At 36.5% G+C, this 57,281-nt stretch overlaps 1 protein-coding gene across 3 annotated transcripts; it reads left to right on the top strand.

The window, feature by feature from the left end:
• The first annotated feature begins 31,949 nt into the window (after window positions 1-31,949).
• LOC131800382 (homeobox protein 5-like) lies at window positions 31,950-56,515 on the top strand. 3 transcript variants are annotated; one of them, XM_059118598.1, is made up of 9 exons: window positions 31,950-32,318; window positions 46,768-46,923; window positions 49,245-49,803; window positions 49,876-49,989; window positions 50,103-50,321; window positions 50,392-50,661; window positions 50,719-51,869; window positions 55,635-55,842; window positions 55,917-56,514. In XM_059118598.1, the coding sequence occupies exons 1-9, from the start codon at window positions 32,238-32,240 to the stop codon at window positions 55,964-55,966; spliced, it is 2,808 nt and encodes a 935-aa protein (XP_058974581.1). In that variant the 5' UTR covers window positions 31,950-32,237; the 3' UTR covers window positions 55,967-56,514. The 3 variants fall into 3 exon arrangements, with proteins under 3 accessions (XP_058974581.1, XP_058974580.1, XP_058974582.1); XM_059118597.1 differs by having other exon boundaries at window positions 49,245-49,989; window positions 55,917-56,515; XM_059118599.1 differs by having other exon boundaries at window positions 31,950-32,923; window positions 49,245-49,989; window positions 55,917-56,515.
• The last annotated feature ends 766 nt before the right edge of the window (window positions 56,516-57,281 follow it).

Here is a 57,281-nt window from a genome sequence, read left to right as displayed (position 1 = left end):
CCACAATTTTTAAAAATATATTTTTTATACCCTCCACCTTGGATAGTGGGTATATTAACTTTGTCATTACGTTTGTAACATCCTTAAATATTCGTCGTAGACCCCATAATCACAATTCACAATCAGCATAAAATTCTAAGTCGATTTAACGATATCCGTCTGTCTGTCCGTCTGTTTGTCCGTCTGTCTGTTGAAATCACGATACAGCCCACATTATTTGACGTAGAGCGCCAAAATTTAGCAGAGCAATTTGTATTGTGTCTAGGATGGTTGGTATTGAAAATGAGATAAATCGGTCCACGTTTTGGTATAGCCCCCATATAACGGTACCTCCCGATATTCGGTATTTTGGTGATTTATGGCACATTTTTTCACGGATTTGTCTGAAAATTGGTATTTATAGGTCATAACGGGTCCCTGTACGTGTGGCAAAACATTGCATGTATGGGTCCACGTTTTGGTATAGCCCCCATATAACGGTATCTCCCGATATTCGGTATTTTGATAATTTTTGCCACATATTTTCGCGGATTGGTCTAAAAATTGGTATTTGTAGGTCATAATCGGTTCTAGCTCCGTTGGCGAAATATTGCATGTGTAGGTCCACGATTTGGTATAGCCCCCATATAACGATACCTCACAATATTCGGCATTTTAATGGTTGTTGTCACATTTCTTCTAATGTTTCCTTTACCCTAAGGTGGAGGGTATTAAAAGTTTGGCCCGCCGAACTTAATGTTTTTTACTTGTTTTTATTTTGATTAGAACGGATTGATATTCTAAGTTAACATTATTATTTCATTATTTAACCTTTACCTAACGAGGTGGTGGTGAATTTTATCCTCTCTTCACATTCTATCGAAATTTTTATCAGCCTTGCTCCGAATAACTGCGTCCATTAAAAACATATTCTCTAATTTTGAAAATTTTTTTTCGAGGAATAAAATTAATTATTTTTTGTCGTTTTATTTTTATACCCTCCAACATATTATATTAATTTTGTCATTTCATTTGTAACTCCTCGAAATATTTATAATAGACCCTACAAAGTATATATATTCTGGATCAGCGTAAAATTTTAAGACGATCTAGCGATGTCCGTCTGTCTGTCTCTCTCGCTCTGTTGTAATCACGCTATCTTTCGAACAAATTGAGATAGAAGGCTAAAAATTTGCATACATGCATACTTTACCAGTAGGCAGGTTAAGTTCGTAAATGGGGCCTGTCGGTCCACGTTTTCGTATAGCCCCCATATTCATTATTTTGATGATTTCATTATTTACCGGAATTATTTCCAATTTCCTATTGGAAAAAAATTTCGTATGCAGATCCACGTCTTCATATAGCCCCCCTATGACGGTACCTCCCAATACTCGGTATTTTTATGATTTGTTCGACATTATTCACCGGAATTGTAATAAATTTCGTATTTTCGTAAAGGGTACTACAGCTTATGACAAAAAAATTCGTATGTAGGTTCACGTTTTCGTATATCCCCCATATAACGATACCTCTCGATATTCGGTATTTTCATGATTTTAGCGACATTAGTACCCGGAATTATTTCAAATTTCGTATTTGAAGTTCGTAATGGGCACTACAGCCTATCACAACAAATTTCGTAAGCAGGTCCACGTCTTCGTATAGTCCCCATATAAAAGTTTTTATTTAAGTGGTAGTTTTCGGATTTTTATACCCTCCACCAAAAAAGTATGGAGGGTATATTAAGTTCGTCATTCCGTTTGTAACTCATCGAAATAATCATTTTAGACCCAACAAAGTATATATATTCTTGATCAGCGTAAAATTCTAAGACGATTTAGCCCTGTCCGTCCGTCTGTCCGTCTGTTGTAATCACGCTACAGTCTAAACGAATTAAGATAGGAAGGTTAAATTTTGCACAGATCTCTCTTTTGTCTGCAGGCAGGTCAAGTTCGAAGATGGGCTATATCGGTCCACGATATCATATTGCCCCCATATAACGGTACCCCCGATATTCGGTATTTTGATTATGTTTGCCACATTTTTCAATGGAATTGTCTGAAAATCCACACAAGTAGTTCCTTGTGGGTACTTTATACCTCGGCAGAGAATTATCTATATAGGTCCACAATATCGTATAGCCCCCATATAACGGTACCCCCACGGTATTCGGTATTTTGATGATTTTACCCACATTTTTTCAATGGAATTGTCTGAAATTCCACAAAAGGAGTCCCTAGTGTGCATTTTACCCCCTCAAAAGGAATTGTCTATATAGGTCCACGATATCGTATATCCCTCATATAACTGTACCCCCCGATATTCGATATTTTTATGATTTTAGCCACATTTTTTCAACGGAATTGTCTTAAAATCCACACAAGTAGTTCCTTGTGTGTGCTTTACCTCCTGAGAGAGAATTATCTATATAGGTCCACGATATCGTATAGCCCCCATATAACGGTACCCCCGATATTTGGTATTTTGATGATTTTAACCACATTTTTCAATGGAATTGTCTGAAATTCCACAAAAGGAGTTCCTTTGGGGCTTTTCGCCCCTCAAAAAGAATTGTCTATATAGGTCCACGATATCGTATATCCCCCATATAACTGTACCCCGATATTCGGTATTTTGATGATGTTAGCCACACTTTTCAATGGAATTGTCTTAAAATCCACACAAGTAGTTCCTTGTGAGTACTTCACCCCCTGAGAGAGAATTGTCTATACAGGTCCACGATATCGTATGTCTCCCATATAACGGTACCCCCCGATATTCGGTATTTTGATGATTTTATCCACATTTTTCAACGGAATTGTCTGAAAATCCACACAAGGATTCCTTGTGGGTACTTTATACCTCGGCAGAGAATTATCTATATATGTCCACAATATCGTATAGCCCCCATATAACGGTACCCTCGATATTCGGTGTTTTGATGTTTTTAGCCATATTTTTCAACGGAATGGTCACAAGGGGTTCTTTGTACACAAGGGGTTCTTTGTGAGCACTTTACCCCCCGACAGAGAATTCTCTATATAGGTTAACGATAACGTATAGCTCCCATATAACGGTACCCCGCGATATTCGGTATTTTGATGATGTGAGCCACATTTTCCAATCGTATTGAGTGAAAATCCACACACAGAGTTCTTTGTGAACACTTTACCCCTGAAACGGAATTGTCTATATAGGTACACAATATCGTATATCCCCCATATAACGGTACTCCCCAATATTCGGTATTTTAATGACATTAGCCACTTTTTCCAATGGAATTATCTGAAAATCCACACAAAGAGTTCCTTTTAAGTACTTTACACCCAGACATAGATTTGTCTTTATAGGTCCACAATATCGTATATCCCCCCATATATCGGCACCTTCCTATATTTGATATTTTAAAGATTTTAAAAGAATTTTTAATGGATTTTATTTTTTTTTTTGAAAAATTTCTAATTCGTTCCAAATGGTGGAGGGTATTCAAAGTTCGGCCCGGCCGAACTTACTGCTTTTTTACTTGTTTTCTTTTTTAATTTTGTTGTCAATTCATATTTGTTGGAAATAAAATTGACACTACTATTACTTTTAACAAAACGACCGCCTCCATGGTTATCGATATCAATAAATGAGTAAAGTGTTTAACTGACTGACTTCATTATTCGTCAACGCACAGACGAAATGGCTAAACATACATTCTTAAAATTTTGGGAGAGGTTCACTCACGGTCAGATAAGGCTATGTTTCGAAAATTCGTATTAGATCGGGGCGAAAATTACCACAAGCTACTAAATATAATACATTTTGTATTTAATAAACCAGTAAATTTGGAATGAGGCTCACTGATAGAGTGTATGATGGATGTACCAAAGGATTTTTGGAAATTTGGAATGGGAATCAAGATTGAGGAGTAGAGTCGACGTAAAGAGGTAGTTGTGGAGGTGTGTGCTCATGAGTACGAAAAGTACTAAACGCTACCAAATTTGGTACAATTTGAATTTCAAGGAACGGATGGAGCTAGAATCCTGCTATGTAGTTCTGTCGACGGCTTAGATACGCTCAGTCGTGCCCAGGGTCGACATAAGGACCCACTAAACCTTACGGAATAAAACAATTTATTTATTTTTCCTCTTGGGTCCAAAAATGAGTGTTTATATAAGTATAAGTAAATGCTACTTCAAATTTAATGCGACGGGTTGATAGATCGGCGGATGTTTGCGATAATACAGGTGTTGGTTGCTAATGGCAGCAGTCCATAATAACGAGGTGTGTTGAGGATCGATGGTCGGAACGACGATAATGATGTGATTCGGAAATTCGGTTGATGATCAAGAAACGGATGATACGAGGACATTCAGGAATACGGATGATGATAGGAAACGACGATGCAATGATGTTTGGGAATTCGGTTGATGATCGGGAACTACAAATCGTGGTTATTAGTACTATTTTTGCGGGATACGATTACAAACTACTTCGTAATTGTACGAACAGGGAATGAAAGCCCCTGTGGGGTACAGTAAGCCGATGTCTCGGTGGGGAACGGAAACATCCGTGGGGTACAGGAAAACCGACGTCTCAGAGTGGGACGGAAAGCCTAAGAATCCGTGTAGTACTGGAAACCGAAAACACTGAGTGGGACGAAAAGTCGAAGTCCCCATGGGGTACAAGAATCCAAAGTGTCTATATCGAACGGAAACTCCGCCTCTGTTTGTATCTTGTGTTGAGAGATCTGATGGTGGATTTGCCTTTACGTACTTTTTTTGTTCGAAAAGTACAAAATGGTACTATTTTCCGATCATTGTTTTAGATTTGGATGGAGAGATGAGGATTATTTTGGATTTGCGTAAGGTGAAGGAATATAGCTTAAATTCTGAAATTAGATATTGAGGTCACTTTTGATTTCAGAAAAAGGAAAAACTTGAATAATATATATGTATTACCTTGAAAGTCGAAAAAGTCCGCATTTTGAGTACTAAAAAGGCTTAACACGAAATGGCAATGAAATAAATTAAGTTTTTTATTAACAAAAATTGTGGATATTTTTTATCGTACATATTGAGTGTATAAATATCCTTTCTTCAGAGACTCACAATGAAATTTGATCTAGAATAATTCTTACTTTGACACTTTTTCCAAAAAATTAAATATGAAGGGAGATTTTACCGAATATCGGAAGGTACCGTTATATGGGGGCTAAACGAAGACCTGGACCTGCACAGACAAGTTTCTGTCTTATACTGTAGTATCCATAACGAACATCAAATACCAAATTCGAAACAATTCCGGTGAATAATGTTGCTAAAATCATCAAAATACCGAATATCGGGAGGTACCGTTATATGGGGGCTATATGAAGACAAGAACCTGCCCAGATAATTTTCTGTCATAGGCTGTAGTATCCATTACGAACATCAAATACAAAATTTGAAACAATTCCGGCGTCGATAAATGTCGTTAAAATGATAAAAATACAGAATATCGAGAGGTACCGTTATATGGGGGATATACGAAGGCGTGGACCTGCACAGACAATTTTCTGACTTAGACTGTAGTATTTATTACGAACTTTAAATACCAAATTGGAAACAATTCCAGTGAATAAAGTCGCTTAAATCACCAAAATACCGAGTATCGGGAAGTATCGTTATATGGGGGCTCAACCAAAACGTGGACCTGCATGGCTCATTTTCAATACCAAAAGTCCTACATACATAACATACATATGAGTAAAATTTTATCAATCTACTTCAATTCGTTCGGAAGCTAGAGTAATTTCCACAGACGGACGGACATCGCTAAATCGACATAGAATTTTAAGCCGATCAAGAATATATTTACTTTGTGGGGTCTAAACTGTGTATTTCGAGGTGTTACAAACGAAATGACAAACTTAATATACCCTCCATACTATGGTGGAGGGTATGAAGTAGGTTGATACAATTTTACTCAAATGTGTATTATGTCTGCAGGACTTTTGGTATTAAAAATGGGTCATGTAGGTCCACGTCTTCGTACAGCCCCCATATAACGGTACCCCCCGATATTCGGTATTCTGATGATTTTAGCGACATTATTTACCGGAATTGTTTCAAATTTGGTATTTGAAGTTCGTAATATACACTACAGCTTAAAACAGAAAATGGGCCACGTAGGTCCACTTCTTTGTATAGCCTCCATATAACGGTACCCCCCGATATTCGGTATTCTGATTCGTAATGGATACTACAGTCTATGACAAAAATTGTCTGTGCAGGTCCACGTTTTACAACTCCCTTGGTTCCTCCCTATAGTCGGAATTTTGATGTTTTTAGCTACATTATAAACAGATTTTTTTCAAGTTTTGCATTTGAATATTGTAGTAGCTTGTGACAAAAGTTGCCTATGCAGGTCCACGTCGTAACACTGATCCTAATATACGGCTACATTCGGTATTTTTAAGGTTTTAACAGAATTTTTAACAAATTTTATTTTTTTGAAAATTGCCAAACTTGTACCAAATGGTGGAGAGTATTCAAAGATCGGCCCGGCCGAACTTACAGCTTTTTTACTTGTTTGTTTTGACAATTCCCACCTAAAACGAAATTTTATATTAGTTTCAGGCGTCGACTCGTGAAGAGCCCGAGAAAAAAATTGTCAAAAAATTAGGAAATGGGGAATGCTCACAAAGAACCCCTTGTGTACAAAGAACCCCTTGTGACCATTCCGTTGAAAAATATGGCTAAAAACATCAAAATACCGAATATCGGGGGTACCGTTATATGAGGGCTATACGATATAGGTCCACGACTATATAGATAATTCTCTGCCGAGGTATAAAGTACCCACAACCTTGTGTGTATTTTCAGACAATTCCGATGAAAAATGTGGGTAAAATCATAAAAATACCGTATATCGGGGGGTACCGTCATATGGGGGATATACGATATCGTGGACCTGTATAGACAATTCTCTCTCAGGGGGTGAAGTACTCACAAGCAACTACTTGTGTGGATTTTAAGACAATTCCGATGAAAAAAGTGGCTAAAATCATCAAAATACCGAATATCGGGGGTACCGTTATATGGGGGCTGTACGATATCGTGGACCGATATAGCCCATCATCGAACTTGACCTGCCTGCAGACAAAAGAGAGATCTGTGCAAAATTTTAGCTTTCTATCTTAATTCGTTTAGACTGTAGCGTGATTACAACAGACGGACGGACAGGGCTAAATCGTCTTAGAATTTTACGCTGATCAAGAATATATATACTTTGTTGCGCCTAAAATGATTATTTCGGCAAGTTACAAACGGAATGACGAACTTAATATACCCTCCATACTTTTTTGGTGGAGGGTATAAAAACACAATTATAGGAAAGAATGACAAATAAAAGTTTGGATAATCCAATCCAAAACAAAGTCTTTACCATTTCAGGTCTTTGTATTATAGTCTGTAAGGATTTTATAAATCTATGGACTTAAGAAAAACTAAAAAACGACAACCACTTTTGACAGATCATGATATCGTAATTATGCCTTGTGCACAAACATTCGTGAATTCCGCTTTTGTTTTTAACAGTTTTTATTCAGCAATTTTCCTGAAAAAAAAATTATTCGTGATGGAATTCAAGCGTGATAGTGTGATTTCTTTATATTTGGCAGGAAAACCACAAGTGACTATCGTTAGAGCGTTCCAACATATAAATGTGAATAAATTCTTTGTGTCTTGTACCATCGCTCGTTACCGTGATACTGGAAGCGTAACCCGACGTCAAGGAAGTGGACGGAAGAGAGCGGAAATATCAGCAGAAATGGTGCAAAAAGTAAAGAAGCGACTTGATCGAAACCCCCGAAAAATAGCTCGTGAGCTGAACATATCGCAATATTCTATTCGGCAAATATTTAAAAATAAGCTCGTAGTAAAGCCATTGAAATTTCAAAAAGTGCAAGAACTTACACCGCAACGGAAAGAAAATAGACTCAAAAGAGCTTAAGAGTTGCTTCGCTTGGCTGAAAGTGGTGAACTGCCCGATTTCTCCAATGAGAAAACATTCACTGTCCAGCAGTTTGATCGTGTTTAATTGCCAAAGAAATCAGCTGAAAATGCGCACTTTCGGTTGATCACCAGAACTAAAGCGCCGGCCATAACTGCCGATGGTCGCTCTCCGCTCGTATTAATCGACCATGGCATCAGAATAAATGCCGTATATTATCGCGAAAATATTCTGGAGGCTGTATTAAAGCCTTGGACATGCAAACATTTTGGCCGCAGACCTTGGACATTCCAATAGGACTCAGCACCATCGCACTCAGCACGTGCCACCCAAGAATGGTTACAAAATGAGTTTCCTCGCTTCATTTTCATCGCGCAATGGCCACCAAAATCTCCGGATATCAATATCAACAATAACTTCGAACAAATCTAAACTTATTCTAAAATTTGATGCTATATCTGACATTTTTTGCTTTTATTCGATAAAATTTAAAAAAATATGAAAACTATGGCGTTTGTTTCTTTTGCAATTGTTTTATCTCCTGTAGAGGAGTTGGACTGCAATAAACTCACGGGCAAAAAAAACTTGCAATAATGAAGCACTAAATGAATTAAACATAAAGACTAAAAACTAGAAAATAACAAGTTAAAAAGCAGTAAAAGGCCGGGCCGAACTTTTAATACCCTCCACCATTTGCAACGAATTTGGAAATTTTCAAAAAATAAAATCTTTGAAAAATTCTGTTAAAGTTTTTAAAATACCGAATATAGCCGTTATATTGGGGTCTATACAACGTGGTCATACATAGGCTTTGTTTGTCATTAGCCATTACCATATTCAAAATCGAAACTTGAAATAAACGGTGAATAATGTAGCTAAAATCATCAAAATATCGTATATAAGGAGGTGCCGTTAAATTGGACCTGTGCGAAGACCTGGACCAGCATAGACAATTTTCTGTCACAGGCTGTAGCATCTATTACGAACTTCAAATACCACATCTCAAACAATTTCGGTGGGTACTGTACCTAAAATCGTCAAAATACCGAATAAAGGAAGGTACTGATACATGGGTCCTATACGAAGACCTGGACCCGCACAGACAATTTTCTGTCACAGACTGTAGTTCCCATAACGAACTTCAAATACCAATTTTGAAACAATTCCGGTGAATAATGTCGCTAAATCATCAAAATACCGAATGTAGGGAGGTACCGTTATATGGGGGCTATACGAAGACGTGGACCAGCACAGACCATTTTCTGTCTTAGGGTGTAGTATCCATTTTGAACTTCAAGTACCAAACTTGAAACAATTCCCGTGAATAATGTCGTTAAAATCATCAAAATACCGAATATCGGGAGGTACAGTTATATGGCTATACGAAGACGTGGACCTGCACAGACAATTTTCTGTCTTAGGGTGTAGTATCCATTTTGAACTTCAAATACCAATTTTTAAATTATTTCCGAGAAAAATGTCGCTAAAAGCATCGAAATACCGAATATCGGGAGGTACCGTTATCTGGGGGCTATACGAAGACATGGGTTTGCACAGACAATTTTCTATCACAGGGTGTAGTATCCATTTGGAACTTCAAATGCCAAATTTGAAACAATTCCGGTGAATAATGTCGCTAAATCATTAAAATACCGAATATAGGGAGGTACCGTTATATGGGGGCTATATGAAAACGTGGATCTACATGGCCCATTTACGAACTTAACCTGCCTACTGGCAAAATAAACATGTGTGCAAAACTTTAGCCATCTATCTCAATTCATTCGAAATATAGCGTGATTACAACAGACAGACAGACAGGCGGACATCGCTAAATCGACTTAGAATTTTACGCTGATCAAGAATATATATAATTTGTTGGGTCTGACATGAGTATTTCGAGGAGTTACAAACGGAATGACAAAGTTAATATACCCTCCATAGTATGGTGGAGGGTATAAAAAATAGAAAATAGGTAAAAACTTTTTAAGTTAAACAGTTTTATGTTAAACACTGAAATGAATGTTTAAACTAAAATAAAACCGTCTACAAATTATCGACTTAATGTACGATAGGAGAATCGTTTAATTAGTCGACAGGCAGACGGTGAGGAAATTGCATACTATTTTCTTGCTCATGGAAACCCCAATAGTTATACACTCCATGTAAATAAAAGAGAGTTTATCGTTGGACATTCACACAGCTGGCTGGCGAGGAATCGTTTCACTACTCGTAGTTTGTCTTTAATCGACAAAACATATGATAAAAGTACTACTCGCTCACCACTATGAAACCCTAAAACTCGCTTATAATGAAGCTTGTTTCCAAATTCTAGCCCTATATATCACACGTCCATCACTGTCCTTTGTCGGCCTAATTATAGTGTAACATTACAAAACAAACATTTTAATCAACGATTGCAGACAATTGACGTGTCCCACATTTTTATTTTAGTATTTATTTTATAATTTTTTTGGTTTTTAGTACATTTATCTTAAACATGGCAATGTATGTTCGACATAAAACCGTTTAACTTAAAAAGTTTTTTACCTATTTTTATTTACGAGTATGGTTAGATTTTTCTGACGATTTTAGGTACTGATTACATTCGCGAAGTTGACAACATTTAACATCCACGGAAAAAACCATCAATCTGGCAACTCATAGCTCAACTGACAAAACATTCATAATTTAAAATGTTACCGCTCTTTCGTCTATCGCATTGCATGTCACAGTTCCGATGCATATGTTTTCATTTTGTCACAAAGATTTTCGTGGCCATGGTTTGCTCAACTTTGCTTTGCTGGCTTTCTTTTTCCCTTCAGCATTGTTTTCGTCTATTTGGCCAAATGCAAAATCAAAAGAAAGTCTAAAAACAATTCAAATGCTCGCATAATGCGCGCGCAGCATTTATAATTAAATGATTTTGTGAAAGAGTTTTTCGTGCACACACACACGTGCATGTACCCACACCGAGAAAAACTAGCAGAGAGGCAACAAAAACCTACTCTCAGTGGCGCTCATCAAAAATGTGGCGGTGTCAGACCCTTTCGAATGACAACAAAAGCACACAAGTCCGACCAAACAAAACAACATTACAGACACTCAGACAGTACCGGACCATACGCAAAGGGGGATTTAAGGGGGCTCTTGCAGACTTGCATAGAAAATGGAGAAGGAAAATTGTACAAAATTTCGCCAGAAACGTGCGATGACGACCCAATCAGCAACAATCGGCTGTGCTACCAAAAACAAAGCCTAACGGCCACTGATAACATTACGGTAAGACTACGGCAAAAAGAAAAATGCTGCCAAATATAAAGAGGCTACTAAAAAAGAATAAGGAAAAGATTTAGATGAGAAATCTAGGTTTTAGAATTTTTGGAGGTAATTACTTCAGATGTGTGATAACGGGATACAACTAATTTACACCTTTTGGTATCTCCAAATCAAAACAACAACTGATTCCAATATAAAATTTGTGTCCCTGTAAGTCAATTTTTATAGAAATGATATAATAGCCCACTTCAAACATTGTTTAATTTTTGATAAATTATGAATTTCGTATAATGTAACTTGATCTCCAATTCAGATTTTCAAACATTTCCTCGACGTAACATGTGAAGTGAACTTTTATTCAAGGACTTTCGATATCGAATCGATATTTTCTAAAGAATTCCAGGACAAGAGGTTTATTTTTTAAAACTATATTGAAGGATTTCCTATCCAAGAATCTGGGATCTATTTTAATATTTTTATACCCTCCACCATAGTATGGAGGTTATATTAAGTTCGACATTCCGTTTGTAAAACCTCGAAATACACATTTTAAACCCCACAAAGTATATATATTCTTGATCAGCATAAAATTCTATGGCGATTTAGCGATGTCTGTCCGTCTATTCGTCTGTGGAAATCACTCTAGCTTCCGAACAAACTGAATTATATTGATAAAATTTTACTCAAATGTATGTTATGTCTGCAGGACTTTTGAAAATGGGCAATTTAGGTCCACGTTTCGGTATAGCCCCCATATAACGGAACCTCCCGATATTTGGTATTTTAATGATTTTAGCGACATTTTTCACCGGAATTGTTTCAAATTTGGTATTTGAAGTTCGTAATGGATACTACAGCATACGACAGAAAATTGTTTGTGCGAAATTTTTAGCGAAATTTTCACCGGAATTGTTTCAAATTTGCTATTTGAAGTTCGTAATGGATACTATAGCCTAAGACAGAAAATTTTCTATGCAGGTCCACGTCTTCGTATAGCCCCCTTATAACGGTACCTCCCGATATTCCGTATTTTGATGATTTTAGCGAATTTATTCACCGGATTTGTTTCAAATTTGGTATTTAAAGTTCGTAATGGATAGCACAGCCTAAGCCAAGAAATTGTCTATGCAGGTGAACGTCTTCGTAGAGCCTCCATATAACGGTACCTCCCGATATTCGATGTTTTGATGATTTCAGCGAATTTATTCACCGGAATTGTTTCAAATTTGGTATACATACACGAATAATTTTTCCTTGGGGTTTATAAATTGTCATAGCAAATGCCAAAATGGAAATAACGGCGTTCCGGGTTCTATAAGAGGAAGGGAAAAATAGTTAGTTTTCAGATGGGGTGTGTGTGTAGCAGTAATCGGAGTTTGATATTGCAGTGTACTGTAGAAGAGAGTAGGTGCGATCGTGCTCCGGAAAAATACACATACCTGAAAACACAGCAACGGTATGGTTAAACTGTAGCAATGCTCGGCAATAGCAGAATCTGTTCGTATTTGAACTTATTTTGCTCCCACCTTACAATGAGCAAAGCATGTTCACCCTTATTCGAGCAAAACCGAAAAATAGATTTTTATTCGTTTTATGTTTTCTACTCTCTGGAGTGCTCCAACTTGACTTCGAGCGATTTCCTCTACAGCTGCAGTCGTTACGATAAAATATCCCACTATTTAAATTGTGGTAGGGTTTTGGCCATATTTTTGGATGTTTTAATTGTATTGTGTTAAATTTGGTATTTGGAGGATACCACCTCCATAGACAGAAAATGGTTTATACAGATTCACCTCTTCATATAACAAACATATAACGCTACCTCCCTACATTCGGTATTTTGATGATTTTAATTAAAACCAGTAAGGAAAGTTCTAAAGTCGGGCGGGCCGACTATTTGATACCCTACAGTTCTATGTGTTTTTCGAAAAGCTGAACACATCGCAATATTCCATTCAGCAAATATTGAAAAATGAGCTCGGGTCAAGTCATTGAAATTCCAAAAAGTGCAAGAACTTACACCGTTGCTTCTGAATGAAAATAGACTCAAAAGAGCTAAAGAGTTGCTTCGCTTGGCCGAAAGGGGTGAACTGCCGAATTTGGTGACCTCCGATGAGAAAACATTCGTTGTCCAGCAGTTTGTAAATAAACAAAATGATCGTGTTTATTTGCCAAAGAGGACAGCTGAAAATGTGCACCTTCGGTAAGCCACCAGAACTCAAGCGCCGGCCATGGTGATGATGTGGGCGCCACAACAGCCGATGGTCGCCCCTCGCTCGTAATAATAGATCTTCGCATTAGAATAAATGCCGAATATTTTCGCGAAAATATTCTGGAGGGTGTATTAAAGCCTTGGGCACGCAAACATTTTGGCCACAGGCCTTGGACATTCCAACAGGACTCAGCACCATTGCACTTAGCACGTGCCCCCAATGGTTTCAAAATGAGGTTCCTCGCTTAATTTCAGCGCACAATGGCCACCGAAATCTACGGATACTAATCCGTTGGACTATTGTGTCTGGATTATTTTGGAAAGCAAGGTTGGTACTAAAAAATACCAAAGTGTCGATCACCTCAAGCAAGCGCTTCGCCGGGAATGGGCCAAAATACTGTAGAGCAAAATTCGGGCAGCGTGTGACGGTTTCATTGGCCGTTTGAAGGCGATAATTCTAAATTCTAAACTTATTCTAAAATGCGATGCTATTTCCGACCTTTTTTGCTTTCATTCAATAAAATTTAAAAAAATTATGGTGTTAGACTTTGTTGCAGTTTTTTATCTCACCCTGTACGTGGGAGATATAGATACATCTGAACCGATTTTCATAGAGTATAAAAATTTAACATAATTTTCAAAAAAATAAAATCCATTAAAATTTCTGTTAAAATTTTAAAAATACCTATTATCGGAATGTGCCGATATATTGGGGGATATACGATATTTTGGACCTACATAGATAATTATCTTCCAAGGGATAAAGTACCCACAAGGAACTCCTTGTGTGGATTTTCAGACCATTCCATTGAAAAATGTGGCTAAAATCATCAACATACCGAATATCGGGGTGTTACCGTAATATGATGGATATACGATATTGTGGACCTATATGAACAATTCACTTTCAGGGGGTAAAGTACTTACATTGAACTCCTTGTGTGGAATTTCAGACAATTCCATTGAAAATTTTGGCTAAAATCATCAAAATTCCGAATATCAAGGGGTACCGTCAGATGGGGGCTATACGATATCGTGGAGCGATATATCCCATCTTCGAACTTGACCTGCCTGCAGACAAAAGACAGATCTGTGCAAAATTTTAGCTTGCTATCTTAATTCGTTTTAACTGTAGCGTGATTACAACTGACGGACGGACGGACAGTGCTATATCGTCTTAGAATTTTACGCTGATCAAGATTATATATACTTTTTGGGTCTAAAATTATTATTTCGATGAGTTACAAACGGAATGAAGAGCTGAGTATCCCTCCATACTATGTATGGTGGAGAGTATAAAAAATCGTCGTATTGTTGTCAGTAATATTGACCGAGCCTTTTTCAATATCAATATTAAGCTGAAAATAAATTAAAATTTTTATAAAATACTAGCTGGCCCGGTCCGCGTTGCCGGCCCGTAGTTTTTGTCTATTATGCATATTTGTCAAAGCATAATTATTATGTATGACTGTTATAAGTGTTCACGTACTGGTCGATTAATTTTTAATTTTTAGTCAAATGAGCAGTAATTTGGAATTTACTGTATTTTGTACACTTCATAACTGAGGACAGAATGTTTTAAGAATAGCCCAAATTAATTACTTTTTAAACCCATTAGCACCTCAGATTGTGCATTAGAGTCCTCATAACTCCCCCTAACCATGTCGGTCTGTTTGTCGGCCAAAAGGTGGACTTGAGGGGGTACTATTACATGGAGAAAATTCTAAAATTTGTAGATATGTTGAAATTGTTGTGTAAATACACATTTTTAACAAAATCTTTTGGTAAAATCAGGAGGTACATTTATATGGGCACTACTCCGAAACATCGACCTACATTGAAAACTTTCTTCTACCCCTTATAATCAAAGATGACAGATAGAGGCCAAATCAAAAATATAGCAAAACAACATAGCATGTCAAACTGAAAAAATTTTCGCGTGATTTAAATAAGTAAAAATAGTTTTATCCACCTTATAATTGAGGGCAGACTGATTTCAGAATAGTCAAATATAATTACTTTTTTACACCCATTACCGTAAGATGGGAACTAATTTTATTTGTCGTTTAAATTGTAAATTGGAGACCCCATAAAGTCCATATTTTTCATCAATGACGATTCAACAAATATTCGGTACCGTGCTACTTTTTTATATTTGTAATTTGTTCATGTTTTCACAATTTATTTGATATAGATGTGCATCTCAAACTTACGTTCCCAACCAATATTCTCTTGGGGGTTACAAATTCAAAAGAATACACAATTTTCTTTTCTGACCACACATTAGATGTGAAAGTGGACTTAAGGATACTCCAATGTGGGGACTTTACTTAAATAAATTCCTATGTGGCAATTATCTGTATGATGGTTCCCTGCCCCAGGGTACCATAAATACAATTTATTAGCCAAATCAACTGATGAATGTGGTCAAGACCAATATGGGCCCTACTCCGAAAATTTTATGCGAAGAGGTTCTCTACCCCCTTTAAAAACAAAGATGCCAAATATGGGCCAAAAATAGAAGAAAGTGGCGAAGACCCCAAAAATAGCTTAAATCATACGATGGTTATATATGATCGATAACATGACCTGTAAAAGCGATTTAAGGTATCTTGAATGTTCGGGAAGAATTTCTGGAGGGATAGAAATCCTTTTCTTACTAAAAGTCCCATTCACTCTACTATTTTGCACCCTTTATATTTGGTAACATGACCTGTAGTAACATGACCTGTAAAAGCGATTTAAGGTATCTTGAATGTTCGGGAAGAATTTCTGGAGGGATAGAAATCCTTTTCTTACTAAAAGTCCCATTCACTCTACTATTTTGCACCCTTTATATTTGGTATTTTACTGATTGTACTCCCAAAAAAGTTTGCATTTTGAGCTCTCATTGGACGGATTATTGCCACATGAAAGAAGTAAGTCCACGCTTTGAAATGAGCCCCATTAGTTTTTTTCGATCATTTTTGTTTGTTTAAATGTGTTCGCATCTTCCAGCTGAACCACGAAAAATTGTATATAGTGAAAAATTATTCTTTATTTTGTTCACAAAAAATTCAATATGATAATAAAATTAAAAAAAATTGACAAAAGAAGAATAACAAATTGAAAAAATCTTCAACTTGTTCGCTTATTTTTTATAGCAACTGTTTAAAGATCCTTACAAAGTTTGTCAATAGAATGTACTTTTATTTTAAAATTCAATTCCATTGATTTTTTCTCGATAATTTCCCGATTTGAGAATTTGAGAGATCTCTTTATCGTGATTTTTTTTAGCGATTTTGAAAAAGTAATTATCTTTTTAATTTTGGTATGATCGCGTAAAATTATTTCGATATCATCTATTCCGTTTCGCCACCACATAATTCGGTACTACACTTCCATGTAACCCGCCATCAATTTCAGTTCTCAAGAAATCAAGTCAATTAAATAAATTGGTATTAATATTCGAATTCAAAAATAAAATATAAAAAACACTACAAATGTACATTAGAAAAAAGTAAGTCAAAATGTAAAAAATCATGCAAAAAAAAAAAAAAAACATTACTATTGTACATTTCAAAAGTCAAAATGAAAATGTTAATATATCACATTTTTACGCGATTTTTTTGGATATTATCCTTTTCTGATAGCAGACAATTTCGAATTTGTATGAATTTTTAAAATCAGTTCAGCGGTTCTTAAGTTATAAGCGTAGTAACTAACACAACTTTCTTTTATATATATAGAAGATAAATTATTTTAATTAATTATACTTCTCTTCAAATAGTACCTACTTTTGTATTCACTTTCTGCAATAGTATAGATACGAGGGCAACAAATGGTTTTAATAACTTTATTTTCAATACGCCGATGTAGGTGGCTTCTTATGTTTTTAATTATCTGGAACAGATTTTAATTGAATTTGATTATCAAAATTTTATATCTCCTCTAAAAACTTGCAAGTTCATCCTTTTCATCCTTGCTTTGAAGAGCTAACTACTTTTTCCAACTTATTTCTTTTCAATTTCCCTACAACATTTCCCCCACGTCATTAGGTGGCAACACTCACCATACTGAACAGTAGGACAGAAAATGCAAAGCCATTTGCCGATTTTCCCCCAACCAAATGAATGAACGACACAGAACTTTTTTTCCGAAGAGAGAACAGCCAAGTCAATGATGGCTGGCTGAGTGCCTGCCTGCAGAACACAACAACCAACCATTTTAGCCATAACGCATTAAATGGTGAGTGAGGAAAAACGTTTCGTCTTGTCTTGTCTGGCTCTGGTCTGGTATCGCACGTCTCGTCTGCTCAGACTAAAATAAAAAAAAAACTAATTTAAGAAAAAATAAAAAAATATTCAATTTCTGTGTAAATAGCATTCGATTTTCGTTTGATTTTTCCCAGTGAAAAAGGTGGAAATTAGTGGTCATATAACAAATTTTCCCCCAAATAAGTTGATAAGAAATTGAATAAAATCAATGGAAATTCAAAAGTGAAAAAAATAGTGAAAACCAATAAAAAATTAAATTAATAAAAAATCCCAATGAAGTGAAAGTGTGATTAGAAAAAAATATTGTTAAAAAAACGCAACAAAATCTATAATAAATATTATGAAAATGTTTAAAGAGTCCCACACCAAAAAATTGTCTCGTTTCAATGCTTATGTATTTGTGTACATATATGTTGTATATGTATGTAAATATGTATGTTAATCCATAGCTGTCTGTGCCTGTCCGTCCACCTCCTCCATAGCCGTGCACAGTAGTATAGACCACGAAAAAAAGTTATTTATATAATGTAGAGGAAACGAAAACATTGCCGAGCGATTTGCTGCCACTCGTCGTGCTCACGCTGCTCACACTCACTCGCACGTCAAAAGCGCACCGAACTAACGGACGCAAACGGGAAAAATCACACAAAACGAAAACAAAAATAAATCGCACAGACGAAGAAGAACGAATTTTCTTTTTTCCTTCTTTCTGCCTGCCTGCCTGGCTGCCTGTCGTCTGTTTGTCTGTCTGTCTGCCTTGTCTTGTCTCTTATTGCTGCTGCTCGTCTCGTTCCAAATCAGAAAACAAAAAATTGTGTAACAAAAATTCTAAATAATTTTCAACAAATCGAAAAATATCCCTTTCAGGAAAAAAATATATAAAAAATCAATTCTACAAAATAAAAACAAAAAAACGAAATTTTCCAAAATCACAAACAAAATGCCGTTTTTTCCTGTCGGCCAAGTGAAGTGAACAAGTGTGGCAAAAGAAAAATGAAGTTGACAGTGATTTACAGTGTCTGTGAAAGAAAAATCGATAAATGCTGAAATACATATATATAGATAATAAAGAAAATTTCTACATTAACATTAAAACAAAAAAACAATTATGAAAAAATTAATAATTATTCAAATATAATTATCCATATACAATGCTAATTTCATGCTGACTTTTTTACTTAGTTTTGAGTTTTATGATATCTACAAAATGCTTACTTCCTACTACTCCCAATATGTGATGCACCTTGTGGCATAGACCAAAAGATAGATGCACCGCCCATCACAACACTATAACGGTTTAAAAATATATATGTCTCAAGATGTCAAATGTCTGTAAAAATTTGTATTTGGATTTCAAAGGATAATGCAGTTAAATACTTTTTTCATTTCTGAAGCAGAAGAACTTTAGATTAAATTACACAGCAAAAGAACACATTCGAAGAATATTGAATGCAAACAAGTCAAATGTCTGTAAAAATTTGTATTTGGATTTCAAAGGATAATGCAGTAAGTTCGGTCGGGCCGAACTTTAAATACCCTCCATCATTTGGAACGAAGTAGAAAATTTTCAAAAAAATAAAATCCATTAAATTTTTTTTTAATCTTTACAATGTCTTATATAGGAAGGTATGATATTGTGGACCTATTAAGACAAATTTATGTCTGGGTGTAAAGTACTCACAAGGAACTCGTTGTGTGGATTTTCAAATAATTCCATTGGAAAACGGGGCTAAAATCATCAAACTACTGAGTATCGGGGGGTACAGTTATATGGGGGATATACGATATTGCGTCTGGGTGTAAAGTACTCAAAAGTATTCCGTATGTGGATTTTCAGACAATTCCGTTGAAAAATGTGGATAAAGTTATCAAAATACCGAATATCGGGAGGTACCGTTATATGGGGGATATACGATATCGTGGACCTATATAGACAATTCTCTCTCAGGGGGTAAAGTATTCACAAGGAACTACTTGTGTGAATTTTTAGACAATTCCATTGAAAAATGTGGCTAACATCTTCAAAATACCGAATATCGGAGGGTACCGTTATATGGGGGATATACGATATCGTGGACCGATATAGCCCATCTTCGAATTTGACCCGCCTGCAGACAAAAGAGAGATCTGTGCAAAATTTTAGCTTCCTATCTTAATTCATTTAGACTGTAGCGTGATTACAACAGACAGACGGACGGACGGACAGGGCTAAATCGTCTTAGAGTTTTAAGCTGATCAAGAATATATATACTTTGTTGGGTCTAAAATGATTATTTCGATGAGTTACAAACGGAATGATGAACTTAATATACCCTCCATACTATGTATGGTGGAGGGTATAAAAAGGGCCGAACTTTGAATATCCTCCACCATTTGGATTAATTTGTCAACTTAAAAAAAATAAAATCCGTTAAAATTCTGTTAAAATCTTAAAAATATCGAATGTAGCCCTTATATTAGGGTCTATACGACAACGTGGACCAGCATAGGCAACTTTTGTCATAAGCTATTACAATATTCAAATTTTCAAATATTCATAAGCTATTACAATATTCAAATGCGAAACTGCGAAAAAATTATGTTTATAATGTAGCTAAAATCATCAAAATGCCGAATATCGGGAGGTACCGTTATATAAGGGCTACACGAAGACGTGGACCTGCCCAGACAATTTTCTCTCATAGGCTGTAGTATCCATTACAAACTTCAAATGCCAAAGTTAAAACAATTGCGGTGAATAATGTCGCTAAAATCTTCAAAGTACCGAAAATAGATAGGTACTATTGTCTTTGGAAATCACTCTAGCTTCCGAACAATATGAATTAGGTTGATAAAATTTTACTCAAATGCATATTATGTCTGCAGGACCATGTAGGTCCACGATTTAGTATAGCCCGCCATACAATGGTACCTCCCTATTTTCGGTATTTTGGCGATTTTAGATATATTATTCACAGAATATTTTTTTCAAGTTTCGGATTTGAATATTGTAATGGCTTATGACAAAAGTATCCTACGTAGGTCCATGTCGTCGTATAGGCGACATGCTATTTCGGTATTTTTAAGATTTTAACAGAATTATAACGGATTTTTTTTTTTTTTTTTTTTTTTGAAAATTGCCAAATTCTTTGCAAATGGCAGAGGGCATTGAAAGTTCGGCCCAGCCAAACTTACAGCTTTTTTACTTTTTCATAATTTCAAAGGTTTTGGACCTAATTTCAAACCAAATGTGCTGTAATTTTTCCTCAATCGTAGAGTTCTTGCAAAAAACATTCGTTGTAGGTCGACCAAAGTAAGATATACCAGTACCTCCTGCATTTCGTTATTTTTGGGTTTTTATCTCCAATTTCCAAAAAAAAAAAAAAGTTTTCATTTGACATTTCCTTACCCAGTGAGTATTTTAACTCCTCTCGAAAGATGTAGGTCCACTTTTCGGTATATTCCCCTGGTTTCCGGCATTCGGGGTTGAAAAGTATTGATCGCATATAAATTGAGTAGATTGCATTTGGGTAGATTATTATCCTTTCATGAACCCATCATTTCTGCTCGCTACCACACACGTACAGGGTTGCACATTTTCGACGGACCCGTCTGGCAACGCCATAACTTTTGACAGAGATGTCACATCGCTTAATGACATACCGCGTTTGTAGCGTCAGTCCAAGCAGATTTTTACCATAAACCAATACACGCCACGCGAGCGCTCTGAAATAGTTGAAATTTACATTCAACAGAAGAAGTCAATTGTGAAAACTCAACGTGCTTTTAAAACATTAAAAATGTGAGAAGTGCGCCTCCTAAGAACACCATTAAGCGTTTATACGAAAAATTTTCGACTGGTAAGGCTCTTTCTAATCCGAAGAGGCCATATGAAAGTCGACCAAGGCGATCGGCCGAGAATATCGCTGCCGTACGAGCCAGTGTTGAGAGGTCCCCAAGAACATCCCAAAAACGCCGTTCTCAGCAGTTGGGCATGGCTCGGTCCACTTTACAACGGATTATTCGCATTGATTTGCATTTGTTCCCGTACAAAATTCAATTGACGCAAAGAATGTTGCCTGCGGACAAGCCTCGTCGATTGGAATGGGCCCAAAGGTCCGTCGAATATGGGCAACCCTGTATGCATGGTGGAGAGTATAAAAAATAAGCCGTTAAAACAAGTGAAAACGGGTTAAGTTCGGACGGGCCGCACTTTTAATACCCTCCAACATGAGTTAAAGAAATAATAGGATCGGGATTGAATATTGGATCCACTGCCATTTTCGCTGGTGATATCGGTTTGACAAAAGTCTTAGAAATGCTGTAGCTTGGATGGTACGGGTTTCCCGCCAAAGTGGTTGTCAAAGTATCAAATACCAAAGTAAGAAAGATCTGCTAAAAAATGTGGCAAAAATACCAAATATTTAGAGGTATGAGAAATAAAAGAAATAATTAGTCTATTCCAATAGTCTTCGATCACAGAAGTCAGAGTCAATCTGTACAATACCGAATTTTAAACGAATTCTCTGAAAAATGCGGCTAAAATCATAAAAAGACCAAATATAGAGAGTACTGAAACATGGGGGGGCTATGGCAAAATGTGAACCTTTACAAGCAATGATCTGCCACAGGAGTTAGAACCCATGACAAACACCGAATACCGAATTTTAAAAAATTTCGGTTGAAAATATTGCTTAAACTTAACCTGCCTACTGACAAAATACACATGTGTGGAAAATTTTAGTCTTCTATCTGAATTCATTTAAAGATAGTGTGATTACAACAGACAGACAGACCAAGGGAAATCGTTATATCGACCTGGAAGTTTACGCTGATCAAGAAAATACAGGGTTGCCCATATTCGACGGACGAGGCTTGTCCGCAGGCAACTTTCTTTGCGTCAATTGAATTGCAAATCAATGCGAATAATCCGTTGTAAAGTGGACCGAGCCATGCCCAACTGCTGAGAACGGCGTTTTTGGGATGTTCTTGGGGACCTCTCAACACTGGCTCGTACGGTAGCGATATTCTCGGCCGATCGCCTTGGTCGACTTTTATATGGCCTCTTCGGATTAGAAAGAGCCTTACCAGTCGAAATTTTTTCGTATAAACGCTTAATGGTGTTCTTAGAAGGCGCACTTCTCACATTTTCTAATGTTTTAAAAGCACGTTGAGTTTTCACAATTGACTTCTTCTGTTGAATGTAAATTTCAGAGCGCTCGCGAGGAGTTACAAGCGGAATAACAAAGTTAATATATCCTCCATAGTAAGTTATAGGGTATAACAAACATGAAAGATATTTCGGACGTGGCTTTCAATATTTGCACCGCAAAGATTCGGAAATTATAAAATGTTGGCTGGCTGAAGTGTGCTTGCGATGTAGTTGAAACTTTACACATCGCCCTATTTATATCAGACTCAGTCAGGTACGGTCCACTCAATCAAGCAAGGATTCAACATTCTAGGTTACCAACTGCCTTTTTGTGAAAGTAACATCATTACTGGACGAGCATTAAATATATTAACCAGTTTTGCCATGATTATGGAACAGTTTCGATCAGATTTAAAAATGTAGAAAATTATCAAATATCAACTTGTATCCAATTTTAAATAATTCTATCAGGAAGCGGGCATAGCCTAAGTGCTGTATTTCAGTAGTTTTACGAAGCTGTTCTAACTCCTTATTGTACCACAATTTTATGTTAGCTATACTCCAAATTCCCCATGGTTATTTGATCTTCTCTAGTCTTCGCCCATGTCAATATAAGATTCGGTGTAGCCCACCAAAAACGTATATCTCATGTAAGACCAGTAAAGAAAGTCTTAAAGTCGGGCGGGCCGACTTTATGATACCCTACACCACTTTGCTAATTTAGTAGAGCTGCGCATAAAAATTAAAAGTTTTTATGGAAGAATTCAATCATACACCCTATGATTATAATTATAATTTAAAGTTCAAAGGACTAAATATGCCGAAGCATTTATATCTTTTAAATTCGGGCTTGTATTGCCCATTTGGTGCACAATTAATTTGAAATCGGATAAAAATATATATGAGAGCTACATCCAAATCGGAACCGATCTCGATAAAATTTGGCAAAGATATTTCTGAGCTGTATTTGATATATTTCCCTGAATATCGTTGTTACGGAGTGCATATTACGGCTGTGGGTAACAAATATGACAAATCGGATGAACAGTATATATGGGAGCTATAGCTATATCTGAACCGATCTTTACCAAATTTGACATACTAGCTTCTAGTCTCATTTCGGTCGTAAGTGCCAAATTTGGGCAAATATTAGATGTTTGGTGCACAATCAAAGGTAAATCGGACGAAGTTATACATGGGAGCTATATCTAAATCTGAACCGATCTCGACAAAATTCAGCAAAAGTATTTCTGAGCTATATTTGATATATTTCCCCAAATATTGTTGTTACAGAGTGCATATTACGGCTGCGGAGGACAAAAATAACAAATCGGATAAAACATATATGGGAGCTATAGCTATATCTGAACCGATTTCGATAAATTATGGCATACTTATTTTCAGGCCTGATTTAGTTGTATGTGCAAAATTCCATACTATTCGGGCTGATATTACACGTTTGGTGCACAATAAAAGGCAAATCGGACGAAGATATATATGGGAGCTATATCTAAATTTTGACCGATTATCTCCAATTTCAATAGGGTTCGTCCTTGGGCCAAACAAATGATTTGTGCAAAATTTCATCTGGATAGGGCAATAAATGAGAACTGTACTTTGTTTACAAAAATACATGGACAGACGGACGCACGGACAGACGGACGGACGGACATACATAAATCGACTCAGAATGTGATTCTATGCATATCATCAAATGGAACTATGGGTCTATCTCGTTTCCTTTTGCCTGTTACAAACAAATGCACAAAGACATAATACCCTGACCACCTTGTGGTGTAGGGTATAAAAACAGTAAGGGAAGCGGGCGGGGCCGACTCTCGTAAAGAAATGTTTATATTGCAATATCTGAGCTCTATGACATATCTGGTACAAAATATCATTATGGTAGAGTGCATATTCCGAAATTTGGAGATTTAAAAACCAAATCGGATGAATCATTTATATGGGAGCAAATTTGAAATTCTTCCTTCTATACTAAACTCGGTTGAATTTCGAAATTCACTCCATTTGGATTAATATTAGATATTTGGTGCACAATAATCCTGAAATCGAATAAGCTATATCCAAATCTGACAGGATCTTCATTAAATTAAAAACAGGTATTTCTTGGCTACATCGGATATCTGGTACCAAATATTATTCTTGTATCGTGCAACAAATTTGAAGTACTTTTTTCTTTACTAAATTCGGTCTGAAGTGACAAAATTCACACCATTTGGACTGATATTAGCCATTTGGTGCACAAGAAACCTAAAATCGGATGAAGATGTGTATGGAACCTATATCCAAATCGGAACCGAACTTGATAAAATCTGAATCATGAATTGCTAGGCTGTATCTGATACCTGATGCAAAATATTAGTCTTTTGGAGTGCATATTACGAATGCGAAGGACTTAAACACCAAATCGGATGAAACGTATATATGGAAGCTATAGCTATATCTGAACCGAATTTCATCAAATTTGAAGCACATGCTTATAGGCTGAATTCGGTCAAAATGTACACCATTTGGACTGATATTAGCCATTTGGTGCAGAAGAAACTTAAAATCGGATGAAGATATATATATGGGAGCTATATCTAAATTTAGACCGATTTTCACCAATTTCAATAGGGTTCGTCCTTGAGCCAAACAAATTTTATTTAGAAAATTTCATCTCAATCGAATAATAAATGCGACCTGCATTTTGTTTACAAAAATACATGGACAGACGGACGGACGGACATGCATAAATCACCTCCAAAAGTGATTATATGCTGATCACCAAAAGGAACTATGGGTCTATCTCCTTTTCTTCTCCATGTTACAAACAAATCCACAAAGACATAATACCCTGACCACCTTGTGGTGTAGGATATAAAAATAGACAATTCACAAATCTTACTCTAGTCAAAACAACCACTTCCAAAAGGGTCTCGTGAAGTAAGCAAATACAAAAACAATAATTTAAAAGAAACTATTAAACGTTAATAAAAAAACAAACAAACCAATGCTGAGATAAATAAATGCAACTGTGTGTGTGTAAATAAATCGTTCTGAAATCATTGTCATTTTCATTTCTTTTCGACTTTTATTTCTGCAACAGCTAATGAAAATAAAAGACAATAACAACAATTTATATTTTTTATTAACAACAATAGCTGAAAACCCAAAATAATAATAATAATAACAACAAAAAGAAAATAACAAAGCAAAATGTTCGATATTCGTTGAGTTCCTATAAAAAAATGGCTGAAAAACCACAACACCAACATTAAAAACCAATATAATAACAAAAAATAATAACAACTGCAGCGGGCAAAAGATAACTACAACAACTACAACAATTGCAACAATCAAAACAAATATAAATCAACAAATACATCTTCACAATCTTCACTCATACATACATACATGCTCGCATGTAAACAAATACTTATGCAAAAAGTTTCAAAGAAATATAGCAAAGAAGGAGAGCAAAGCAAACAACAACATCAACAACAAGCAGCTGCCGAAATAATAGCGACTAGGAGAACAGTAACAACAACAAAAAGAAAAGCCAACAGTCATAGACCACCACCAGACGAATGCCCATTAAAGCTGATGATAGTGTTGTTGATGCCCATGATGTTGCCACCTAATTTCGAATCTTTCAGCCCAGGAAAATTGCCATTTTGGTTGCCAGCTTAAGAGGATAACATCAGATGAAAAAACGATTCACAATCGCTCGTTTACACATACAACCACACTGCTTACGTGTGATTCTACCAACATCTTTTGACATCATCATTATCATCAACACCTCAATGAATCCATGAAAACTAGCGAGCGATTTCTTCAACTTCCTGTCAACTTCTGTGTTCTTCCGTTTTTGCATTGACGTGGAAATTCTCTGTTTTTTTTTTTTTTTTTGGTAAGTATCATGAACAGAAACTCAGGGATATTTCAGGGATTTTGTCCACATTTTCAACCGAATTTTCTCGAACTTGGTATTTGTAATTTGTAATAGTCATCACCTTCTCTGGCAGATCAATAGCAGTAAAGATCCACGTTTTCGCATAGCCCCATATAACTGTAACACCTAATATTCGGAATTTTTATACCCCCACCATACATAGTATGGAGGGTATATTAAGTTCGTCATTCCGTTTGTAACTCATCGAAATAATAACTTTAGAAATAACAAAGTATATTCAGGCTGAGATAAAAAAAAACTGCAACAAAGTCAAACGCCATAATTTTTACATTTTTTTTTTTAATTTTATTGAATGAAAACAAAAAATGTCGGAAATAGCATTAGATTTTAGAAGAAGTTTAGATTTGTTCGAATTTGTCACATTTGGCACGAATTCTGCCCTCGTCATTCGGCCCCGTCACACGCTGCCCGAATGTTGCTCTGCGGTATTTTAACCCATTCCGGGCGAAGCGCTTGCTTGAGGTGATCGACACTTTGGTATATTTTAGTGCCAACCTTGCTTTCCAAAATACTCCAGACACAATAGTCCCACGGATTGGTATCCGGAGATTTTGGTAGCCATTGTGCGCTGGAAATGATGGGAACAACCTCATTTTGTAACCATTCTTGGGTGGCTCGTACTGAGTGCGATGGTGCTGAGTTCTGTTGGATTGTCCAAGGTCTGCGGCCAAAATGTTTGCGTGCCCAAGGCTTTAATACACCCTCCAGAATATTTTCGCTACAATATTCGTCATTTATTCTGATTACACGGTCGATTAATACGAGCGGAGAGCGACCATCGGCTGTTATGGCGGCCCACATCATCACCATGGCAGGCGCTTGAGTTTTGATGGGCAACCGAAGGTGCACATTTTCAGCTGACCTCTTTGGCAAGTAAAAACGATCATTTTGTTTGTTTACAAACTGCTGGACAACGAATGTTTTCTCACCGGAGAAAACCAAATTCGGCAGTTCACCACTTTCGGCCAAGCAAAGCAACTCTTTAGCTCTTTTGAGTCTATTTTCTTTCAGTTGTGGTGTTTTGGAATTTCAATGGCTTTACGTCGAGCTCATTTTTAAATATTTGCAGAATGGCCATTGCGACGCGGGGTTTGAGACACTAAAGATGTATTCACATTTAAATACTGGATTGCTCTGACGATAGCCACTTGTTGTTTTCCTGCCAAATATAAAGAAAACAATATAATGAGCTGTCACTGGAATAATTTTAACAGCTGCCGTACAAGTGGCTTGAAAATGACAGCAGTCTGAAGTTGATTGCAGTTTTTTTATCTCGCCCTTTATATAATCTTGATCAGCGTAAAATTCTAAGTCGATCCCTGCCTGTCCGTCTGTTTTAATCACGCTAGAGACAAAACGAATTAAGATAGGAAGCTTAAATTTTGCACAGATCAGTCTTTTATCTGCAGGCAGGTCAAGTGCAAAGATGGGCTATATAGGTCCACCCTGTCTGTCCGGCTGTTTTAATCAAGGTAGAGACAAAACGAATTAAAATAGGAAGCTAAAATTTTGCACAGATCAGTCTTTTATCTGCAGGCAGGTCAAGTGCAAAGATGGGCTATATCGGTCCACGATATCGTATATCCCCCATATAAAGGCACCTCCCTATATTGGGTATTTTAGATAAATTTCTCAATGGCTTTGTCTAAAAATCCACACAAGAAGTTCTCTTTAAGTACTTTATCTCCTGGAGGAGAATAATCTATATAGGTCCACGATATTGTGTAGCTCACATACAACGGTACCCTGCGATATTCCGTATTTCGAAGATTTTAGGGACATTATTTACCGAAATTGTTTCAAATTTTGTATTGAGAGTTCTTGATAGAAACTACAGCCTTTAACAAAAAAAATATGGGGATCCACGTCTTCGTATAGCCTCGCTTCCCCATATTCGGTATTTTGATCATTTTCGTATTTAATGTTCTTGATGGGTATTACAGCTTATGACCAAAAATTAAATATGCAAATCACGTCTTCGTAAAGCCCCTATATCTTTGAGCGTTATTTTTGGATGGAATTTTTCGGAAAAATTTCAAGTTCATTAAAAACAAGTGTAGTCGTGCCGACCATTTGATGCCCTACAACACTACAATATGTAGAAGCCCGCTTATGTCCAAAACCATTTTGGAAGATTTCGTTTTTGAAATTATGACACGGTGCACTGTCCAGATATTACCCTTAGCATTTTGGCCAGGTACATTTTCCCAATATTTACGCACTCCGTCGTACTATTAGTTTTGTGGTCCATTTCCTATTGTCATGTGGTCACTGTCCTATTCTAATGCAAACATTCCGTGTCGATTGGTTTCAATTGTGTGATTAGAAATTTTTTTCGCAACTCATAACTAAGTTATGAATAAAAAAATTAGGATTCTATTGTGCTGGAAATAAATTGTGTATTCAAGTCGTTTCTGGTAATCTGTCGGTTTCAACTCTTCGACATGTTGAATTTTGCATGGAAACAAAAAAATGTGTACAAAAATGAAAACAAAACCGGATATATAAATACGGGTTAGATAAAAAAACTGCAACAAGGCCTTAATTTTTACATTTTTTTTAACTTTATTGAATGGAAGCAAAAAAATGTCGGAAATAGCATCAAATTTTGGAATAAGTTTAGATTTGTTCGAATTGGCCACTACTGGCACGAATTCAAACTGCCAATGAAACCGTCACACGCTGCCCGAATGTTGCTCTGCGCTACGCCGGGAATGGGCCAATGAAATTTTGGTGGCCATTGTGCGCTGGAAATAAAGCGAGGAATCTCATTTTGTAACCATTTTTGGGTGGGGCGTGCTGAGTGCGTTGGTACTGAGTCCTGTTGGAATGTCCAAGGCCTGCGGCCAAAATGTTTGCGTGCCCAAGGCTTTAATACACCCTCCAAAATATTTTCGCAATAATATTCGGCATTTATTATCATGCCACGGTCGATTAATACGAGCGGAGAACGACCATCGGCTGTTATGGCGGCCAACACCATCACTTTGACAGGCGCTTGAATTCTGGTGGCCAATCGAAGGTGTACATTTTCAGCTGACCTCTTTGGCAAATCAACACGATCATTTTGTTTGTTTACAACTGCTGAACAACGAATGTTTTCTCATCGGAGAAAACCAAAAAAATCTCTTTAGCTCTTTTGAGTCTATTTTCTTTCTGTTGCGGTGTGAGTTCTTGCACTTTTTGGCATTTAAATGGCTTTACCCCGAACTCACTTTTCAATATTTGCCGAATGGAAAATTGCTATATGGTCAGCTCACGAGCCATTTTTCGGCTACTGCGACGCGGGTTGCGATCAAGTCGCTTCTTTTTTTTTCGACCATTTCTGCTGATATTTCCGTTCTCTTCCGTCCACTTCCTTGACGTTGGGCTACGCTACCAGTATCACGGTAACGAGCGATGGTACGAGACACAAAAGATTTATTCACATTTAAATGCTGGAGTGCTCTAACGATAGCGACCAAATATAAAGAAATCACACTATCACGCTTAGATTCCATCACGAATAACTTTTTTTCTGGAAAATTCACACCAAAATGCTTTTGTATGCTTGTTAACATATAATGAGCTATCACTGGAATAATTTTAACATCTTTCGGACGAGCGGCTTAAAAATGACAGCAGTTTGAACATTTGTTGAAGAATATTTTGGTCTTTAAGGTCATCCTTTTAAAATGATGATTTGTTGGAGATTTTTGCAGAAAATTGCACAAATTACGGTATTATCCCAAAAATGTGTTTTTACACCCTCCACCATACATAGTATGGGGGGATATTAACTTCGTTATTCCGTTTGTAACTCATCGAAATAATCATTTTGACCCAACAAAGTATATATATTCTTGATCAGCGTAAAAGTCTAAGACGATTTAGCGATGTCCGTCTGTTGTAATCACGCTACAGCCTAAACGAATTAAGATAGAAAGCTAAAATTTTGCACAGATCCCTCTTTTGTCTGCAGGCAGGTCAAGTTCGAAGATGTGCTATATCGGTCTACGATATCATATAGCCCCCATATAACGGTACCCCCGATATTCGGTATTTTGATGATTTTAGCCACATTTTTCAACGGAATTGTCTGAAAATCCACACAAGAAGTTTCTTTTGGGTACTTTATACCTCGGCAGAGAATTGTCTATATAGGTCCACGATATCGTATATCCCCCATATAACGATACCCTCCGATATTCGGTATTTTGATGACTTTAACCACATTTTCAACGGAGTTGTCTGAAAATCCACACAAGGAGTACTTTGTGGGTACTTTATACCTCGGAAGAGAATTATCTTTATAGGTCCACGATATCGTATCGCCCCCATATAACGGTACCCCCGATATTCGGTGTTTTAATGATTTTAGCCATATTTTCCTATGGCATTGTCTGAAAATCCACACAAGGAGTTCTTTGTGAGCACTTTAACTCCTGAAAAGGTAATTGTCTATATAGGTCCAAAATATCGTATATCCCCCCATAAAGCACCTTCTGATATTAGTCATTTTAAAGATTTTAAAAGAATTTTTAATAGATTTTATTTTTTAAAAATTTCCAAATTAATTCCAAATGGTGGAGGGTATACAAAGTTCGGCCCGGCCGAACTTACTGCTTTTTAACTTGTTGATATATAGAAATTCCTGGCGTTTAGATAAGATTAAGATTCTTGCCGTCTTCTAGGTCCGATAGTTGAATGTTATGACAAGTAATTTTGGAGAATATTTTAACATGCTACGATCCCGTTTAAATTGAGGGACCTTTCTTGGCTCGCATAAGGGTTAAAATTTTCCAACTAAAATGCACATATTCCAAGAGTGAATTTGCCCCCTCTATTTCGTAGCGGTCCACTCTTTCACATACGTCCGCCACAACATTTTGAAATGTAATAACTCTCCCATTTCTTCAAACTTCGGGTATTGTCTTCACGACAATTTGTAACGGAAACCATCCGTGCTAAATGTTCTGAAAGTTATGGGTTATTAAAGGCTAACTTATATGCTTTCCTTGTGTATTCTGATATTTCGATACTATCAAACTACAACCAACAAACAAAACTTACTCGATCCAAAACTTATCATATTTACTTATTCTTCTACCAATTTCCTTCAATTCATTAATTAACGATTAACTTTGGTTTCTTTGCAGAAAAAAAATCAGTGTCTTCAAAACTTACGAAAAATTGTTCCAGCCAGCACTGCACACACTCATTGAAACAATGAAAAATAAAGCTCAACATGAAATAAATCTTAACGTCTTCCAAGGATAATTAAAATAAAACAACAACTAAAAAATTAAACAAGGATAAGAGAAAATCACCTACACTACAAAAGACAACAAACAACCATCACCATCAACTAGAGCAACAACATTCATCTACTATAACAACAACAACGAGCCACATTCAAAGAGCCTGTTTTGACAAGGCATGTTTATACCTGATTCACTGCGTAGCTGTATGATCGAGACGGACGTTAATTCCTACCTCCAAACCTCATCCTCAGGACAGGTGCTGAACTTATACGTGGTATCAGTTTTTTAAGCAAATACGAAAGAAACTTTCTATCTCCCTCAAATGAACTAATTTGCCCCGCCATGCCATGCCACAAGCTAACCAATCTCAGATCAAAAAAAAATCACAAAACCACCGACTAACAACATCCAAAAGCTAAAAGCCAATCATTTTCCTTGCATTTTAACAACGTCAGAACGCAAACAAAAAAGAAAAACATAAAACGTCGAAATTCCGCATATCTTTTGGACCAAAAGTGTACAGAACCGAAAAAGAAACAAGGATCTGATCAGCATTTCCATTTAGCCAAATTGGGTTTTTTTCAATCGAAACTAAACAGAAACAAAATCCCACAAAGGCTATCCACCGCCAATCACAGGCTCAAAGCTAACAGACAAACAAATTGATTTCCATTTCTCCATAGGGGTTTCCCTTCTGTCTCTCTCCCTCACGGTGTGTGTGTGTGTATGTGTCTCCCTGCACGCTGTCTGTTTTCTGCTGTACGAAGTGAACGTACACAAAGAACAAAAAGAGCCAAACCAAATCAAAAAAAGAAAACCCCAAACGAATATTCGGAAACCCAACTTGTATCCGTTAACTAAGTAATTACCAAAATTCAACAACAACTACTACTACAACCACCACTACTACTACTACTAACTAATACAACAAATGTTACTAACAAATCTCTCTGTGTGTTGTTTTTAAATGTTATTATTCCTTGATGTTGTTGTTGTTGTACATTTTTCCTTCTCTTCTTCTACTTCTTCTTTTTCCCCCTCATCAATTTCGGTTTGTTGTGTATGGATGTTTTGTATTTGGTTCTTGTGTGTGACCTCTAACAACAATAACAAAAACTAAACTTTTTTCGGTGTATTTGTTTCCTTTTTTTTTCTCATATTTTTGTTATTTCCGTCTCCTCTCTCTTCTCTTACACTCTTAAAATTTCTCTTGCACCTATACACCTAAATATTCACACGAATTCATAACAACTACGAACCATTTCACACTCAAACTCATTTATGTTGTGTTATGTTTGTTTGTATGTGTGTGTGTTCATGGTTTGTTTGTTCATTCATACTATTTGTCCTTAATAAACCCCGTTATTTCCTTTTTTGTGTTCATATTTTGATGTGTGTAAATAGTCAATAACTGTCTGTCTGTCCGCCTCTGTGTGTCTAGCCATGGACTATCTATGAATGTTGGTGTTAGTGTGACCCCCTTTTTGGCTGTTTGGTCTGATGCCTATCCATCCATCCATCATAAAATAACGTTGGTTTGTTTTGATTTTAGTTTTGTTATTATGGGTTCCTTTTTCCTTTCGAGCATTATTTTCGGTGTGTTTTTTTTCGTTCCGTTATGTTTTCTTGGATGTCTAGATGTGTTACTTTGTTTTATCAAAATTTAGAAATGCACAAAAAATACTTTTAAATCGACATTTATCAACTGTTCTGGAAAGGCTGGAATCCCTCCTTAAAAATTAAACTGGACGAGTTGAAAGAAAATTGAAACTTTTCTACGAATCCAAACGTTCCTCAAAAAATATTCTTGAAGTAAAAACCAGTAAAGAAAACCTTAAAGTCGGGCGGGGCCGACTTTATGATACCCTACACCACTTTGCTAATTTAGTAGAGCTGCGCATAACCATTAAAAGTTTTTATGGGAGAATTCAATCATACACGCTATGATTATAATTATAATTTAAAGTTCAAAGGACTAAATATGCCGAAGCATTTGTATCTTTTAAATTCGGACTTGTATTGCCCATTTGGTGCACAATTAATTTGAAATCGCATAAAAATATATATGGGAGCTATATCCAAATCGGAACCGATCTCGATAAAATTTGGCAAAGATATTTCTGAGCTGTATTTGATATATTTCCCTGAATATCGTTGTTACGTAGTGCATATTACGACTGGGGGTAATAAATACAACAAATCGGTTGAACATTATATATGAGAGCTATAGCTATATGAACCGATCTTCACCAAATTTGACATACTAGCTTCTGGACTCAATTCGGTCGTAAGTGCCAAATTCCATCCCATTTGGGCAAATATTAGACGTTTGGTGCACAATAAAAGGTAAATCGGACGAAGTTATATATGGGAGCTATATCCAAATCTGAATCGATCTCGATAAAATTTAGCAAAGGTATTTCTGAGTTGCAGTTAATATATTTCCCCAAATATTGTTGTTATAGAGTGCATATTACGGCTGCGGAGGACAAAAATAACAAATCGGATGAAAAATATATATGGGAGCTATAGCTATATATAAATCGATTTCGATCAAATTTGGCATACTTATTTTCAGGTCCAATCTGATCGTACGTGCAAAATCCCATACTATTCGGGCTGATATTACACGTTTGTTGCACAATAAAAGGCAAATCGGACGAAGATATATATGGGAGCTTTATCTAAATTTTGACCGATTATCTCCAATTTCACTAGGGTTCGTCCTTGGGCCAAACAAATGATTTGTGCAAAATTTAATCTGGATGGGGCAAGAAATGCGAACTGTACTTTGTTAACAAAAATACATGACAGACGGACGGACAGACGAACGGACGGACGGACGGACGGACGGACATGCATAAATCGACTCAGAATGTGATTCTCAAAAGGAACTATGGGTCTATCTCGTTTCCTTTTGCCGGTTACAAACAAATGCACAAAGACATAATACCCTGACCACCTAGTGGTGTAGGGTATAAACATTAAGTTCGGCCGGGTCAATTTTTTATAAAAGTATCTGAATTCAAGCGTTTTCTACTTTAAACTTCATATACCAGACCAAAACGGCAACCTCAATAGACAATTTTATACTTCAAGGACTTTAATCTATCAGATCTTCTAAAATATTAAATTTGAAATTATTATATGGGTAAATGTGACTGGGATTATCAAAATAATGAATATCGGTGGGTATCGTTATATGTGCGCTATAGAAAAACGTGGAACTAAATATTCAATGTTCTGCCACCGGGCTGGAACCCATTATGAACTAAAAATATCAATTTTTATCAAAATATCGAATATTGGCAGGTGCCGTTATATGGGGGCTATACCCAAAACGTGGACCTACACATACAATGTTTCGCCACACGAGCTAGAACCCATTATGACCTACAAATACCAAATTTTAGACAAATCCATGAAAAAATGTGGCAAAAATCTTCAAAATACCGAGTATCGGGACGTACCGTTATATGAGGTCTATACCAGAACGTGGACTTATACATACAATGTTTTGCCACCGGACCTAGAAATACGTGAAAAATGTAGCAAAATCATCAAAATACCGAATATCGGAAGGTACCGTAATATGGGGGCTATATAAAACCGTGGCCCTATAGATATAATGTTTCGCCACCGGAGCTAGAAACCAACTTGGCCAACAAATTTCAATTTTTAGACAAATCCGTGAAAAAATGTGTGCAAAAATCATCAAAATGCCGAATATCGGTACCCTCGTATGTGGGCTATACTAAAACGTGGAACAATACATACAATGTTTCGCCATACGAGCTAGAACCCATCATGACCAAATACCAATTTTTAGATAAATCCGTGAAAAAATGTGGCAAAAGTCAACAAAATGCCGAATATCGAGAGGCACCATTATATGAGGACTATAACAAAACGTGGACCGATATATCTCATTTTCAATACCAACCACCCTAGACACAATACAAATTGTTCTGCTAAATTTTAACGCTCTACGTCAACTACAGACAGACTAACATCGTTAAATCGACTTAGAATTTTATGCCGACTATGAATACAGGGTGAGATAAAAAAAGTGGTACAAATTCAAACGCCAAAATTTTTACTTTTTTAATTTTATTGATTGAATGCAAAAAATGTCGGAAATAGCTTTAAATATAAGAATACGTTTAGATTTGTTCGAATTGGTCACCTTTGGCCTTCAAACGGCCAATGAAACCGTCACACGCTGCCCGAATGTTGCTCTGCGGTATTTTAGCTCAATCTCGGTGGCCCATTAGTGCCAACCTTGTTTTCCAAAATACTCCAGACACAATAGTCCGAAGGATTGGTATTCGGATATTTTGGTGACCATTGTACGCTGGAAATGAAGCGAGGAACCTCATGTTGTAACCATTCTTGGGTGGCGCGTGCTGAGTGCGTTGGTGCTGAATCCTGTTGGAATATCCAAGCTCTGCGGCCAAAATGTTTGAGTGCCCAAGGCTTTAATACACCCTCCAGAATATTTTCGCGATAATATTCGGCATTTACTCTGATGCCACAGCCGATTAATACGAGCGGAGAGCGACCATCGGATGTTATGGCGGCCCACACAATCACCATGGCCGGCGCTTGAGTTCTGGTGGCCAACCGAAGGTGAACATTTTCGGCTAACCTCTTTGGCAAGTAAACACGATCATTTTGTTTGTTTACAAACTGCTGGACAACGAATGTTTTCCCATCGGAGAAAACCAAATTCGGCAGTTCACCACTTTCGGCAAACGAAGCAACTCTTTAGCTGTTTTGAGTCTATTTTCTTTCTGTTGTGGTGTAAGTTCTTGCACTTTTCAGAATATCAATGGCTTTATCCCGAGCTAATTTTTCAATATTTGCTGAATGGAATATTGCGATATGTTCAGCTCACGGGCCATTTGTCGGTGCGGGTTTCGATCAAGTCACTTCTTTACTTTTCGAACCATTTTTGCTGATGTTGTTTTTTTCTTCCGTCCACTTCCTTGCCGTCGGGCTACTCTACCAGTATCACGGTAACGAGCGATGGTGAGAGACAAAAAAGATTTATTCACATTTACATGCTGGAGTGCTCTAACGATAGCCACTTTTGGTTTTCCAACCAACTATAAAGAAATCGCACTATCACGCTTGAATTTAATCACGAAAAACATTTTTTTGCAACATTCTCTTTCGACGAGGCTTGTCCGCAGGCAACATTCTTTGCGTCAATTGAATTTTGTACGGGAACAAATGCAAATCAATGCGAGTAACCCGTTGTTAAGTAGACCGAGTCATGCCCAACAGCTGAGAACGGCGTTTTTGGGATGCTCTTGGGGACCTCTCAACACTGGCTCGTACGGCAGCGATATTCTCGGCCGATCGCCTTGGTCGACTTTTATATGGCATCTTCGGATTGGAAAGAGCCTTACCAGTCGAAAATTTTTCGTATAAACGCTTAATGGTGTTCTTAGAAGGCGCACTTCTCACATTTTTTAATGTTTTAAAAGCACGTTGAGTTTTCACAATTGACTTCTTCTGTTGAATGTAAATTTCAACTATTTCAGAGCGCTCGCGTGGCGTGTATTGGTTCATAGTAAAAATCTGCTTGGACTGACGCTTCAAACGCGGTATGTCATTAAGCGATGTGACATCTCTGTCAAAAGTTATGGCGTTGCCAGATGGGTCCGTTGAATATGGGTCCTTTTCTGAAAAAAAGGATAAAAATATTTTTGATATAGACGAAAATATCAATTTCTTGTGATTTATTGTGAAATTTCATGTAGAATATTATTGTCTTTGACGTCATCATTTTAAAATGGCAGTTTTATAGAAGAATTTTACATTAACTCATATGAAGTATGAATTTAGCCCCAAAAGTGCCAATATTGTATTCTGGGTTCTATAGCATAATTTTAAGGCAAATCAATTAGTCGAATATTTTGAATTATTATATGTTTCAAAATTTTGCATCAAAAAATCCTCGTGCTCTTATTAACAATATCTGCAACTAAAATACAAGGATTTAAACGAATTTATAAAACTTAATACATAAAACAATTAATTCTTACTAAATAAACTTAAATATTTGCCTGGGTTTTCTTAATCAGCTTGTAGAAATTTCACTTCTAATAAATTTTGCAGAGGTACAATGACCGAATGTTAGAATGTTTACAGCCGTGCAAAAACCCTGCCTTTTGCAGGCCATTGTATTTAATTGCCTCCATTCCTTCATAGCCATCATCAACGACTTATGGTCTTCTATTACTAACACGTTTTCATTCTCGATGCGTACTCACCATATTTACACGCTTTGCATACCAATTAGGAAGCGTTTCAGGGCACAGAGGCATGGACGACACATGTTGACTACCAACAGCGCATTTTGGTAGGTCAGTTTTCTCTCTCTCTCTCTCTCTCTGTTGTATACCTCCTTCTCTTCTCTGCTTTTTTCAATTCGCACTAAAAGACTTAAAATGCACAAAAAACAATGTTTCTATTGTGGCAAACATTTGGTTAGTTTGGAATTTTATGGTGTTGTTGTTGTTCTTTTTTCTAGTTTTAGTTTCTTTTAAGCGGCGTATTTTCCATCATGATTTCACCAAAGTAGGTGAACAAATGCATACTAATTTCACAAATTGCACAAAAAAAGTGCAAGACAATTTTAAAATTGAAAAAAAAATATCAAAACGAATTGAATCGAAACAAATAATAAACACAACATTTCATACCTCACATTTTGCATAGAAAATAGCCTACAGTGGAGGATTGCATTTTGGAAAGTTCGTTAGACATGACTAATGTCATTGATAGACGCAGCCGTCAATGATTGATCAATGTCTATTCAAATGTTAAAAAAGGAGAAGAATAAGCAAAGCGCGTTGTACTAGTTTAGTACTGCGATCCCCTGTATGACAGGGTATTATCTAGTTCAAAATATTCCGGATACTAACAAAAAGCACAACTGGGTACGGTATTAGTACTGCGGTCCACTACAAAATCGAAAATGTTTCCGCAAAGGCGCTCTTTACATTTTGCATTGGAACAATTTTAGGCAATATTTTATGGAATTGCCTGAATTGATTTTCCCTAGTCGAAAATTGTCTATAGCGGGCCACGTATTAGCTCATCTCGATATTCGACATTTTGTTGACTATGGTCAAATTTCTCAATTCTCGTTTGTTCGTAATAATAGCATATTTGCATATGGAGATATATATAATAAATGGATATCTTAGAAACAATATTTAGAAAATATAAAAATAAGTTAAAAAGATGTAAGTTCGGCCGGGCCGAACTTTTAATACCCTCCACCATTTGTTACAAATTTGACAATTTCCAAAAAAAAAAAAAAAAAAACAGTAAAGAAAGTCTTAAAGTCGGGCGGGGCCGACTTTATGATACCCTACACCACTTTGCTAATTTAGTAGAGCTGCGCATAACAATTAAAAATTTTTATGGGAGAATTCAATCATACACGCTATGATTATAATTATAATTTAAAGTTCAAAGGACTAAATTTTCCGAAACATTTGTATCTTTTAAATTCGGACTTGTATTGCCCATTTGGTGCACAATTAATTTGAAATCGGATAAAAATATATATGGGAGCTATATCCAAATCTGAACCGATCTCGACAAAATTTGGCAAAGATATTACTGAGCCTTATTTGATATATTTCCCTGAATATCGTTGTTACGAAGTGCATATTACGGCTGTGGGGAACAAATATAACAAATCGGATGAACTGTATATATGGGAGCTATAGCTATATCTGAACCGATCTTCACCAAATTTGACATACTAGCTTCTAGACTCAATTCGGTCGTAAGTGCAAAATTTCATCCAATTTTGGCAAATATTAGACTTTTGGTGCACAATCAAATTTAAATCGGACGAAGTTATATATGGGAGCTATATCCAAATCGAAACCGATCTCGATAAAATTTAGCAAATGTATTTCTGAGCTGTATTTGATATATTTTCCCAAATATTATTGTTACAGAGTGCGTATTACGGCGGCGGAGGACAAAAATAACAAATCGGATAAACAATATATATAAGAGCTATAGCTATATCTAAAACCGATTTCGATCAAATTTGGCATACTTATTTGCAGGTCCAATCTGATTGTACGTGCAAAATTCCATACTATTCGGACTGACATTACACGTTTGTTGCACAATAAAAGGCAAATCGGACGAAGATATATATGGGAGCTATATGTAAATTTTGACCGATTATCCCAAATTCAATTCGTCCTTGGGCCAAACAAATGATTTGTGCAAAATTTCATCTGGATAGGACAATAAATGCGAACTCTACTTTGTTTACAAAAATACATGGACAGACGGACGGATATGCATAAATCAACTCAGAATGTGATTCTATGCAGATCATCAAAAGGAACTATGGGTCTATCTGGTTTCCTTTTGCCTGTTACAAACAAATGCACAAAGGCATAATACCCTGACCACCTTGTGGTGTAGGGTATAAAAATTCCTTATGACCAGACGATACACTGGTTAAAGAATTTGCATTTAGAGAAAGACCCAATTTTGTAAAACCAATAACATTACCTTCTCAGTCAAATGTCCCAAAAAACTAAATAAATGTATATCTTTGCTTTATCAAAATATTAGAAGCCTAACACTAAACTTAAACATACATACTTATAGCTCTTCGAATGTGATTTTAAAATACTCGTCATTACGGAAACATGGCTTAAACCTGATATCCGGGATACTGAAATTTTATCCGATCAATACCAACTTGATATGTCCGATCAATACCAAATGATAGATTAAATAAAGTCGGCGGAGGAGTACTCATAGCAGTTCACAATTCCATGTCCTCTGAGCGTGTTGTGCCTATCGATAACCAAAGTGTTGAATTTGAGTGTGTGAAATTAGCTTACATTAACCAAACTATCTATATAACGTGTTCCTACATTCCTCCGAATTCTGATTCGAGCATTTATTTAAAACATTCTGAATTAATTAAAGAAATTTCACATATTCACTCGTCAAATTCCGAATTAATTTGCCTTGGCGATTTTACGTCATAGATCCTAGATAATGATACGGCACATTACTTACCTGTCTTGGCAAAATCTAGTTGACCAAGGTATATGTCAAATAAATAATATTTATCATTTTAAAGATAAAATATAAGACTTAGTGTTTTCCTCGATCGTTAACACCGCATTAAGTAAAAGTCCACCATTTGTGAAACCTGAAGACAAATATCATCCAACGCTTATCATAAATCTTAAACTTAATATTCAAACAAACTGTGCCAAAATACAAACTAAACCTCACAAGTTTAATTTTTCTAATAATATTGATAATATTGATCTAATAATATTGATCTCCTTCGTTCTTTATTGTCCAATTTGAGTTGGGCTACACTCAAGGTAACATAGATCTGTAAATTTCAAATTTTTACAGTATACTTAATAGTGCGTTGGCTACGTCACATTCTATTATTGAATTTCTATCCCGATTCGGGACCAATTTGGTTTACCCCAACTCTTAGGCGCTTACAAAATATAAAAAGTAGGCTTTTTAAAAATTCAAAGAATGTAATACCACTTTAAATTATACAAATTATTCAAGAACTCAAAAAACTATAATATTGAAAATTTAAATGCTTATTTAAATTATTTAAGAACAAGTAAAAAAGCAGTAAGTTCGGCCGGGCCGAACTTTGAATACCCTCCACCATTTGGAACGAATTAGAAAATTGTCAAAAAAATAAAATCCATTAAAAATTCTTTTAAAATCTTTAAAATATCTAATATAGGAAGGTGTTGATATATGGGGAGATATACGATATTGTGGACCTATAAAGATAAATCTATGTCTGCGTGTAAAGTACTCACAAGGAACTCCTTGTGTGGATTTTCAGATAATTCAATTGGAAAAAGTGGCTAAAATCATCAAAATACCAAATATAGAGGAGTACCGTTATATGGGGGATATTGTGGACCTATATAGACAATTCCGTTTCAGGGGTAAAGTGCTCATAAAGAACTCCGTGTGTAGATTTTCAGACAATACGATTGGAAAAATTGGCTAAAATCATCAAAATACCGAATATTGCTAACCTATATAGAGAATTCTCTGTCGGGGGTAAAGTGCTCACAAAGAACACCTTGTGTACAAAGAACCCCTTGTGACCATTCCGTTGAAAAATATGGCTAAAAACATCAAAATACCGAATATCGGGGGTACCGTTATATGAGGGATATACGATATCGTGGACCTATATAGACAATTCTCTGCCGAGGTATAAAGTACCCGCAAGGAACTCCTTTTGTGGATTTTCAGACAATTCCGATGAAAAATGTGGATAAAATCATAAAAATACCGAATATCTGGGGGTACCGTTATATGGGGGATATACGATATCGTGGACCTGTATAGACAATTCTCTCTCAGGGGGATGAAGTACTCACAAGGAACTACTTGTGTGGATTTTAAGACAATTCCATTGAAAAGTGTGGCTAACATCATCAAAATACCGAATATCGGGGGGTATAGTTATATGGGGGATATACGATATCGTGAACCTATATAGACAATTCTTTTTGAGGGGGTAAAATGCCCACAAGGGACTCCTTTTGTGGAATTTCAGACAATTCCATTGAAAAATGTGGCTAACATCATCAAAATACCGAATATCGGGGGTAACGTTATATGGGGGCTATACGATATCGTGGACCGATATAGCCCATCTTCGAACTTGACCTGCCTGCAGACAAAAGAATTATCTGTGCAAAATTTTAGCTTCCTATCTTAATTCGTTTAGACTGTAGCGTGATTACAACAGACGGACGGACAGGGCTAAATTGTCTTAGAATTTTACGCTGATCAAGAATATATATACTTTGTTGGGTCTAAAATGATTATTTCGATGAGTTACAAACGGAATGACGAACTTAATATACCCTCCATACTTTTTTTGGGGGATGGTATAAAAATGACTTTCCTAGGAAATCCTAAAAACTTTTAAAAATTTGCAAATTCAAAACGTAAAATTCGCGAATTTCTTAGTAGCATGAAACTTGGTTGTAGTGAGTCAGGGGACCACCTTGAAATAGCAAATTTGTTTGCAGAATTCTTTTAAAATACATATTCTAAGCCTTTATCTACTATGATAACTACGTATATAATAGTAGATTAAATTATTTCCTCCAAATTAGTCTCATTGAGGATGAGGTCCTATATGGCCAATTATTGCTAAAAAGTTGTTATTCTCCTGGTCCTGATGGGGTACCATCTTACATTTTAAAGTCATGTGCACATGAACTTTACTCACCCCTTACCACTATATTTAATGCATCCTTAATATCTGGTTATTTTCCTCAAGCATGGCGATCTAGTTTTGTTATTCCTTTGCACAAATCTGATAACAGAAGTGTCATTGAAAATTACAGGGGTATTGCAAAATTAAGCGCAATACCGAAATTGTTTGAGCTTTGAATCTCGTGTAGATTAACCCACTTTGTTTCATCAATAATATCGCCCTACCAACATGGCATTGGAAAGAGTAGATCAACTGTAACCAATCTATTAGAACTTATATGTCATCTACACAAAGGCTTTTCAATGAAATGCCAAACTGATATCATAATGGGTTTCTCAACATTATTTTTGTCATGGATATCATCATATTTGCTAGGACGTACTCAGAGAGTTTCTTTCAATAATATTCTTTCTAAACGCATAACTGTGTCCCTCAGGGGACTCCTTTTTGTACGGTATCTAAATGACCTTCCAACGATTATTCATTATTCTAAAATCCTGATGTTTGCTGATGATGTAAAACTTTTTTGTAATATGAACTCTCACCTTAGGTCCCTAAATTCGCAACATGATGTCTATTCTCTCGTAAATTGGTGCAGTGCTAATGGTATGACACTAAATCTAGAGAAATGTAAAAATTGACTTTGTTTAGAGCAAAACCTTTTCATAATGACCCCATTGACTCTCACAAATTGGACAATGTAGATTCGTTGATCTTGGCGTAATTTTAGACAACAAATTGCGTTCAAATTTACATATTGATTCGTGTGTAAATAATGTCAAGTCATTGCTAGGCTTTATAAAACGATGGTCTTAAGAATCCGCATGTGACTAAGCGTTTATTTACTAGCCTGGTTCGGCCTATTTTAGAGTACGGTTGTGTATTGTGGAGTCCTTTTTATAAAACATATGCTTCTAAATTGGAATCAGTACAAACACAATTCCTTTTATTCGCACTCAGAGTATTAGGATGGAATGTAAACAAAGTACTTCCACCATATGAAGATCGTCTAAAACTTATTGATCTTCCGACACTGAAAAATAGACGATTTAGTGTTACAAGCTTTATTCATAATAAAAAATTTTGCGTGGTGAAATCGATTCTCAGTATTTAACCTGTGAACTAAGTTTTAATATTTCTTCTCGTAATACCCGAAATTACCTACCACTAAAACTTTCTTTGGCTATGTCGAATTATGAATCACATAATCCTATGAGGTCTTTATGTGATATCCATAACAAGTTATATAATAAGATATCATTGACCGAACCCTTGCATGTTATAAAACGTACTACTTTACTTCTTTAGAAATAAATCAAGTAGTTGCCAGACACTCTATTCTATTATTATTATTATTTATAAGTTGTATGTGTGGTTTTTATTTTATAATTTGTTCAACCGGCTGATATCTAACTGTAGCTGGTTTCCCTAGCCTATTAACCCTCCATAGTTCGGACTATGGGGCGAACGCGCTCCCTACGTAACTGGGAGGTAGCCCCCTCGGTCGGCAGGGGCGGGTGTGAGTGGCGTTGGGTTCGATCGAAAAAAAATTAGCTAAAATCAGAAAAATTCCGAATATTGGGAGGTACCATTATATTGCGACTATACGAAGACGTGGACCTGCACAGACAATTTTCTGTCATAGGCTGTAGTATCTATTAATAACTTCAAACACCACATTTGAAACAATTCCAGTGAATAATGTCGCTAAAATCGTCAAATTACCGAATATCGGGCGGTACTGTTATATGGGGGCTATATGAAGACGCGTGAACTTGCCCAGACAATTTTCTGTCATAGACTGTACCATCCATTTCAAACTTCAAATACCAAATTTGAAACTATTCCGGTGAATAATGTCGCTAAAATCGTCAAAGTACCGAATATCGGAAGGTACCGTTATATAGACATAATATACATTTGAGTAAAATATCAACATACTTCATTTCGTTCGGAAGCTTGAGCGATTTCCACAGAAAGAAGATTTTTTGGGGTGAAATAATGGCACAAAAGTTTTAATAAAAGTCCACGATATTTTGGGCAAGAAAGGCTGTGAATAATATCAAAGGCTCGTTTTTGAAAAAAAAAAACATTTTTTCAATTTTTTGGCGTATTTTTGGTGTTATACTTTTCACCACAAGTATTTCAAATTCGTAATTTGGAGCTCACAATGGATACTAATTCCTTCCTGATATTCGGAATTTTTAAAATTATAGCTTAATTTTTCAATGGATTTTTTTTAATTTTGCAAGTACCTTTTAAATGGTGGAGGGTATTGAAAGCGTACTCATGCTTTCCTTTTGAATAACGGGTAATGTAGAAGGTAGTTTGTTGACATTATCTGCCAACGGGTCATTTGGCTGACACAACTAACAAGTTTTTACGGGTAAACGTACTGACACACAGTTATATGGCTATTTAAAATGTTATTTCTCTGTTACAGGATATTGCAGGCAAATCATTAAAAGAATCATGAATTTCATTAAATTTGTCATAAATACCAAACTGTATTTGTAAAGATTTGTTCAGGGTCGTTTTAAAATGAAACCGGAGTTGTAATTAAAAATCAGTTTTACTTTTTTCGAATTATTGGCAAATTATTTCGGAAAGTACTTTTAAAATTCTTTCCATTTTTTAAAGGCCTTTGGTTAAGGAAACAAAATTCCTCACCTAACATTTATATACCAACACACAACTCAAACATATCCAATGTCGAACCTACCAACAACTGCAACACAACTGTTTGTTAATTGATGTATTAGCTAATTATTTTTTTTGGTTCCGTATAATATTTATCTGTGTAAATGTTTGTGTTTTTATTTTATTCCATGTAAATGTTTTTATTCGGTGTCTATTTCTTTGTTCGTTATGTGTCTAAGTGTAAAACTACGTTACTTTAAATGTTGTAAACTTGGCCTGTGGTCTGAAATGTTCCAACCAAAAAAAGAAAAAGAAAACTCGATGTGTGTGATTTTTTTTTCTCAATCTCCCACTTGCTCTACATTATGCTCTCTCTCTCTCTCTCAATTCGATTTTGCGAATCAAAGATGTTCCTTTAAAATCTCGATGTTGACAATAAAATTAAAATTACTGCAACCCCTTTACCAAACGATTGGATTATGAAATGCATTTGATTACTAACTTTCATACATATGTTTCTTTATATACATATATACCTATATCTGTTTACATTTATCTGTGTGTCTATATATCTTTCTACGTACATGTTTCAAATACTACTTGTCTATTTATTATCGTACCCTTTCTGCCATATCGTATTGTATTCTAGTGATTTTTCTCATTATTTCTTTAATTAGTGTTTTTTGTAATTTTTTTCTTTGGCTAACCAATGCGTTTTAATATAAAAATTTGTTGTTTTTGTTTTTTTTTTTTTTCTCTTGATCGATCCCAGGATGAGTTTCATCCGTTCATTGAAGCCCTGTTGCCGTATGTCAAATCATTTTCGTATTCATGGTTTAATTTGCAAGCAGCGAAGCGAAAATACTACAAAAAGCATGAGAAACGTATGTCCCTGGAGGAGGAGAGACACTGTAAGGATGAGTTACAGGTGAGTGGAATGCATGGCACTAATTTTTTTTAAGTGAATAGTTTCTATCTATTTTTTATTTTATTTTCAATTCTGAGAGACTGAGTGATCCTCGGCGACTTCTATATGCATAAAACCAGTAAAGAAAGTCCTAAAGTCGGGCGAGGCCGACTTTTATGATACCCTACACCACTTTGCTAATTTAGTTGAGCTCCACATAACAATTAAAAGTTTTTATGAGAGAATTCAATCATACACCCTATGATTATAATTATAATTTAAAGATCAAAGGACAAAATATGCCGAAGCATTTGTATCTTTTAAATTCGGACTTGTATTGCGCATTTGGTGCACAATTAATTTGAAATCGAATAAAAATATATATGGGAGCTATATCCAAATCGGAACCGATCTCGATAAAATTTTGGCAAAGATATTTCTGAGCTGTATTTGATATATTTCCCTGAATATCGTGGGTATGCACTCGTTGGAGTGCATATTACGGCTGTAGGTAACAAATATGACAAAACGGATGAACAGTATATATGGGAGCTATAGCTATATCTGAACCGATCTTCACCAAACTTGACATACTAACTTCTAGACTCAATTCGGTCGTAAGTGCCAAGTGCCAATTCGGACAAATATTAGACGTTTGGTGCACAATCAAAGGTAAATCGGACGAAGTTATATATGGGAGCTATATCCAAATCTGAACCGATCTTCACCAAAATTTAGCAAATGTATTTCTCAGCTGTATTTGATATATTTCCCCAAATATTGTTGTTACAGAGTGCATATTACGGCTGCGGAGGACAAAAATAACAAATCGGATGAACAATATATATGGGAGTTATAGCTATATCTGAACCGATTTCGATCAAATTTGGCATACTTATTTTCAGGTCCAATCTGATCGTACGTGAAAAATTCCATACAATTCGGACTGATATTACACGTTTGGTGCACAATAAAAGGCAAATCGGACGAAGATATATATTGGAGCTATATCTAAATTTTGACCGATTATCTCCAATTTCAATAGGGTTCGTCCTTGGGCCAAACAAATGATTTGTGCAAAATTTCATCTGTACTTTGTTTACAAAAATACATGGACAGACGGACAGACAGACGGACGGACATGCATAAATCGACTCAGAATGTGATTCTATGCAGATCATCAAAAGGAACTTGGGTCTATCTGGTTTCCTTTTGCCTGTTACAAACAAATGCACAAAGACATAATACCCTGACCACCTTGAGATGTAGGGTATAAAAACTGAGGAATTTTTATCAGCATAAAATTCCGTCCGTCTATCCGTCTGTGGAAATTACTCTAGCTTCCGAACGAATTGAAGTAGGTAGATAAAATGTGTATTAGGTCCACATCTTCGTATAGCCCCCATATAATAATACCTCCCTTTTTCCGGTATTTCGGTGATTTGAACGACATAATTCACCAGAAATGTTTCAAATTTTGTATTTGAAATTCGTAATGGTTACTACAGCCTAAGACAGAAAACTGGTCATGTAATTCCACGTCTTCGTATAGCCCCCATATAGCGGTACCTACCGTTATTCGATATTTGTACCCACCGTTATTCGATATTTTGATAAATTTAGCGGCATTATTGACCGGAATCATTTCAAATTTAGTATTTGAAGTTCGTAATGAATACTACGACAGGAAATTGTCTGTGCAGGACCACGTCTTCGCCCCCATATAACAGTACCCCCCGATATTTGGTATTTTGATGATTTTAGCGACATTATTCAACGGAATTGTTTCAAATTTTAGTATTTGAAGTTCGTAATGGATACTACAGCCTGTGAGAGATAATTGTAAGTGCAGGTCCACATTTTATAACCCCAATGGTACCTCCCAATATTGGGCATTTTGTAGATTTTAGCTACATTATAAACAGAATTTTGTTTTCAAGTTTCAGATTTGAATATTGTAATAGCTTATGACAAAAGTTGTCTATGCAGGTCCACGTCGTCGTATAGACCCTAAAATACGGCTATATTAGGTATTTTTAAGATTTTAACAGAATTTTTAACGGATTTTATTTTTTTGAAAATTGCCAATATCGTTACCAAATGGTGGAGAGTATTCAAAGTTCGGCACGAACTTACAGTTTTTTCTATAGGAAAAACTTCCTCCTCGTTGAATTTTTTCTTTAGGAAAACCCTCATAGTCAATGAATTTTTTTATCGAATAATTTTTTATAGAATAAAGATTCCCTCCCAGTCGCCAGAAATAAAAATATTTTCATTTTTCATTTTAAAATTCAAAATTTCATTTAATTAATTAATTTTCCCCCTCTTCGCCTTGATTGCAGAACGAAAAAGCCGAAGTCAAACAGAAATGGGCTTCCCGTTTGCTGGGCAAACTACGCAAAGACATAACCCAAGAATGTCGCGAAGATTTCGTGCAATCCATAACGGGCAAACGCAAATCGATATGTGTCCTGTCCAATCCCGACCAGAAGGGCAAAATGCGACGCATTGACTGTTTGCGTCAGGCGGACAAGGTATGGCGTTTGGATCTGGTTATGGTCATTCTGTTCAAGGCCATACCGTTGGAGAGTACCGACGGCGAACGCTTGGAAAAGAGTCCCGAATGCATACACCCGGCATTGTGCGTGAATCCGTATCACATTAACGTCTCGGTGAGGGAATTGGATTTGTATTTGGCCAATTTCATCAATACCCATGATCCGCTGAGCAGTCCATCGCCCACATCTCCGCCACCGGGTACCCCCTCAACGCCATCGTTGATGCTGTACAGCAATGATGCCAACAGCACCAATAACAATAATACCAACAGCAATAACAACAACAACAACAGCAATGCCCCTGACAATAAGAAACGCCTTGAAGATGAGCGCAAGAACAAAGGTATGTATCGGCAGGATGAAGAGGATCATGTGAAGTTTTCTTGTATCAAGGACACTAACAATTCAGATGTAGACAACACACCATTTGCAGGCTACAGCCACAATCCCTACAATGGTGTTGTGTGCAATGATATAATTTTGGCCACGGGTGTATTCTCTTCCAAGGAACTTTGGAAGCTCTCAAAAGGTAATTGCTTGTTCTTCCTTCTTTGTTTGGGAAATGCTAGTCTAATTTGCTATTCACACTGACGTCCAGAGAGATTGATTTAAATTAAGAGCGTGAAAATTCTTTCGTTGTAGCTTCCATTTTGGAAGAAACCACCAACGATCTCATCCAGGCTAGTTCAATTAAATTGGAGCATCCGGCGGCCGCCTATGAGTGCAACACATATCAGATGTCGGCCTCAGCTGCTCCTCTGGGATCGGTAGTGGGTGGGGTGAACAGTGCTGGCATGGTGACCTCAGCCGATGGTCGTTCGTCGGTCAGTGCTTCCATGGTATTGTCCTCGGGTTATAGCAGTAAGTGGTGTCAGGGTAAAGTTCAGTGGACACTTTCCATATTCATATATTTTGTTCCGCCCTGCTTTAGTTGACTTTGTGGATCCACGCAGCAGCATGCATATTTCGAATTCTTCCCTCCTAAGGGCCTCCTCGGCAGCCACCTGTAAGAGTGATCCGAACGGTTCGCCCCAAGACGGAAGCAGTTTCTCTGTGATATTAAGGCAAAATGAAGACAATGGCAGTAATGGTGGGGCGGGAACTTCTTCAGCCACCAATGCCGAAGATCCAGCTTTACAAAGATACACCCCAACAAGCAATCGAGTTTTGTTGAGCATGGGCCAGATGCGACCGGGAGAAGGTAGAAAATGGCTCTCCGATGACTTTGTATTGTAATAATAAATCTCTTTTCTTTCAGTTCTCATGCAGCACAATGTCAGCTCATCCTTGGTGCCAAATTCGGTTAGCCCGGCTCTGTACTATCCCCAGCAAAATAGTCCCGGCTCAAATCCCAATGAATCGGCCGAAGAAGCTCATCATGCTGCCCAGCAACAGCAGCAGCAACAACAACAACACCACCATCATCATCATCAACAGCAGCAGCAACACCATCAGCACCACCACCAGCATCAACTGCATCAGGCCTCAGCGACGCCCAAATATGCCACAGAATTGGTACAGCACGGCCAGGATATGTCGGAATTTGTGGCCTATGTGTGCCAGGACACTGGGGGTATACATCCAGCCAATGCTGGAGATCCATCCGATCTACATGTGCATCACCATCAAACGTCTTCCCATTTTCAATTGCAGCACGCTGCTGCCGCCGCTGCCGTGGGTCGTGGTCCCAAAATATCGGCCGTATCGGCTGCCGCAGCTGCAGCTCACTACCAGCAGTACAGCACCATGTTGCCGCCACCACCTCTGCCGCCCATGGCCCGACCGGTAGCCATCATACGTTCTACGGGGGACTTGACAATGGTGGCATCGCCACCAACTTCAACCGCCATATCACCACCACCGCTGACGAGTGTATCCTCGGCTGGTGATTCGCCGCGTCATCATTCGCACAGTCATCAGAGTTTGCAGCATCACCCACATCACCACCATCATCATCATCACCATGGTCATGGTCAGCAGCAGCAACAACAGCAACATCATCAACAGCAGCAGCAGCAGCAGCAGCAACACACCACCATTGATCACACCTCGAGCAGTGGTCTCACTTCAATGTCTTCTAAACTTACCAACACAACCGCCTCCACGAGTTCCGCCCAAGACACAACGGCTTCCAACACCACCATAACTGTGGGTAGCGCCACCACCAATAATTCTTCCGATCTGGTGGTTGCCTCGACAGCATCCGCCTCGCCGCCTCCAGCACCCACACAATCACCGCACCCCCATCACATCATTGATGTGGCACGATGTAAAACCTCGCCCACATCGTCGGCATCAGCTGTGGCGGTGTCAACGCCCACATCAGCGCTGACACGCATCTCGGCCCAGCCATATCCGAACACCAATGGTCGTGAATACTTTAATCATTTCCATACGCAAACAACGCCGGTAAGTGGAGTATCGGAATGACTTTTATTTATCTGGGTAAATTTGGGCAGACACTGTCGCATGGTTGGGTGCGGTGGGACCCTGGGTCCGGTCCCCCTAAGTGGTTAATTTTCTGACATTTGTTGTACAGTTTACAATGAAAAGTTAATTTTTTTTTGTACTCCCAACAGGTTTCAAAGAGTATTTTCGGGAATGTGGGAGTGGAGAGAATAGGATGGGGCAGAATTTTAGGGAAAATTTAACATTTTCTAAATGTATTACACTTTGTCTTTATTCAAATCCGTACAATGAGGGTACGGAGCGTACCATAGCGGAGATTTTGTTTAACATAATATGCATCTATCGAACACTGTCTAAAGAGGGTCTATATTCGGGGATTGGCAACCCATACATATGCAATTGCTCCTGCACACACACTCCACAAATTTGAGAGTACGCTTGCTCTCCCCATGGTCATCGTGAGTAAATCATTGCCAAACTTAATGCAAATGTATTGAGTACTACAGTCTATGACAAAAAATTATTTATGCAGGTCCAAGTCTTCGTATAGCCACCAGGACATTTTTTTACCGAAAAATCAAGATAAAAGTTCGTAATGAGTACTACAGACTTTGAAAATTGTACATGCAGGACCACATCTTCGTATATCCCCCATATAACGGTTTTCATTTCAGCAATATTTTGCGACAGATTTTTTGGCAATTTTCAAGTTCCTTAAAAATGGTGGACGGTAAAAAAAAAAGTTTGGCCCGGCCGAACTTAGCTTAGCTTATTAACTTGTTGCTCTCTACGTTTTATCACGAGCGGCTCGCACCTGAGCCCTCGTATATATTCCGTCTAACCCCAATACTAGTAATTACTAGAATTTCGAAATTTATTGGGATAAGATTGAAAATTGTTCATGCAGGTACATGTCTTCGCAAAGTTCGTAATGTATACTACAACCTATAGCAAAAAATTGCGTATGGAGGTCCACGGTTTTCATTTAAACCGTATTTTGAGTTTTTATACCCTCCACCAAAGTATATATATTCTGGATCAACGTAAAATTCTAAGACTATCTCGCGATGTCCGTCTGTCTGTCTGTTGTAATCATGCTATCTTTCGAACGAATTGAGATAGAAGGCTAAAATTTTGCACACATGTATATTTTGCCAGTAGACAGGTTAAGTTCGTAAATGGACCATGTAGGCCCAAGTTATCATATAGCCCCCATATAACGCTACCTCCCGATATTCGGTATTTTGATGATTTTAGCGACATTATTCACCGGAATTGTTTCAAATTTTGGCATTTGAAGTTCGTAATGGATACTACAGCCTAAGACAGAAAATAATCTGTTTAGGTCCACGTCTTCGTATAGCCCCCATATAACGGTACCCCCCGATATTCGGTATTTTGATGATTTTAGCGACATCATTTAACGGAATCGTTCCAAATTTGGTATTTGAAGTTCGTAATAGATACTGCAGCATAAAACAGAAAATAGGCCATGTAGGTCCACGTCTTCGTATAGCCCCCATATAACGATACCCCCTATATTCGGTGTTTTGATGATTTTAGCTACATTATTTCATTACAATATTGTAATAACTTATGACAAAAGTTGCCTATGCAGGTCCACGTCGTCTTATAGGCATTCGGTATTTTTAAGATTTTAACAGAATTTTTAACGGATTTTATTTTTTTTTTTTGGAAATTTGCCAAATTTGTACCAAATGGTGGAGGGTATTAAAAGTTCGGTCCGGCCGAACTTACAGCTTTTTTACTTGTTTTTTGAAATTGTTCAAGTTCCTTTCAAATGCGTATTATGGCCGAAGTTCGTCCAATTTGGGCCTATAGTAACTATTTGAAGCACAATAAGCTTAAAATCGGATTACGATATATATGGGATATATATCAAAATCTGAACCGATCTCGATACAACTTGGCATAGGTATTTCTGAGCAATATATATATATATATATATATATATATATATATATATATATATATATATATATATATATATATATATATATATATATATATATATATATACATTTAAACTGGACTATAAATGAGACCTGTACTTTGTTTACAAAAATACATGGGCAGACGGACGGACATGCATAAATCGACCCACAATGTAACTCTATGCAGATCATTAAAAGCAACTATGGATCTATCTCGTTTACTTCTCCATGTTACAGACAATTGCACAAATACTCAATATCCTGTTCCGCATCGTGGTGTAGAGTATTAATATACAATAAGCACTAGAAGGTACCGAGTTATCAGGATGAACTCTCAAATTTTTATAAGTGGCTTCATAAAAAGTCTTAGCGTAATAAAATCAAGATGAACGATTTTTGGTACTTAAGTGTACCAAATACTGTTCCATCGGTACGGAGTAAACGATCAGTGCTAATTCTTTTAATTGCAGTTTGTATTTATGTCTACACACAAGCAAAAAGGGGTTTTTGGGTTTGTGGATACTATAAGAGTACAAGAGTTGTTTTTGGAGTTATAACGAATTTAGGGTACGAAAAGGTATTAGTTCATCAGAATAAAGTAAACAAGTAAAAAAACATTAAGTTCGGCCGGGCCAAACTTTTAATACCCTCCACCTTAGGGTAAAAGAACATTAGAAGAAATGTGGCAAAAAACATTAAAATGCCGAATATCGGGAGGTACCGTTATATAGGGGCTACACCAACACGTGCACCTATAATTACAATGTTTCGCCACACGAACTAGGACCCATTATGACCCACAAATACCAACTTTTACACAAATCAGTGAAAAAATGTGGCATAAATCATCAAAATACCGAATATCGGGAGGTACCGTTATATGGGGACTATACCAGAACGTGGACCTATACATGCAATGTTTTGCCACACGCTCAGGGACCCGTTGTGACCTACAAATACCAATTTTCAGACAAATCCGTGAAAAAATGTGGCATAAATCATTAAAATACCGAATATCGGTAGGTACCGTTATATGGGGGCTATACCAAAACGTGGACCTATACATGCAATGTTTTGCCACACGCTCAGGGACCCGTCATGACCTACAAATACTAATTTTCAGACAAATCCGTGAAAAAATGTGGCATAAATCATCAAAATACCGAATATCGGTAGGTACCGTTATATGGGGGCTATACCAAAACGTGGACCTATACATGCAATGTTTTGCCACACGCTCAGGGACCCGTCATGACCTACAAATACCAATTTTCAGATAAATCCGTGAAAAAATGTGGCATAAATCATCAAAATACCGAATATCGGGAGGTACCGTCATATGGGGACTATACCAGAACGTGGACTGATATATCTCATTTTCAATACCAACCATCCTAGAGACAATACACACACTTGTGCCAAATTTCAAAGGTCTACGTCAAATAATGTGAGCTCTATCGTGATTTCAACAGACAGACAGACAGACAGACGGACAGACAGACAGACAGACAGACGGACAGACAGACAGACAGACGGACATCGCTAAATCGTCTTAGAATTTTATGCTGATTATGAATATATATACTTTATGGGGTCTACGACGAATATTTAGAGGTGTTGCAAACGGAATGACAAAGTTAATATACCCTCCTACCCATGGTGGAGGGTATAAAAATAAGTAATTTTTGAATGTCGACTTTTTGAGTGCTGAAAACGATGCTGAATATTTAAGAAGACCCTGAATTTCTTTTTCGTCTCCTTAAAATACTTTTTCTTTGTTTTTCTTCTTCTTCTTCGGATTTTGTTATAGCTGTTGGGTTATACAACCATGTCGGGTGTTATCAGTCCAACCAATCTTAGCCTGTACTCATCAACAACAGGCGTTTCATCACATCGCACAACACCGAGATCACGTTGGAATACATCGTTCCTGTCCATGGAGGATGATTTCAATATGATGTCCCACACACTGACAAGCACAAATCCGGAGGCAACACCGGTTATTCTAATGGAAGACTGTGAGTAATGCTCCCTTCATTCTCTGATTATTTTTTTTTTTCTCAAATTTCTCCCGTTTTTTTTTTAACAACAGCTGGTCGTTATAGCGACGAATATGTAACGAGTCGCGACTACGTTACATGATTATAAATGCAACAAACGTTTTATATGCCCTACTAGAACTGCAATCAACAGACAAAAACAACAACTACAACCACAAAACAATAATACTAACAACAAAAGAGAAACTGTAAGAAAAATAAAATACTAAATTATATTATAATAATTATAAGTTAAATTAGACTATTTATTATTACTATTACTATTATGATAAATTATTTAGTTTTTATAAAAGGAAAATATTTTTTAGAAAACAAGTTAAACGATAATTGTTCGTTAAAGATGAAAGAGAAATATTAATTAAAAAAGAAAAACATGTTCAAATGTTTAAAAACATATAATAAATATGAAACTTAAAAAAGAAGGAAGAGCATAACAACACAAAAGCCCAGGTAAAAAGTAAACTAGACAAAGGAGAAAGTAGGGAAAGTTAAAAAAAAATAAGTGAATTAAAAATTCAAAAATTTAAATTTGCAATTGGGAATTCTTACAGAATCCTTTTCGCAGAAGTTGTGAGGCTCCTCTAGCATTTGTTGTTATCAGCAATGTCCGATGTCCAAAGTAAAATTTCATGATAACTAACAGTGCTTGGATTCAATCATTTTTATTAATGGTTCTTGAAAAAAGCTCTTTTAAATGATGAGTGAGAATTATAATTTTTTTTTTTTTTTTTTGGAATTGATCACAGAAAATTAAATTTTGCTAATTAAACTTAGAAATAAAATTATCACAAATTGCTTTTTGGGGTTCATCTAAATCAGTCCTGGTCAGACTGATTTGTTATGAATCATCCAAAGATATTAATTCGAAATTTGTTTACATTTGCAACAAAAATTTCTACAGCAATTCTGTATTTTCTTCAAACATTTCCATAAGGGAGCAGGAAAAATATTAAGGATACATCTAATGGGTAATATGTTTTAATATTAAAATTAATAATTTCCAATTTGTTTTTAAAATTTCTGGCGTTTCACTTCAAATTTAAGTCAATAATTTATAATTTTCATACGCGCACTGTGGTACTTGAAAAAAAGACAATTTTAAATGACAAGAAATTCTAAGTCATATATTTACTTGATCATTAAAAATTTTGAATTTTCTCTTTATATATTTTAATGTAAACAAATCCAAACAAATTGCCAACAATTTTTTTGGGAGTTCATGCAAATCAGTCCTGGTCAGACTGTTTTGTTATGAATTAGTCAAAGAGTTTAATTGAAAATTAATTAATTTTTCTATTTTTCTTTTTATTTTCAAAATTCAATCATCAAAAATGTAATGGGAAATTATTGACAATACAGGGTGAGATAAAAGACTGCAACAATGTCAAACGACATAA

This window comes from Musca domestica, unplaced genomic scaffold, assembly GCF_030504385.1.
Source record: "Musca domestica strain aabys unplaced genomic scaffold, Musca_domestica.polishedcontigs.V.1.1 13, whole genome shotgun sequence".
Taxonomy (NCBI): Eukaryota; Metazoa; Arthropoda; class Insecta; order Diptera; family Muscidae; genus Musca; species Musca domestica.
The sequence above is the reverse complement of the archived record's forward strand: the minus strand, read 5'-3'. Positions and strand labels throughout refer to the sequence as shown.

What these genes read in the sequence shown, in the direction of transcription:
- LOC131800382 (XM_059118597.1), top strand. Translation starts at nt 32,238, where the DNA reads ATGTTTATACCTGATTCACTGCGTAGCTGTATGATCGAGACGGACGTT. An exon ending in AAACCTCATCCTCAGGACAG is followed by an intron (nt 32,319 to 46,767) that starts GTGCTGAACTTA and finishes GATCGATCCCAG; the next exon opens with GATGAGTTTCATCCGTTCAT. An exon ending in TCCATACGCAAACAACGCCG is followed by an intron (nt 51,870 to 55,634) that starts GTAAGTGGAGTA and finishes ATTTTGTTATAG; the next exon opens with CTGTTGGGTTATACAACCAT.